This window comes from Eretmochelys imbricata, chromosome 1, assembly GCF_965152235.1.
Source record: "Eretmochelys imbricata isolate rEreImb1 chromosome 1, rEreImb1.hap1, whole genome shotgun sequence".
NCBI lineage: Eukaryota > Metazoa > Chordata > Testudines > Cheloniidae > Eretmochelys > Eretmochelys imbricata.
This window is the reverse complement of record NC_135572.1, coordinates 120,664,777-120,725,724: the sequence shown is the minus strand read 5'-3', so window position 1 is coordinate 120,725,724 and position 60,948 is coordinate 120,664,777. Positions and strand designations below refer to the sequence as shown.

Here is a 60,948-nt window from a genome sequence, read left to right as displayed (position 1 = left end):
ATTTAAGAAATAACTGTAGAATAAACTGTGATTTTGTATTCTATGATTTGAGAAATGAATGATTATTAATTGTGATTAAAGACTATATGGGAAATGCACATGCACAAAGGGAAGAGTGAAGGTTGCTCATGCAAACAATCTTGGGGCAGTTTGGATTTGAATCCGAATTTTGTGCTTGAATACATTTCCACTTTTAACATGACCAATATACAGTTGATGAGGATGATTTTCACATTTTTAAGATTACCCCCAAATCCACAGGAGTCTGCCTTTAAGACTGAATTGCTTAACTTCTCCTACTCCTGGTTTCCGAACATTTACAAAAACTGTTGTCTTGAATTTTGTGATTCCAATGAGATCGGTGGGAGTTTTGCCCGAATAAGAACTGCAAGACTAGACACATTAACAGCAGATTCATATTTAGGTTTTCAAAAGACTGACAAACATTTTAAATTCTGTGATACAAATGATGACATTTACCTTTTTAACAGAAGCTCTATTCTGTTTTTATTCTTTAAATAAATGAGTTGTACTATACACTTACTAGAATATCTAAAGAGCAACTAACGCCAAACTGAAAATCTTCAAAAACATGCTTTTTACCCATATATTGTTTTATTTCCCTCATTTTCTAGTACTAAGGAGATCTGATGAAAACAGCTTATTTATCTCAAGTGTTCATATGCGTCAATGTCTTATTCTTTATCTAAGTTGATTTACAAACGCTTTATTAAAGTTGATTAAAACACATACTGCCTTCTGCTCCCCAGACCCTTATGAAACATGAGATTTCAAAATCTCAGACTCATGGGTTAGAAAACCAGGACATTCTAAGTTAAAGATTCCCTACATATCCCTGCAAAGAATAGGCAGAGGGCCTGTAACTTGAGCCCCACCACCGAGGGCTGAAGCCCTCGGGCTTCAACTCCAGGCAGTTGGGCTTGGGCTTCGGCTCTGGTGACCCCATTAAAATGGGGTCACAACTCACTTTGGGGTCCTGATCCACAGTCTGAGAACCACTGCTCTAGTGTTTTTATGGGAGGAGAGACTGTTTCCCTTAACAGGAGGACACTAATGTTAGGAAATTTCCTAATGGATTGTTGTTAGTTTCTTTGTGATTGTACAGCAGGAAGAGAGGAAGTACAATAAATTCAGCGTGATCTCTATCAACCAGCAGCAATTACTTCCCCATGTCAATGTTGCTACACAACCAGCAGAGAGGCCCATGAAACTGCATAAATAGGGATCCTGATTTGGAGTTGCGGTGGGCACAATGAAAATAGTATTGTTACAGCTTGTTAACATACTGTGCTATTCCCAGTCCCTTTTGCCATTCAGATGAGGGCAGAGTTAAGGCTGGGAGGTTGTATTGTGTTTGAAGAAGCACCTTAACTGTTCAGTTCTTGGTTTTGTAACATTTGAGTTTGGGCTCAACAAGTCCCATACGCTGGCTCGTTAATCTTTATCTGAATTCATAATCTTCATCTTTGATATCATAAGCATATCCATTGCCACTGAATATGGTGCCACAAACCAATATGATGAATTTCCATAAAAAACAGAACATGCGCATTTGGGTGAATTCTGGAGAAGAGCATTCATGAATACATACATGGGATTCCAATTCAATCTGAACACATTTGTTTCCTCTTTGCTTGCTTTTCTGTGCCCATTTGTGGAGCCCGTTTTGTTCAGGCAAATATTTCAGGAGGAATTTTTGTCCATTTTCATGCACAAACAAGTTTATTCATGCCTCAGGAATCAAATCAGAAAACAGAAACCATACCATGTGACTCAGCTAACCAATCACATAATTCAAACAGCAAATTCTGAATATCTGATAGAGTACTCACTGAAAACAAGTCATGAATACCTCATTGGCCCAAACATTTTTAAAGAGTGTCTGTCAGATAAAGCCAGTTAAACAGATTTATATTATCATGATCTGATAGTGGACAATACACAAATAGATAATGAGCCGTGTAACAATGTTTGCAACAAAAAGTTCAACAAGATTTAACAAAGATACTGGTTTTATGCAAATTTAATTGGGGTTGGAGGGGAAATACACAATGTATATAGGCAGAATGTTTTTCTAAGTAGGTGTAAGTATGTCCTTAAAGAAGCTTATTCTTAAACCATTTCTAGTGCCGTCCGGATTGTTACAGAAGGTTTAAGGTAAACTTTTTGACTGCACTTATTGCACTCTTTTTTTCAAAGCTTTATAACAAAACCCTTCTGATGTACCATAGATTCTTCATTGTGATTAACTAATCTATAGAAGTTCAATTACGTGGACTACTGAATTATCCAAAATAGCATGAACTATTAGTCTGAGATGTATCACCCTATTTTATAATCTGCGGCATATCACTCCAAGCTTGGGATTTCTTTTTGGCAAGTTCCATCCATGATGGCTGATCTGGAGCAGAATGACTGACTTTCTTAAACTGGTTCATTTCTTCTCTCTCTATCAGCACTGAGGATTGAGCTAGTGTGAAGAAAAACATATTTACATTGTGTTAGCTTGATGCTCAACTACAGACCTCACCTGTTTCTTTAAATAAACCTTTTCATTTCACATGGAAACTTATTCTACAGTGCATTAGCAAAGAATTAAAATGGTACTACAGATCAAAATGCAACATTTGCATGCACTTGACTTCCTCTAACAGGGGCAATGCATCTAGGTCCCAATCCAGTGAAGTGTCCAATGCCCCCAACTCACATTGATTTCACTGAGAATTAGCCCATCATAAGCAGCATTCCTCAAAGTAAAACTTTGGAAACTAGTGTTAAAGAAACAATTACAATTCTTGCTCTCACTGCAGACGTGAGAAGTGGGAAAGAGACAAGTCACTGTGGCATGGATCCTGCAAACACTGGATCCATGGGCAATTTTGCTCATATGAGCAAAGTCATCCACATGCTTCAGAGTCTGCAGGATTGGAGCCTACATTAGTATTTCAAGCATTTGTTTTCATACCAGGCACATGATGCGACAGCGAGTTGGCTCTTGGCAGAGGCTCGTTCATGTCAGACTTTGTCTCATTCCTCTGTTCTTCAGATGAAGTTTTAGGTCCTAAATGTGAAGGTTTGCTCCTGATGAAGTTTGCTTGTTGCTTCGTTGACCCCTAATTACATTGGGGGAAAAAAGCAGGTAGAAATGTTTTAAATAATTCAGCGAAAATGAACAGTGGGAATTTAAAAGAACATGAGCAACACAGGAGTGAACAACACGCTCCTGCATAACCATGGAAAAGTCTTGTCACACACTTGTTCCATTTATTTCACTCAAGTTATCACCAGTTCATAAAGCTTTAACATTTTGAGATTTGTTTCCAGGACGCTAATTTTGCAATTTAAAAAAGTGCCTCTGTATTTTGTCTTATTTACAGCAATGATTGCAGAAGGTTGTTATTTTCACTGCAAATTTATTCTCGGCCATATGCATCCCTCTGCTAATGTGAATAGGGAGAGTCACGCCTGGCAGAAAATGGTTTCTGGTGCACACTGCAGGAGTTGTGGCTTTACCGTAGGTTTCCCTTTCTTCTCCCCAACTCCATGAGTTGAGAACTCTGTGGTGGTGGAGGCAGCTAGGGATGGGATTAGATGTTCTTTGAGGCACAATTTCCTTCAGATCCTCATGGATTTCCTTAAGGAAGGCAATGCTGACCATGTCAGCATATTCTCCCTTGGGTTCCCCTACTGTCTGGTGAAACTCCCCCGTGGTGGGAATCCATGGTAGTATGTTTCTGGAAAGAACCCTGTTACCATGTGGGACAGAGATAACAGGAGCAGTGCAGTGGCATTGAGCTTCATGCCCTATGGTCAGCAGGATCTTGGGGTACCTACAGGCTAGAAGGATCGTGTCCCTTAGCTGTTGTATGGAACCAGTCCACATGGTGCAATCTGCAGGATACAATGCAACTTGAAATCAGGAGATTTCTGGCCTTTAAGAAGGAATTTCTCAAATAGGGGATGATTTGACCCACTATGTTTTAAGTGTAGTGAACGTGTACAAACATTATTATGGTTTATAATCTCATCTGGACACATCATTAGGGAACATTTCTTGTTAATCACACTGCCGTTATTTATCGTTTGTCATCCTGTAGAGAGGCCTATTTTAAAATTTTAGAATACAATACACTAACCTCAAAGCTTATGCTCAAATAAATCTGTTAGTCTCTAAGGTGCCACAAGTACTCCTTTTCTTTTTACTTTCTATCAGGAGAGCTTCATGTAAGGAATTATTTAACATGAATTTTCTAAGAGGCAATGCTAGCTAATATCCAGTGTCACCATCACATGTAAGTCTGATTTATCACAGTACAAAGAGCCAAAATCTAGAGCATAAGAACATATATAAAAACATAAGAATGGCCACACTGGGTCAGACCAATGGTCCATCTAGCCCAGTATCCTGTCTGCTGACAGTGGCCAATGCCAGGTGCTTCAGAGGGCATGAACAGAACAGGTAATCATCAAGTGATTCATCCCCTGTCGCCCATTCCCAGCTTCTGGTAAACAGAGGGTAGGGATACCATCCCTGCCCATCATGGCTAATAGCCATAAATGGACCTATCCTCCATGAACTTATCTTTTTCTTTTTGAACCCTGTTATAGACTTGGCCTTCACAAGATCTTGGTATTGTCACTGAGTGTCAAACAGAAAAGTTATTTTTACCTTATTTAATTTCTCCAGACCCTGAAAATTGTGGACTAGGCAGTTTTGAAACCAAGTTGCTCTGTCAGGCTTAAATCACTGAGAAGATTTTGGATTACTATGAAATATGTGTGTGTGTGTGTGGGGGGGGGGGGTTAAATACACACAAAAAGAACAGATTCCCTCAGTAGGGATTGCACAATTTAGCACATCAGTCAATTTACTTCAGTGTATATATACACAAAGCTAGGCCTGATCCTGCCAGCATTTAAGCAGATGAGTAATTTTACACTCAAGGAGCAATCCCACAACCACTCACATGTGTAAAATTATTCATGAGGTAGTCATGGGACTATGCATGTGCACAACTGTTTGCAGGATCAGAGCCTTTGCAATTAAGTATCAATAATAATTAGATTTTACACAATTATTTAATAGCAACTGATCCAAACCAAGAATGCAACAGCAATTTTACACAAAAGCATTAAACAAGTTTTCCTGTAAGCACCTCCATTCTTTCCGTCTCCTTATTTTGTTTTTCTGTGTCTGACTTAATGTCTTGAGCCACAAGTTTCTCTTCTTTAGTAGGCTCCAGCTCTTGTTGCATGCCCCTATGCTTCTGTCTTGCTATAGTAATCCAGGCTGGTGTGGACTGGCTGTCAGTTCCTCCTGGAGAGTCTGCTGTAATCACTGGGGAAGGTACAGCCTTCTCTGTTGACAGATACATTTGGAAACAAGGTTATTTGAAAGTAAACCTTAATTCATTTTAGCTCCTCCACTTTCTCATTTCAGATTTGTTATTACAGAAAATGTGATTAAAGAACATTTTATTTTGACCCCTTGAGGAGTTTTGATATTACTGTTTCTTATTCACTTTGCTAAATTACAATTTTATTTGTAAGTGATGCTCCTGTGTCTTTGTATCTTTTGTATCTTTGACCGTGTCACTCCTGTCATAGGAGCAATATAAAGCAGCACCAGTCAAATTACATCAACACTGCAACTGTCAATTGCAAACTGACAACAGTTGACCACTCTTGTTCTTGCTCTCTCTCTCCTAAATACCAAGGCAATGCTTCCATCGCACTGAAGAAGGGAGAAATGTTAAAATGGAAAGCCACAACAATGAATGCATCAGGCCAGTTTCACTGCTGGGGTAAGTGAATGAGTGGAAATTCCATTGACTTAAATAGCTGCACCCACTTACACCAGGGGTGAATTTGGTCCATCAAGCAGAAATAGCGCTTACTCCTAACTAAACAACAAGTTAATCTCACAGTGCTTAGGTACAAGAAAAGTAACACTAACCCTAAAACACTAACTACCTGTGGGCCTGCTCTCTACACAGGAAGTCAATGGAAGTCTTGCCATTGATGTTGATGGCAGCAGGATCAAGTCTTAAAAGTATCAGGCACTTGTGTATCACTAGTAACTGAAAAATCAATACTGTCAGAGAGTGCCATTTCAGACTGGTGTATGAAATACAGGAACAACATTTACAGACGAAATCCTAACTTCTGCAGTCTCTGGTACTAATGTCTGGGATTCTTGGGAGCAGTCAGGCAGTCCTGTAGGACTTGTCCTCACTAGAAAATTAGGTTGTGTTAGAACACAACCTTGCAGACATATTAACTAATGTGATGCTCAACTTGCTGTTGCAGTGAGTGTTATAGGGACCATTGTGTTTTACATAGTTTTTTCTGGACATGAGTAAATTCTACTGGAACCAAAGGCTTAAGCACAATCACTGGACAGGATGTTTACTATGACTTGTCTTCACTGCCTGCAAAGTCATGTTTAACACTGTATTAGTTAACACAACTCCTCAGGGTAGTGTTCTAACGCAACCCAGTTTTCAATTAAGACAAGCATGACAAAAGAGAGACAGTATGTGGGGGGAAAAAAAAAATCAGACAGTAAATTGTCAGAAGAGTCACCCCACTGGTGTCAGCACTGTAGACTGGTCTACATTAAAAAGTTAGGTTGACCCAGCTACCTCACTCAGGGATGTGAAAAATCCACCCCTCTGAGTGATGTAGTTAAGCTGACCTAACCCATTGGTTCTATTAGGATAAACTTTTGCAGGCTGACACCAAGTGTGTGCCAGAAGCACTCCTGGTTGTTAGAAAGGGAAGAGCAAAGCCTGAGTAATATTACCTCCTGCCAAGGACCCACCCAGCCCCTGCTCATGGCCCTCAGCTGATTCTGCTGATGAACATGGTCTCTTGATTGCCTGAAGATTCCAGGAGGCATAGACGTAAACTCTGCAACAGGCCTGGATACCCAGCTGCTCCATAGCATTCCATGGTTGCAGCTGTAGTTCTGGTCCTGCTCTCTGCTCCCCCTTGCTCCTAGCCCTTTCACCAGACTGCTTCTGGTGCCCGATTCCTGCTCCCAGTTCCCATTCCTGGCTCCTGTCCCTGCTCCTGCTCTGGTTGATACTTCAGCTCCGACCTTTGATTCCTGAGTTTTGACTCTTGCTCGCTCCCTGGACTTGGCATTCAGTTTCTGAACACGGCTCTGGCCCTTGGCTCCTGGTTTCTGGCTCCGGCTCACTCCCCAGGTTCAATAACTTGGCTGCTGACTCAGGGCACTCGGCATGGCTGTCCCCGTTCCAACCATTAGGCAGCCCTCGTGCCCTGACCACTAGGCAAGGCTGTCCATAGCTGGGCATTACACCTCCCGGAAGAGGTGAAAGTAGATGATTGGTCTTGGACAGGAATGAAGAAAAGGGCAATTCTTAAAAAAAAAATTGTCATCACTGTCTAAAATAAGAAAGAAAAGATGAAAACACAGAGCTGCAGAACTGTTACTCTCTCTTCTCACAGAAGAAACCTCAGCAGCCAGGAAAAATATTGTCAGAAGTTGTCATTCTCTGGTGTACAGCGCACAGGGACTCCAAGGGAGTGAAGGAATAATCCAGACAACAAGGATGAGGTGTCTCACCCGGGGGCTTGTTAAGAGACACTACCTGAAGGGAGCTGATCACTAAGGGACATGAGTCAACCGGCTGCCCAGACACCCTTACTCAGATAGCTCTGAGGGTGGAAGCTCAGATCTGAGGGATTCTGACAGAAAAGCAATTTTAAACAAAAGCCAGAATGCAAGCAGGAGGTAATGGTAACGGCTTTGGAGTGACACCAAGAAAAATATTTCCCATGCTCTCCAACCAACAGTGGTGGTACTTGAACTCTTAAGATAGAGTGTCAGCTATTTGAGAGGGAAAAGCTCTCGTGCACAAGGATTAATCTCTCCAACTCCAGGCCAGCAGTAGTACACTGTAACAGGAAGTTCTGCGGAGAGAACTGCAATATGGCTCAGATCATTGCTTAGGTGACTGGATTCCCCTACAAAATTAGACTCCTCCCACAAGAAAATACTGCAGGTGCCTGTTTATTCAAATAATGCAGCACTGGTTGCTTTTCTGCCCAGGATAGCACTGGTTTCACTATGCAGGACTCCCTGAAAGCTAACAGTGCTCGCCTCATGAGCCCCCATGTTCTAATACATTCTTTTCTCCCAAAATGACCGTTTCCACTGAATCATCCTGCGTCCCACAGAGCCCCACAGCCCAGATGACTGGTATCTGTAACCACTACTGTGGTTTTGACAGAAAGATTCCTTTTAACAGGCAGTTTGCCACTAACCGTCAAGTGAGGAAGATTTCACAGGGAAGTTTAGCAGAGCAAAATGTGTCTAATGCTTCTTAAGCATAAGTGCTAGAGAGGTTTAGAAACCGCTGGGTAGCTTGGGACAGTGCTACTACACTGATTCTCACCACTCTCTAGAGATGAAAGCCCAGATTCACAAACAGACTGCATAATTTTTAGGTGCCTAGAAAAATCACTGGAATCAACAAAGCCTGAGTTAGGTACCCAGGCTCCCTATACAACAAATAGGGAGAGAGAGGTGCCTAAGAATGGGATCCACAAAAGCCAGAATGCTAGGTGGCTCCCTGCCAAAGCGAGCCAGCAGCAGATGCCAATGAGAAGGTGTATCCTAAGCCCCAGTCCTCTTTGGGACTTGAATGCCTAAACTCAGGGTGGAGGGAGGCACCTATCTCTGCTTGGGATCCATAGCTGTGAACCTTCTCCTGGAGTCAGGTGTCTACGATTTTTTTTGTTTGTTTTGCAAGAAACACCAGACAAGAAGGAGAAAGAGGTAATGGTGGCACCTTCCTAATAACTTTTAGCCCAGTGATAAGAGCACTTGCCTGGGATATGGGAGACCTGGGTTCAGTTCTGAAGTGTTTCTCTCAGTCTCTCTGGTTGAAGCTGTTCCACTTTGAATAAACGCTTACATCATCATTGAAGCAGCCAAAGCAGGGGCATTTGGGCACTCAGAGACCCTTCCACAGACCTGACTGGACGTTCTCTGCCCTTTGCTGACTGGCTCCAACCCTCTCCCTCCCTCCCAGTCACGTCACACCTGCCCCTCTTACTCTCTTCTCCACTGCTCTGCCCCCCTCATCCCCTTCTATGTCCCCTTTCCCTTTTGCTCACCCTCTCCAACTAAACTAAACTAAACTAAAAAAAATAAAAATAAAAAAACCCCATGGCACTAACATGCTGTTTGCTGCCACCACATTGTTCACTCTGCTTTCACACCTTTCCCCACCCTGTTTCTGTCTTGTCTGTTTTGACTATAAACTCTTTAGGGCAGGGAGTGTCTACTTCTCTATGTTGGTATGGTACCTAGCACAATGGAGCCTGTTCTTGGCTGGCCCTTAGGCACTACCATCAGAAACATGATTAATAATAACAATTAACGTCTGGGGTTGCCCAGATGAGAGACATTTACCAGCACTTGGAGGGGAACCATCCATTCCCCCACCCCACCCCACCCCCCTCCCGTAATAAGTTGAGTCACCCCTGTGGTAATGGACAAGGTGGCAAGTTTAATCCTAAATCACTTATTCATATAACCTTACATCCAAACTAAAGTCTCCATCTGTTTCTTCAGCATTTCCTGGTAGCTGTCCATCCATCAACTTACACTCAATATGGCAAAAACTGAGCTCTTAATCTTTTCACCCAAGCCCTCTCCCTTCCCCTACTTCAGTAATTATGCACACTGCCACCATCCTCCCTCACCACCCTCCTGCTCACTCAGGTGTATAAACTGAGCAGCTGTCTTTCTAGACACATATGACTAAGCCATGTATCAAACCTACTGCTCCCCCTCTCTAAGATCAGCGCCTTTCCTCTCTGTCCACACACCTAAAACATTAATTTAGGCCCTCATCTCACTCTGCACTACTGTATCCTCCTTCTTTATGGCCTTGACAAATGCCATCTTAAATCCATTCAAAGTTCTGCTACAAAGATCATTCCTGGCTCATCGCTTTAACCATGTCTCACACACACACACCCCTTTGTGTCCCTCTACTGACTCCCACTGCATCAAACAAAAATGACTTGCCTTCACTTTGAAGATCCTCATGGCTTGCCTCTGATCTAACATCTCTTATAGGATATTGAGCATTTGACATCTCCTTCCATGCTGTCAGTGATGCCAGAATTCCCACTTTTGTACTTTCTCCCGGACTGTCTCTTATGGGCGCTAGAAACTCTCTGTAAAAACCACAAAGTTACCTTATTGTCCTTCTTCAACTGCCCTCAAAACTCACCTCTGAAGTGATACTTCAAAACAATCTACAATGACTAGACAGCTGACATGTTGTGATCACTGCTTATTGTGCTAAACATAATAGTCTCGTTGTCACCTTGTTCTCCTGTTAGTTTGTCTGTAAGCATCTACTGTCTCTCATCGTATATACTTGGACCATGTTTTTTGCTATTAGTGTAGACAGTGCCTAGCACAATAGTAATGCATTGGTGTCTTTGGGTGTGTAATGGGGCGGTACCCACCTCTCATGAGCACCCTCTTCTAGTTGGGTGTGTCTGCAATTGTTTAGTTTATGGTGACCCCTGTCAGTGGTTTCTCGGGTGGTTTTTCAGTGACTCAGCACTCCAGCCAAGTCACACACACTGTATGTGGGACAGAACAAACCCCTTCCAGGGTATATAGTCTTTACCTTGTCCTGGCCCTAGTATGGTGCTGTAGCCCCAGGGCTTCCTCCCTGAAGACACAGTCTTTTTGTGGCCCTCCCTGGGCTCAGTCCTTACTCAGTCCCAGCAGCCAGCCAGGAGCTCCTTCACAGCTCCCCTGGTCCCTGCCAGCAGACTGTCTTAGGCTCCTTTCTGGGACAGGGTGTGGCCTCTGGGTCTAGTCCGCCCCATCACAGGATGTTACCATAATAATAATGTTTATAAATAAATCGGAGAAGATGACATCAAGCAGTTATGTTCTTCTTATAACACTTCTTCAAGGTTGAAAAACTCAGCATCCCTGTCAGCCATGTTAGGGGGGCAGCTATCATCTCAAAAGATGGGAAGAGAGCACTCTCGTACTAACGGCAAGCAGCTTTTTGTAATTATTTTCAAAGAAATTATCTGAATCTGTATGGACCTGACCCTGGATGGCAAAGTTGTGACAGTTGCATTCTTAGGAGCCATAGCTGATCTGTTTATCCTTTGGGAAGGAGGCTGTTTTAAGGAACCAGTCTGTACATTTGCTTTTGTGATAGTCTTTGCTATGACAGAAGCCAAGTCTGGCAGGGAAGAGAGAGGTAGAACAGTACTGTCAACTCAGAAAGGAGACCTAGCCAGTGCAGGATTTACTACCGCTTCTACAAACAAGTTTGGCAGAGCTACTGCAGGCAGCATAACAAGTGTGTCAGATTATTTATTATATCTGTTTCCCAAAGGCTTCCGTGAAGGATGGAGGCCCCACTGGAGGGGGGGATGGCTAGACAGGCTACACACATAATAAAGAGTCTCTGTCCCAAACAGCTTACAGTCTATGCAAGTGATAAAAGACAACGGGTGAATACAACAAAGAATGGAAGCTGGGGGAAGGGAGGATAAGGTAGCAGTCTAAAGAGTATTTGAGACTCTTCTTTAAAAGTGTGGGGTTCTGAGGGGCAGTGGAGGCCCAGTAGCCATGGCATGCAGTGGCTATCCACAAAATAAATATTTCACTCACCTTTTTCCTCAGTTCATTGGCCTTCTGATTCACCTTGAATAACACTTTTCTTTCTTATCTCTTTCAGTCATTGGGCTATCAATGTGCTTTTATGACTTGCGATGTGGCAAGTCAAAGGATTGGGGAATAGAGATAGTCACGGTGGAACCAAGAGTCCTTGGTAGTAATTTTTTTTAAATTAAGGCCAAGTTACAGTAAAACTTGGTATCAAGTCTTAAGCACAATTCAATTGTTGTTTCTGCTTATTACTCACAGGAAGAACACACAAAAGTTCCAAGACTTGTGCATTCTACTTTTTAGAGAGACATGGTGTCCAGTGGGCAGGATACAGGATTGGAAGTCAGAAGATGTGTTTTTTTTCCTAGATCTTCTATGGGTTGTCTGACATTGGGCATACCATGAAACCTCCCTGTGTCTTGGTTTCCCCATCTGTAAAATAGGGCTAAAGATACCCACCTTTGGACTACACTTTGAGATCTATGGATTAAAAACATTATATTAATGCTAAGTACTATTCTTTGCTTGTTGCTTCACTGGGTAGAAAAAAATCATTTAAGATATTTAAAAATAATTAGTTATTGAATAACTTTGTCAAGTAATAAAGGGTACTGGGCGATGATTCAGAATCATATTTAGTCATTCAGAATATGTTCACACTCATGGCTGCATCTTTTATTTGTTTCTTTAAAACTAATTTGACATAAGGGGTTTTGAAAGAACTATGGGATTTCCTTCCTCCTCTTGAATGAAGTTTGCCCTCATTTTGGAAATAAGTGTCAATAAATGGAAAAGTACTGCCAGCCACATGTATATTGAGGTGAGAATCCCTTAATTCTGCTAGTGCTTTACAAGAGCACACTTAGAAAGGGGCATGTTATCTGCCGAATTTGCAGGTCTTCGTCTGCTTTCAAACTTTTCTCAAACAGAATTTCTCTTCCTTCTTCAAGACTATGGGCCTGATCTGGCAAAGGGAGTTTTGCCTGCATAAAGACTGCAGGATCAGACTGTATACCATTATGTGAAGGTTATTCTTTAATATATTTATCTCTAGTTATTTGAACAATAAGATTAAACCTATAGAACTAATCTTGAGATAAAAAAGGAACTTTTGTTGTTGACATATTTACTAGGTGAGCGTGGGTGATTTTGCACATTCGTAAGAGATGGAAAAAGAGAATGATTAAATAATCATTGGCCACTGTTATCCATCTGCAGTCCTATATCACTTGCCATATATTTGAAAATTATTTTCTCTAACACTAAAAGTAACTGAAGCTGTAAGGCTTAATTTTTCAGAGGTAGCCTCAGATATTACTCCCACATTTTTGTGTCCACAAATATTTGCAGGCACAAAAAATTACAGATGTATTTTATAGCACTAAGATGTCTAAGTATCTGAAAATGAGGTGCTTACATATCGAAGGGCTGTAAAATAGGTCTATAATAATCCATCACCACAACATCATGCAGGTACAAAGTCAGACTAAATTTGAGGCCTTTTTGAAAGTCATGACCTTAATATGCAAGCAAAGTCATGTATTCCAAGCATATTTTTAAAAGCAAATATTTTCAGAACGAATGCAAATTTTTTGGGGGGGGAGGGAGGGGAGGGACGACCAGGATCATTGTTTTATAACATATTGTTTGTGGATGCATATTTCATTCCATGTTACTTTATCTTTGTTCATTCATAAATAAGCAAGTTACTTTAAGACAGGCTTTATAAGGTATATAACATTTAGGATATCTCAGCCTACATATTTTCCCTTTGTTTTTTAACATACCATGTGTTTCTCTCAGTGTACACACCTTATGCTTTCATATCAGACTAAGCATCTCCGAAAGGTTTTGCTAAGCAGCTCTGATATCTTTTTTCCCCCCTCTAAGCGGCTGTGCAACATGAGCTGTAAATTTTGGTTGGATCCATAATAGATCCTCCAAGAGAGTTTATTACAGAGAAAACTGCTACCTCTACATCAAAAAGTCTATTGCTTTCTTGGAAAACAGCCCTATCAAAAAATTGTCTGAGACAACTAGAAACAACTTCTTTTGAAGAGAAGTAAGCTTCCTACATATATTGCTTTAATGCAATCCTGGTTAGATATAAAAAAAAGTCTTTTTTATGCAGAAAGACAGAGAGAAGTACTTTTCTTGTAATTTCAAAGCCTGGATTTTCTGGACAATATATTCTTTCGCTCTCCTTCCTTGAATTCCTTTCCAGAATGTCAGTCCTACTACAATTTCTCAACACAAAAGTCAATTACTTTTATTTTTATAACTTTTCAGTGGCTCCAAAAGGCACACACAATGTTCTCCTACAGCGATGGGTTGTTTTTAAGGTTTGTACACAGTCATTTATCCTAAGGCCATGTCTACACTACCCGCTGGATCGGCGGGTAGTGATCGATTTATCTTGTCTAGTATAGATGCGATAAATCGATTCCCGATTGCTCTGCCGTCAACTCCGAAACTCCACCACTGCAAGAGGAGGAAGCGGAGTCGACGGGGGAGCAGTGGCCATCAATCCCGCGCCGAGAGGACGTGAAGTAAATGATTCTAAGTCTATCTAAGATATGCTGACTTCAGCTACGCTATTCTCGTAGCTGAAGTTGTGTATCTTAGATTGATCCCCACCCCCAGTGTAGACCAGGCCTAAGAGACAAAAGGGAATACATGGTATATTTATATCATGCCATCGATTCTGCAAGCCATTCCCTTGTCACTTTACAAATGATGGCCCAGATCTTGCAAATATTGAGGGATGTGCATAACTTCCCTCATGCGAGTTTAGATTTTAAAGACCTGTTGGGTTAATACTCACGCGAGGAAAGTGATATACATGCTTAAGTGTTTTTGCAAGCTTGTGTGAGGTCATAGGCCACTAACAAGGCCTATGAGGCAAAAAGACATCCTTTAAAAAGTGGAAGATGAATCCTAATGAGGAAAATAGAAAAGAGCATAAACTCTGGCAAATGAAGTGTAAAGATATAATTAGAAAGACAAAAAAAGAATTTGAAGAACAGCTAGCCAAAGACTCCAAAATTTTTTTTAAATTCATCAGAAGCAGAAAGCCTGCTAAACAACCAGTGGGGTCACTGGACGATCGAGATGCTAAAGGAACACTCAAAGACTATAAGGCCATTGCGAAGAAACTAAATTAATTCTTTGCATCGGTCTTCACTGTTGAGGACGTGAGGGAGATTCCCAAACCTGAGCCATTCTTTTTGGGTGACAGATCTGAGGAAGTGTCCCAAATTGAGGTGTCATTAAAGGAGGTTTTGGAACAAATTGATAAACTAAACAGTAATAAGTCTCCAGGACCTGATGGTATTCACCCAAGAGTTCTGAAGGAATTCAAATGTGAAATTGCAGGACTACTAACTGTGATCTGTAACCTATCATTTAAATCAGCTTCTGTACCAAATGACTGGAGGATAGCTAATGTGATGCCAATTTTTAAAAAGGTGACCCTGGCAACTGCAAGCCAATAAGCCTCACTTCAGTACCGGGCAAATTGGTTGAAACAATCATAAAGAACAAAATTGTCAGACACATAGATGAACATAATTTGTTGGGAAACAGTCAACATAGTTTTTGTAAAGGGAAATCATACCTCATCAATTTACTAGAATTCTTTGAGGAGGTCAACAAGCATGCGGACAAAGGAGATCCAGTGGATATAGTGTATTTAGATTTTCAGAAAGCCTTTGACAAGGTCCCTCATCAAAGGCTCTTAAGCAAAATAAGCAGTGATGGGATAAGAGGGAAGGTTCTCTCATAGATTGGTAACTGGTTAAAAGATAGGAAACAAAGGGTAGGAATAAATGGTTAGTTTTCAGAATGGAGAGAGGAAAATAGTGGTGTTCCCCAGGGATCTGTACTGGGCCCAGTCCTATTTAACATATTCATAAATGATCTGGAAAAAGAGGTAAACAGTGAGGTGGCAAAATCTGCAGATGATACAAAACTACTCAAGATAGTTAAGTCCCAGGCAGACTGTGAAGAGCTGTCAACCTCTGGAACTCCACTGTCAACCTCTGGAACTCCTTGCCAGAGGGCATTGTGAAGGCCAACACTATAACAGGATTCAAAAGAGAGCTAGATAGATTCATGGAAGATAGGTCCATCAATGGCTATTAGCCAGGATGGGCAGGAATGGTGTCCCTAGCCTCCGTTTGCCAGAAGCTGGGATTGGGTGACAGGGCGTGGATCACTTGATGATAACCGGTCTGTTCATTCCCTTTGGGGCACCTGCAATTGGCCACTGTCAGAGGACAGGATACTGGGCTTGATGGACCTTTGGTCTGATCCAGGATGGCCATTCTTATGTGTGTGTGGAACTCCATTAATGGGAGTTTTGTGTGATGTGCCTGCAGTATTGGGTCTCCTATAGATAAATTAAAAAAAATTCACTGAAATGAAGCTGGTTCAGGGTCTGAGGATGGCAACCGAGACACTGAACACTCCACAGTGCCAAAGAAGGAAATAGCACATTTAAAACAAATCACATATTTGAGGTAACACATTTGCAATCTTTTACTCCTGGGGGAATTCTGCACCACTGCGCAATGCAGAATTTTGCAGAAATTAATGTTGTGCGCACAGAATTTCCTTTCTCCCACAGAAATGGGCTGCAGTGCTTCTGGCCGCCACTAGGGGCTGCTGGACCTGGCAGAGCCAGTATCTGGGCAAGGGGGAGCTCCGCAGCTGGGCCGCGGGTGGGGGGAAAGGGTGCGGGTGTCTGGGGGGAAAGGGTGTGGGTATATGGGCAAGGGGGGGCCCACAGCTGGGCTTTGCAGGGAAGGAGGTTTGGGTGTATTGGCTTTGGGGGGCACTGTGGCTGGGTTCGGGGTGAGGGAAGGGTTGTGGGTGTCTGGCTCCCAGGCTGGGCTCAGGGGGTGGAGGGAAGGGGCCAGAAAAACAGGAACTGGGTTGTCATAGGGGTTTCTTTAACTCTGTATTCCTGGGAGAATTTCCGTGTCTCTGTATTGTTACAGATATACTTGCTGACAGGTATTTTGAAATAAATGATCAAAATAATTGAAACTGGCGTGATTATGTAGGGTTATTATGACAAATAAAATTTGCAGAATTTTAAAATATTGTGTGCAGAATTTTTAATTTTTTAAAATTTAAAATTCAGGAGCAGCAAGCGTTCTGAAAACTTGACTTATATATCATTTGAACGTTTTACACCATGTTTAATCTTATTTCTGGAGATTACATGATTTCCTTGTGTATTAGCACCATGAGCTCAATTCTGAAAAACTCCCATTGACTTAAGTGGAAGAAGGAACAGGCTGTGTGTGAATTATTGCTGTTTTTCCATAAATAGGGACTTTCTGATCTGTTATAAGGTGTTTCAACATTTTAGCTGTTTGGAGGGTGTTTATTTTTACTGCTACCTGCAACAGTCAATTCATCTCCATGGAAATAGAATCATAGCGTGTAAGGCCAGAAGGGACCAACGAATCATCCAGTTGGATCCCATGTACATCTCAGGCCACCATCTGCACTGCACAGTAAACCTTACATCCAAAATTAGACCGAAGTATTACAGTCCACAGGAGACTAGACTATTAGGTGCACAGGGAGAACAGGAAGGACTGAGGTGCACCAGTCTCGAAGGCCCCCGCGTTGACAAGGAAATGATTGTGAGATATAACCAGATAATCCCAGCACGTGACCTGCGCCCACATACTGCAGATGAAGACGAAAAAAACCCCAAGGTCATTGCCATGCATTCTGATGTGGGAGAAAATTCCTTCCCGACCCCACATATGGTGACCAGTTAGACTTTGAGCATGTGAGCAAGAACCAGCCAATGAAACACCTGAGAGATTACTTCCTACTGCAAAGAAAAGAAATGTCACAACAAACGTAATTATCGTATATACTCGTTCAAAAGCCGCATCTTTTTTAGTAAAAAAGGGAAGATTCAGAGAAGGGAGTCGGCTTATGAACGGGTATAGAGAGGGAGGGGTGGGACACAGCTCCTCCCCCCAACAGAGGGAGCAAGGAGAAGCAGCACAGCCAGCAGAGCCAGAAGGGAAGAGGAGGGGCCAGAGTCTCTCTGCTTCTGGCCACACTGCCCAGCCCGCCGAAGCAGCCTGTGGTGAGGCCAGAGACATCCTCCCTGGCCCTCCCCAGATAAGGTGGGAATTATAAGGTCAGCTTACGAATGGGTCATAAAATTTTTCCATTTTTACTTCTCCATCTTGGTCGGCTTATAAATGAACCGGCTTATGATTGAGTATATATGGTAATCTTTGGATTTAGCCTCCCTTAAGATGAAGATATAAACAAAAAGTTTATTTACATTTGATTCATTTCATGTGAGATAAAAGAAGTAGTTTATTTTTTCTCTAAGTGTGGTTGGCGGGTGATAGAAAAGGTGTTAAGATGTTAAAAATAGTTGGAGATCCTAAATGAGAGTCGAATGGAAAACACATCCTGACTTAAAAATGACAAGCCAGTAGATTTTAAACCCAAATATTTCAAAATCTCTTTGCCCTGGCTGCCAAAATCAACTCAGGAATCTGTGTTCCCTTTGCAATAACTGATGTCATCACAGTAGAGAACTTGGATTCTCAACTCTGATTTGACTCTGGCAGAGGAAAGCAGAACCTTGAACTCAGGTCTTGGAAAGTAAGTGAAGATGGGTGAAGATGGCTGACGGATTTTCAACTACGTATTTTCAAAATGTATTGGTAATCTTTAAGTCAACATGTATGTTATGTTAGGGCCTGACAGAGGCATTCAGGCACTGGGAGTGCAGAGCCGAACGGCATCTCTAGGAGGGAGAGAGGAATTCTGCCTGTGGATGATACAGCCTGATCCCAACCCTGTACACCTGCCCTGCTCTGTTGGCCAATATGCATGAGAAAAGTATAGCCCTTTCTCTTCCTCTGCCCCCCTCTTTTGGGGTGCATAGTGACTGTGGGTGCACCGATGGTGCAGTGCCTAGACACAGGGACTTCCATTGTTTCTATTTCTGAGATGGGGAGCACAATGGGCAGCAGAAGTCTGCTTGTGCCATCCTCACATGTGCATTCACACAAGGGCTAATTACGGTTTTTGCTACCGTGACCCACTGGTTAGTGTGTGTCACTTGTCCCGCTCTGTATCTGATCCACAGAGGATGTGAATCTGCTATAGCCCCAAGCCATGGAGCTTGGCTCTTTAGCTCAAGCTGTAAAGACTCACGCTTTTAGCCCTGGAGGTCCCCAGGGCCAGCCAAGACGACAGCAATCACACTATTTTAAAACATTTCCTGTTCAATTTAAAGGCACACAGCCACCAAGCCATCCCCAACTATCTCCACAGGCATTTCTAGTAGCCTTGACTGCTGGTTGTGTTTGGGTGTGGAGTCAGCATGCCACCAACCTTACCAAACACTTTAATACCAGTTCTCCAGGTAACTGGAAAAATCTAGAGATTACATTGAATGGAAGGGACCAAGCTGCTGTTGCGAACACTGAACATAGCAATCTTAAAAAGAAAAGGAGTACTTGTGGCACCTTAGAGACTAACCAATTTATTTGAGCATGAGCTTTCGTGAGCTACAGCTCACTTCATCGAAGTGAGCTGTAGCTCACGAAAGCTCATGCTCAAATAAATTGGTTAGTCTCTAAGGTGCCACAAGTACTCCTTTTCTTTTTGCGAATACAGACTAACACGGCTGTTACTCTGAAACATAGCAATCTTACTCTCTCCAAACTGCTGTACACGAAACGTGAACTGCACCTCATCATAATAACGATACAGTTTGTTTCCCTATTCAGCATAATTAGACCAGCACTCTTTTCCCACCCAGCAGCGTCTCATCTTTTGAAAGGTCTAATAAACTTAAAGGATAGAAGTGGCCTGTTGCCAGAACTAGCAGAGGTTTGGATGCAATGCAGTGTCAAGTGGGAAAGAGCAGAGCTGATGGCCTTGCATACTTGGGAACAGATTGTGTCCATCTAGCCACACATTCCTTTGAAGAGCTATGTTCTGGAGGGGTTTGATAGCAGCTCTTTGAGTTGTCTCTGCCACTGGCTAAGGAGAATGATGAATTTGCATGTACTCCTAGGTTGGTGAGAATAGAGGGCAGGCCTTTTTACAGTATAAAATAACTGAAGACTATGTCATCAGTTTGCAATACTGGTCAGCACACTACTCCATCAATTAATTTGTTCTCACTGGTTATCACAGGGGCCAGAGCTCAGCCATGCCTTATAAGCTGTGAACAGCATTGGTGGCTGATGCAGTAGTGAACCGCCCCAGAAGCTTCTCAGGGCATTAGGGGAGCACACCTGCTGCTACACCTCTTCAGTGGGTGCTGCATAATGTCCCTTCCAAACCCAGCCACTGCTGGGTATTTAGTGAGGATGGGCACAGCCTGCATATCTTACTGAAGACGACGTATCCACAAGCAAATGTTGCCAACCCAGTGTCACATGATAAGCAATACCAGGACAAACAGTGCCATGATCAGATTTCTAAGGAGAAAGGTCCACAATGAGACACTCTGGACCTCAGGTCAATATAGAGCAGTCTGTTCCATATTTAAACTAACATTGTCCCTAGTTAGCTCATGCTAAAATGTCAGAAGCCATTTCAATTCTATTTATTCCCTTCCCCCACAGCTATTCAGTGAATACATAGAAAATAGCATGATGGCTTCTTTTATATGCTTAGTCGGTTTCATACAGTTATGAAATAGTCCAGGGTTCTTGTATGAGTATTTCATATCATATACTAAATACATTTGTAACCCTAGCCCAGTTATTCCAGTCTTGTTTACAGTGAGCAAGCAATGATAAAGCCTTTCAAAGGAGTTTATGGGAGACCATAAATAAATAATGTGCTGAGCATGCTAGACAATTAGTAAACCTCCTTCAATATCCCGGTTAAAAAGAAGGACGAGTCTTCCAGAGGTCTGAGTCATCCATACCCTGAAAGGCTTGTTTGCACCTGCAGAATGTTACTTTTGGAATCACTATCCAGCAGCTCTTTTCCTGTTAAATGAATGTGGTTAACTTGAATTTTTTTTGTACTGGCTGATTTTTTAACGGGTGCTCTGACAGACGCTTTTCAACTATATGACTTTTTTTGAAAAAAAGCCAGTAAAAATATTTGATAAGGGGTTTTCTGTTTCCATGCTAATATCCATAAAGGCCTTCTCAACAAGGGAGAGAGGACAGGTCTGAGAGCAGCATTGCTAAATGTGTCTGTCCCCACCCCCACTCCTAACCACACACTCAAGCTTGCTTGCCAGCCTCCTAAGCAGCAATGAGGTAAGGATTCCCAACTTCAGGAACTGCAGAACAGCTCCAGGGAGCCTCCCCATCTCCAGCTTCCCCACCAGGTTCCCATTGCTTCCTGGCACACTACCAGGGTCTGGGGAGTGAGGAATCTGGTAGGTATACCCTCCCCCCCTTAGCTTTCATCTCTCCCCAGCTTGGTGCAGGAGTCTGGAGAGGGAAGATAGGGACCACCATGGCCATCCTCCCAGCTGCTCTTGCTTCCTGGCTCAGTGCAGGGGTCCTGGGAAAAGGATACACCATCCTGGTTCCAAATGGAGAAACAGCAGCAGCTCTGTTACTGAATTACTGGGGAAGAATGTGCACTTGAGCTCCCTCAACATCCCCAGTGCTGCCTGAGAATGTGGTCAGTAGAATAGCGCGTGACATAGGAAGTATAAAGGCCCATCAGCAAAACCATGAAACTGGGCTGTACACAAAGGGCACAAAGTAAATTCTGGGCCAGATTCTCAGCTGGTATAAATCGGCACAGCTCCCTGGAAGTCAACAGAACTACACTGATTTACAACAGCTGAAGATTGAAACCAATGAAAACAATTTTTCCCTTTAACTTCTTTCATTTACAGTCCTTTTAGCTGCAAACTAGTAAGCATAACATTTTCAGAAAGAGGTGTGATTTTCAGTGTCAATGTCCCTATAACTAAAGAGCAACCAGTAAAGTTTTCTGCAAGATTTCCAGTAAGATTGTTTATCATTTTACTGCAACGGCAATGAAATGTTACATAATTGTCATGAGCAAACCCTGGGTTTCAGATAAAAAGAGGAGTTAAATCTAACCAGATTGAATGGCTCTATGTCACGTCAGGCAACAATTTTTCATATATTCTAAAATATGCTTACAAAAGAATGTTAAAAATGTCTGTTGGTGCGGGGGTTTTTTGTTTTGTTTTAATACAGAATCCTTATTCATTCTAAACCTAGGAGAAATCAGCTCTTAGGTAGATTTGGACCACAGTACTACATCTGATTTGGCCACATACACCTGAACTTTGGCCAATAGGTGAGTTGGGTCTCAGGTCTTTCTGTACTGGGCCAAACACCACCACAAAATCCAAATAGCACTGAACTGGGGAAGTTCACATTCAGATATAGACTTGGACCTATCTCTGTACTTCAACAAATCTGGTTGTGAAAATCTCTAGTTACTTTTTTAGAGTCAATATCAAAAATATTGCTAAACTTTAAAATACACAGATTCAAAATGTGCAACAATTCCATTAGACTTCCTGTTACCTTACCAGAGAAATCTCAGTGAGAAACCAGACTGTGGCCAGTAGGGTATTCAGGGTCATATTTTCATCTTGCTCTGGTAGAAGGGATGATTTTGAAAAATTCTAACATATTGCACAGTACCCTAACCCCCTTGGACTTTCTTTTAAATAGGTTTGTGGATCAGAGCTTGGCTCTTCCATAGAGTTGCCAGTTTTGGTAGGACATATTCCTGGAGATTTAATCATGACATAATCTTTAATTAAAGATATTTAATCCCTGGAGACTCCAGGCCAATCCTGGTGGGTTGGCAACTCTACTCTTCCAGTACCCTGGCCATAACAAAAAGCTTCACTATTTCTTATTAAGAGTCCATTCCTGCAGTTGCCTCTGTGTGGGTGGACTCCTGGGCTTGTTGCAGGATCAGGGCCTAACAGTCAGATCCTCAAAGGTATTTCACTGAAGTTTGGCACCTAAAATACAGTTGAGGACCTGGGCCTAAGTCATTATCAGTGACCACCAGGAAAGCGAGTGTTTGGAACTAGAAAAGAAAAACCACTTCACTGGGTAATCACTTCATGAGCACAGCTGGGATGCTGCTGCAGACTGAACTTGCAGACTATCTCGCATGGCTTCCATTAAGTCAAAGAGATATGATCAACTCAAATGATTTTGAAACATTACTTTGCTGATATCATTCTGTTTCCCTTTGAGAAGTAGTAGAGGTTTCATTTCTCATTTTTTGTTGCAACATTTCATTTTTATTAAACTGCATCTGCATGTATACAATGCTTCTGCTTTGGCAAACAGATTAGTAAACTGTACAAAGGAACAAATGTAAGGAATGTGTTACTGCTAGAAGTCATCTTCATTGTTTCAAAGAGAAGTATACCTTTCAAGATCATAAAATAACCCTCTCTGAATTCAAATGAGCATAGACAACTATATAAAGTATCAGAAGTCTTACCAGGCACTTTTGAAGGACATGATTTTTTCTCCAAGTCTCTGTCTTTACTTCTGGATTGAGGAGATTTAGTGGCTTTTTCCTGCTTTTCCACGTTCACGTTACTGTTTGCATTAGTTACATTTTGCAAAACAGGCTTCCTAGGCAATGGAGGTTTTGTGATAAGCTGTTCAGAGGACTTTGTTTTAGATTTTATGTTGTCATTCACAGAGCCATTGATATTTACATCAGCAGTTTTTTTGATCTGTGCCTTTTCACCTTTTAGAAGTGATGCCAATCCCTCTTTTTCTAAATTAATCTCTGCACTGTATCTTTTAAACCCCTTCGATTCTGGTGAAGAGCTGTCTCTATCTTTCAAGGACAGTGAAGTGGATCTAAGTTTTACTTGAAAAGGACTTTTATCTTCACTGCCTGGTTGGCACTGGGAAACCACTGGAATTGCATCAATGGCCTGAGAAACACAGCCAGCCACCATTTTGTCTGCTGCTTTGCCCGTGATCTCAGAGTCAGAATCTGCCAGCGACACCTGCTTTTTAATGCTATTTTTTTCCTCCTGTAGATCTGCACCCACCTGCACATCCTCTTTCAACTTATCATTTCTTGAAGAGAGCTTGTTTTTTGACAGGGGTAATTTGGCATTTAATGGACTTTCACATTCTGAGTTTTCTTTCAGGTGGAGGCTGCCAGCTCTTGGTCTCTCCCGTGCTGATGACACTGAAAATTTTCTCAAGGTGCTGAGTTCATGGGCAACTTTCTCTGTTTTTTCCCCCCAAATTGCCTCCCTGTGTCCCAGGGACTGATTGTTTTCCTTGTCAGATGCAGCTAGTTCTTGAGTGGGCGCAGTTTGCTCCAGAGACCAGGAAGCAGATGACCCCAGCTGCAATGACAAAGCAGGCTGTGGGATGTCAGAGGAAACACAGGGTGAGTCTGTGAGCTGAGAAGACCTTTCAGGTAATTGCTTGCTGGAAGCTGGCAATGCAGCAGAATCCTTCTTTGTTTCCTTATTACAGGAAGTTTCCATGGGTATCTGACCATCCTTCTGTACATTTTTTTCTGGCCCTCTCAAACAAGAAAAACTGCCAGTACTGGTTGAAGTATCCTCTTCAGACAGCAGATTATTCATTGAAGACCCATTAAGAAACTGTTTATTTTCTTGATTTAAAGTATTAACTGACACATCACACACATTCCTGGTGGACACACTCAGTGTTCCCGAGGGCTCTTTTTCCCTTTGTGTTTCTCTATCCGGAGGGGGATACAAGGTGATTACGTTTTCTTTAGGCTCTAAAGGAGAAGGATAATCTGACTTAGAATGTGTTAATTCCAGCATAGTTTGGCAGCCCTCAGGATTATTCTCATGTAACGAGGCTTCCTGTACAATGGCAAACTCAGAAGCGAACTGCCGTGTGAGAGGCCTTTCGTCTCTGTGTCTCGAGCCATGGGGAAAGTCTTTAGGCATTTCAGGTCTCTGCCAGGAGGCCACGTCACTCGTCACAGCTGTGCTGTGTGTCAACTTCTGATGGCTGGTGGTGAAGACTTCATATGTCAAGTCTGTCAGCATCTCTCTTCCATCGTGCTCCTCTTCCTCTGGGGTGCAGCTCAAGTCATTCAGAGACTCTGATTGGGTCCGCTACAAAGAGCAAACAATTATTAAGATTTTATTATTTCTTTATAACTTCACACACTTTTATTTATTGTTTAGACTGTGGCAGAGCCCACACTCTGGCAACTGCTTTCCAAAGATAGAGGAAGACAGTCCCTGTCTTGAACACACATAGCTAATTAGTTTATATTTAAGTACTATATGCTGATTTCATCGTATTATGCTCGGCAAGCTGTATTACGTATATGTGTAATAATTTTCTAACCAAACTATCAAGAAATCAAAGGAAGACGTCATTTCCTGCCCCTACATAATTAACCTCTTTGATGCCTTTATATCTGTAGCCAATATCCAGCAAAGTTGAAGCTGTAGGACTCTGGGGACAAGTTTTTGGGGCTGGATTCACCAGTGCAATTTGGCTACATTGTGGTGCTCCAGTGGCAAAGAGCAGCTCCATCACGCCATTACACATCACACAAACCCTTCTTTGTAAGGCCTGACCTTGGAGCAGCAAGTCCATGCAAAGGGAATAGCAGAATAAAAGTACTCAATACGATAATGTACAGCAGATGGTCTTCTTACCTTTAGTCAAATTGTGACACACCCTTCCAATCTTTTGTAGCTTTTGTTTTCTTTCAAGAGTTAAAAATATTTCACGAAAGCTTATAAAGCATCTATTTATTTGGGAGGTCTTTTGACAACACATCAGGTAAGCCTTTTGGAAATATGAACTTAGAACTGGCTGACTATACAGGATTATTTCAAAGCATTTTATTAAGCTGTGGAATATGCATTTTCACACAGTGCCTTTGTTAGCTTACTGAACCACTGTAGTCTATTGTGTAAATCCATATTTTAGATGTAGGTACTAATCTGAGGACTACAAAGCTTGCATTCTAAAGTGACTTATGTCTCATCCTACTCCCAGTTTTGCAAACAACAAAGTTACCATGCTAGTTCAGTATAAAATGTAGACTATTCCAAATAAAGGTCCAGGAATATAAAAACAGGATGTAGATTAGGACAGAAGTGCTCAGGAAAATTGTATGAGGAAAAAATTACTACTGGTAAGATCTATTAGACAGTGCAAAAGCTTTCCAAGGGAAATCATGGAGGCTCTATCTCTGGTTATTTAAGACAGGACTGGACAAAGCAATAGTGACTATACTTTGGCAACACTCCTGCACTGGCAGAAAGGAATGGCTTAGATAGCCTTTTCCACGGCTGCTTTTCATGCTTCTCTGACACAGCCTGCATTGTCACTATGCATAGCTCAAGATTGCTTTCCCAAGCACAAAAGTTGCTTACTGGTTTTGAAAAAACAACAAATCCTCTTGACATCATAATTGGGGGAAAATGATATTTATGTCTTTAAACAAGGTTCAAAATATCCAGACATACTAATGCAAATAATGTATTAAGAGCCTGTACAATTTTAATTAAAAAAAAATCAAGATTTGAGACAGAGTCAGAAAAATGTGTTCTACAATGGCTGTCTTTTTTACTCAGAAAAACTTCACTGAGGTACAAAAAATGTTTTTTTTTGTGAGGGCATATTTTTTGCTCAAATTTTCCACCTTTGCTGGTGAAACCACATAAGGGTAAAGTGATTGGATAGTCCCACATAAAGGGGATTAGAACGCACGATGTTCCCAGGAACCAGAACTTGGCTCCCACTCATAGGCCATGTGATCTCTTATTTACGTGCCTTTCTAAAGTTAAAAATGTCCCAGTTGCCTTGGGGATTTTTTTAAAGCCCAACAACAAAATTCTTTCTAAAGGGTCAGATTTGACAGACCAAATTGCCATCCACAAAAATATGGTACAATCAAGTTATGCTCTGGTTTTTCAAAACTGAGTAACAAATGCTACTAGAGCCTCAACTTTATCATCACGGTTAAACGCTGAAATAACACCTCACGGTAACTTTAAGAAGAAATGAAATGTAGCCATAAATCCTTATATCAAGAGAATTAACAAGTAATCCCCTCTCGCAGTGTGCAGTTTATACGTTGTCCTTAGGGGCTGTATTCCAGATGCATACACAACGCTTATTAAACATTAGTGATTAGAAAGCAATGAAATATCCACTCACAGCTCTGGCACTACTTAATAAATGCTTATAGAGGCTGAAATAAGAATGGCTAGTCAAGTAAGAATGTGTAGTTTAAAGTCAGTGCTGAGTTCTCTGTTTATTTTTACAATTACCGAAGGAAGTCTTCTCATTTTACTAGATCTCTGGTTCCGTGGTTTTATTAAAAGCTTGTGTTTAGCAGCAGAATTATCCAAGCAAGTGGAGAATTCAGGCGGAGTGTCAAAATCAGCTGCTGGCGAGATGCTGCTGTCAGATGTTTGGGGAGATATAGTTTTAGCACTTGCATGCCTAGGGAATAGTTGGCCTTCTGTAGAGTGGGGCCTAGAAGAAGGACCTGATGTGACCTAAAAAAAAAAAAAATCCCAAAGAAAACATCAAACAATGAAATCAAGCAATGAAAATAGGAATTTTACAGAGAAAAAACTTGTTTAGGGTTTTTTTTGTTTTTTACTTTTATTTCAGTTGCACTGCAATTACTAGCTTTTGCACATGAAATACTGTGATAGCAGTTTTGCATTTTAATAGCTAGAAGATTGCAATATCCAGTCTATTGGAAAGGAATGCTTCACCATTAAATAGCAGACCTAAAACAAACGAAAAAAGAGTCAACACATCTGAGAAAGGAAATTAGGAAAAACTTCAAAGGCCAATCCTCCTGGGTCAGCTCCCTTTCTGACTCCTACCCACAACCTACGGGGCTAGAACCTTTCTGCATTCCAGTCATACAGGGGCACGTCCCGTTCCAATCCTACAACCCTCTCTTTAAGAAAACAACGTCAAAGATTAGTGTCCCCAATATTTAACCTACTGTGCATTTTTTCAGTTTATTTCCATTAGGAAAATCTGTGACATTTTTACCCCAAATGGAATATTTCATCCCCCTCCCCCCACCCCACCCCAAAATAAAGTATCATGGCCTGCTCGCAGCCTGGAACTTCCAGCCAGTACAACAATCTATCCAGAAATAATGCTCTTGGTATCTTTAGGATCTGGTACTTTCCTGCTAGAGGAGTTCAACTTTTCAGCCTTCCATAAATTTAATATATAAATCCCAAGGTTTTTGCATAATTCTCAATTCCCATTCAGGTATGAAATTAGGATCATCTTACAAAATGAATTTTTAAAAGTGATTTTTCTTTTTCAATAATTAAATTCTTCAAAATAAGACAAAAAAAAGAGGATATTGCCAAGGTATCAGCCATAACTTTAAAATAATCTCCTATCACTGTTTATAGCAGTCCTGTGGTAGCTTGAAACTGAAGTATATTCCCTTATCGCAGTTTTCCTCTTCATTGTGCTTTGCGCTGCTACCCAAGTATGGTAGGCTGCTGACAGTTATATACAGTTTCTCTCAAATAAGAGCCGTGAAATATTTATTTTGCTTATGGAGAAAAATGAACATTTGTATCCAATGTGCCAAAAAACTGCTTTATGCACTGCAGCCAAACAGGTATTCTTTTGTATATAAAAGATCTGTTCCTGCTCCTATTCAAATCAATGGAAAAACTCCCACAAACTTAAGTGACAGCTGGATCTCCAATCATTCTGTATTTAAAAAAGAAAGGGGGGGGCGCGCGGATAACTCAATTATGCCAGCTAAGGGATGTTTTAACTAATTTGGACTGAAGTTTTCTCTATGATATCTGCAATTTGCTAATGTGTAACAATGATACATGGGGACATTACACATTAGTACCTTACAGTGAATACGTTGACATTTCAGCTCCTTGCTCGCCTGAACGACTGACATGAATGCGCGAAGCCCACCTTCCCCACCCCTTTCTCCTTGATCACTTGGAGATCGGACCTTAGGTAATACTAACACTGATCATTAGATTAGAAAAATAAAGAACACAGTTTCTGTCGCTTCACTTAAAATACAGCATTCGAAGTGAGTTTCAGATGTATATTTGCTGCAGAGATCGTACGTCCGGGTATGGCTGGCCTTGTGTGTGTGTATAAGGGGGGGAGAAGGTTGAGAAAGCCCTTCCCAAGCAGCGCACAGTGGTAGGGGACAACCATCATTCAGCTGGCTGCACTGGTGAGAACAGGGCGCGAGGCCATTGCAGGGGAGCCGGCCCCAGAGGGGGAGTATCCAGTGGAGGTGAGGCCACAGCACCGTCTTCCCTCTTCAAACCAACAAAGCTGTGCTGTTGTGAATGGGGAGGACGACGACTCTAGCTACATCTTTTTCAAGGTGTAGCAGGTCGTGCTGCCCAGCTTGTGCCCTCCCACAGCCCAGGAGGGAGGTCTTGCACTGTCACTGGGGTGATGTGTCTCCTCCCCTCTCCTAAAGAAGCCCAATCTCTTAGAAGCTGTTGCTAAAGCCTGCACTGGCAGGAATGCATTTGTGCTGTGCCACTTTCTGGGTGTATCATGAATCGACCAAAACACATTTACAACGTATTTACACCTGTTTTCAGAAAAAGAAAAAGAAAAGGGTTATTTCCTTTTTTTCTGAAATGGGTTAAAATTTCACTTTGCTGAGTAACAAGCAGCATTTCAAATAGTTTTATGTGAAATATATAGTGAAGAGGAAAAGATGCCAGCAATCTGTGTCATCTAAATGGGATTTAAAAGTATATTTTGCATGATTATCACATAACAGTCAATTTAGAACTGGCCAGCTTTTTTATTTTTCCTTTGCAATTCCCTCCCCCCCATCTCAAAATTGCTCCTCGCTTTACCCCCCCACCCCGGCATTGCATCCACCATAATGCAGCTGAGGAGGACTAACTGAGACTCTTCAGAACCTGTCAAAACCACTTTTCAATCAACCAGAATGATTTAGTGCTGATTGAAGAAAGGCATCTATTCACTTTTCCTCAAGGACTGCAGACATCACCACAGAAGAATCCCCAGCTCATGCTGTGTCAGGTGGACAGATACTGACTAAAGTCTGAACCCAGGTCTCCTAAGTAGCAATGCTAATCACTATTACCAGACCAAGTGTTACTGCACCAATGTAAGAGGATGGGGTGGTTTTGTAGTCAAAGCAGGGGACTGGGACTCAGAGGATCTGAGTTTTATTCATGGCTGTGCAACAGACTACCTCTGTTTGGGCACCTCATTTAGCTCTCTTTGCCTCAGTTTCCTCATCTGTAAAATGCAGATAATGATATCAGTCTCACAGGCTAAGTTTATCTATGTGTTTGGAGGCTAAATTCATTCATGTTTGTAAAGTGCTTCGAGATTTTGAGATGGGTGATATACCAGAAGGGGTCTTTAATTATTATTATTATCATCATTATTACCACTACTATTATTATCCCTCAGTATTACAGTATGAAGAATTTTTTAAAACAAATAGCCTTCACAACATACAAGATCTTTAAGCATAAAAGGGGGAAAGCCACTGTCTAAAATTCATGCCCAGGAGTCACCAATAAATCCTGACCATGAACTAACTCCATAGATTCGGGCAGTCAGAAATTTTGTTAAATCCTCTGCAGAATTCCTGCATTTTAGGTGTTCAAATGTACTTGTTTGTTCTCTTTTTGACTTTTTATCATCATCATCAATAATTCTTTGGCATTAGAGAATTCTGTTGATAAAGAATTGCAACTTTTAATGTTAGTAGGACAAGCATCAAAAAAAGCAAACAGGTATATACAAAAGGTTGTTCTTCCAGCAAACAGGCAACAAAGTAACATATTTATTCCTTACATTTCCTTAAAAGACTAACATATATGTTGCTTGCTTCTTAATATATTTGGTGGAAGTTACCTGTTCTTCTTCTTCACTGCCTGTTCCAGCTAAACTCAAAGAGCTAGGGTGCTTGTGAGAGTCAGAGAACTGTGGAATGGAATGAGGAAGAGCTTCAGTAAAAGATGACAAATGAGATGATTAGTAACAGAAAACATCTACACACACACACACACACAATCTAAGCTACAGTCCAGTACTGCTACCAAGTTCAAGAATTAGTGAGGACCTTGCAAATATAAAACATAAGAGACTCAGGAAAAGAATGAAGGCTTCATTAAATACTGCATAGCAAAATTACATTTTAAAAATAATTACAAATTCTTGAAAGTTTTTTCTTCCCATGCTGGAGGACACAATGTTAAGAGTGAGAGTGCTCTGCTTTTATTGACTGATTCTGAAGAGACTCCAGATTTTTCAGACATTTTTTATTCCTGGCTATTTTGTAATTCCTGAAAACTCACTCTCTCTGGACTGCTACAGTGGCTGGCTATAATAACCCAATACACATAACTGGCATATAACCACAATCAAAATAGAAGAGGGACACAAACATTCCTCTAGGAGCTACTGCAGCTGACAACCTATCACCCATATGGTTTTATGCATAGATGTTTGAAGAAGTCCAACCAGTTCTGATGAAGAGAGAGCAAACTTGATGAAGGACAGCAAACTGAGTCCTTTATCCTGCCCTTTCATACAAAAAAAGGATGCTCAAATAGGAAAGTCTAGTCCAGTAAATGTTGAGATTGTCAATATCACAATCTACTCACCCTTGTTGCTGTGCTGGAACTTAAAATTTCATGTAGCAAAGATATTTCTGGAGGACTCCTGGGTAACCCATCATCTTCAGAACTAGTCCCAGCATCATCCATCCGCTTTGCACGAATTCCAAATGGAGGAGGAGGCCCCAGTTTCATGCTGTGTTGGAGTTTCAACTGCAATATGACATGGAAGTACATTTTGAATGTTTTTTTTCCACATTATCTGACTCTGTCCACTCCAATGATTTATTTTGATTTTAACTCTACACAACAAGATACAATTTAATGAGCCAGAGCATAGAGCACCTCCATTTCCGGTTCTCCCTGGGTACCAGACAGCTCATATACCTTACCACTATAATTTAGATTGAATCAAGATATAGTAATGTTGTCGGATTAACAAATTATGCACTAATTATGCTGGGTTTCTCAAACTTCATTGCACCGCGACCCCCCTTACGACAACAAAAATTACTTCACGACCCCAGGAGAGGGGACCGAAGCCTGAGCCCGCCCACTGTCCTGGGAGGTGGAGGACAAAGTCTGAGCCCCACTGCTCCGGGCCGGGGGGCCAAAGTTTAAGATCAAGGGCTTCAGCCCCTAGTCAGGGGGCCTGTAACCTGAGCCCTGCTGCCCAGGGCTGAAGCCCTTGGGCTTTGGCTTCGGCCCTGGGCAGTGGGGCTCGGACTTCAGCCCTGGGTCCCAGCAAGTCTCAGCCAGCCCTGGCGACCCCATTCAAAGGGGGTTGAGACCCACTTTGGGGTCCCGACCCACAGTTTGAGAACCACCGCCCTAATGTAATTATTGTTATTTAGTAGAAACCAAATGTTCAGTTACAGACAATTCTAAAAAGTCAAGTTTGAAAGAAACTCAATTTCTAATATTTTAAAAGAATGTCTTATGTTACCTGCAAAGCTCTAATCCGATCGGAAACATTTTCCTGAGAAAACACTCGTACGGGCCTAGCAGGCTCTTGCGCAGGCTCAGGAATGAAAATGCTGTCATGTGATAAAGCTCTGCTTCCCATAATACCTGTGTGGGACCTAGGATAATATAATAAGCTAGTGAACATGTATACGCTTGTTTTTTTAATCCTTTTACCGGATACTTAATTCTTAGATTAACTAAAGAGGATCTTGTAAATGGAGATATCAGATAAATGTTGCTTATCATTTGTTATGCCTAAAATTCTAAATTGCTGATTGAAAACAATGGTTACAACAGTCAAATAAACCTGTGTAGTACCTTAAAAAGAAAACAACTTGAAAGCAATGACATCTGTAATGTTGATAAAACAGACTACTAAAATCCTGGAAGTAAAACCCTACAGAATTTAATCAATAATTACAATTTCTAAAGTGGGTTTTCCTTTAAGAATCCTACAACATTTAATAAAGAATTATAAATTATATAGGATTCAGAACAAAAGGAAAAAAAAAACTATGGAAAGGATATTGTCCTCTATTAAATTTTAAGTGTTTTTAGAATAGCCTCTATGGAACCCTCCTACTTTCTTCTCTATTAAAATTATAATGTTTCTCCATACAAAATTTACACATACATCTGTGTGCACTACTTATTCCCTTTTACACTCCTGAGTCCCGATAAGGTTCTCCATGTACAGATTGCCCATCCACCAGCCTGTACTAACATTTTCACTGATCTGTTTCCTTCAGGGGAAAGCCATGGCATGGGGGTAGGAGAGAAAAGAGAGGAATCCTGGCGACAACTCCAGTGGAGTTGGGGCGAAGGGCTGCTACATTGGCTATATGGGACCTGTTTCTAGACTCCCATGGATCCCCTAGGATCTGCTAGGTTAAGGCTGGTAATTCTGTTTGGAGACGGTGGGGCAATTTTGATTGGATGGGAGGCGGGGAGAGGACAATCTGAGCCATGGATATTATGGCCCGGATCCTGCAAGTGGATCGGTAAGAGTGGACACTTCTAATCATACAGAGTCCCACTGACTGAAGTGACATAGAAGTATGGGCTGGATGAATGCACTATAAGGTGGGTAGAAAGTTGGCTAGATTGTCGGGCTCAACGGGTAGTGATCAATGGCTCCATGTCTAGTTGGCAGCCGGTGTCAAGTGGAGTGCCCCCCGGGTCAGTCCTGGGGCCGGTTTTGTTCAATATCTTCATAAATGATCTGGAGGATGGTGTGGATTGCACTCTCAGCAAATTTGCAGATGATACTAAACTGGGAGGAGTGGTAGATACGCTGGAGGGCAGGGATAGGATACAGAGGGACCTAGACAAATTGGAGGATTGGGCCAAAAGAAATCTGATGAGGTTCAATAAGGATAAGTGCAGGGTCCTGCACTTAGGACGGAAGAACCCAATGCACAACTACAGACTAGGGACCGAATGGCTAGGCAGCAGTTCTGCGGAAAAGGACCTAGGGGTGACATTGGACGAGAAGCTGGATATGAGTCAGCAGTGTGCCCTTGTTGCCAAGAAGGCCAATGGCATTTTGGGCTGTATAAGTAGGGGCATAGCGAGCAGATCGAGGGACGTGATCGTTCCCCTCTATTCGACATTGGTGAGGCCTCATCTGGAGTACTGTGTCCAGTTTTGGGCCCCACACTACAAGAAGGATGTGGATAAATTGGAGAGAGTCCAGCGAAGGGCAACAAAAATGATTAGGGGTCTGGAACACATGACTTATGAGGAGAGGCTGAGGGAACTGGGATTGTTTAATCTGCAGAAGAGAAGAATGAGGGGGGATTTGATAGCTGCTTTCAACTACCTGAGAGGTGGTTCCAGAGAGGATGGTTCTAGACTATTCTCAGTGGTGGAAGAGGACAGGACAAGGAATAATGGTCTCAAGTTGCAGTGGGGGAGGTTTAGGTTGGATATTAGGAAAAACTTTTTCACTAGAAGGGTGGTGAAACACTGGAATGCGTTACCTAGGGAGGTGGTAGAATCTCCTTCTTTAGAAGTTTTTAAGGTCAGGCTTGACGAAGCCCTGGCTGGGATGATTTAATTGGGGATTGGTCATGCTTTGAGCAGGGGGTTGGACTAGATGACCTCCTGAGGTCCCTTCCAACCCTGATATTCTATGATTCTATGACTTCAATTGGACTCCATGCGGATAGACTCATCCATGCAGAACTGGTAGCAATATTGGAACCTATGAATGCAATGCTACTAGTCTCAGTGGAGCTTGTGGACTACAGTTTTTGTGGACGCTGCTTGTGGGCTTGTCGTGGAGATGTGAGACTCCTTCATTTTACTTCTTATTTCTGAGGGGACTAGCAAGTAACTGCTTCTACAAATGTTGCACAGGGTGAATCAAATGCCTTGTTTCTTCCAGAGAACTGTTGGGCAGTTCTATGGGTCATTCAGGTAAGACTCTGTCCTGGTAATTTTCATTGCATGGCAGGATAGTAGCACTGGCTGGCTGGTAACCCTGCTAATGACATCCAAAATACTGGCAATTGTGTATCTGCCTCTGTTTAACTGATGGTGTTATTATTTATTTGTACTACCACAGCGCCTAGAGATCTGAAATGTGTGCATATAGATTTGCTTCTTCCCCCCTCTTTCTTTTTAAATAAAGCAAACCAAAGAATATAGCAAATCTTAATGTGACACTTTGGGACTCTCACAGCTATTAGTTTCTTTATGGCATTGGAATCTTGAAGAGATTATAAAAAAAAAATACTACCACCAGTAAATAAAAATATCAGAACAAAATTGTGTAGCCCTGAAACTGAGATACAGCCAGAGGGACATAAGGGAACACAAACATGAATGAAGAGTGAAATTTTCCTTGCAGTAGTAGCTATAAATATATTTGATAAAACAATAGGGGGAAAGAGATAATCTGTATTCCAGCTGCAAAAGGAAGGAAAGCCTGCTGCTTGTGCCCAATACATTAGAGACATTACAAGAACAGTTTATCTAAGTGAAAATGTGATCTCTGTAATGCGGACAAGGTCAGAGAGAGATCTATAGCAATTTGCTAAGTAAGTGCCAGTCAGGGGCATTACAGCTCCTTTATGCACCTACATTTTACAAGACTGAAACAACAACTGGAGAAGCAATGTTGTATGAGCACATGTATCCTTGTTTTCTAATTGCTCCATCTTCTTTCTGGACATGTAAACCTTCTAGATGGACGTTGGAGGTTTACAAATGTCCGAACAAATTGTGAGAGAGAGAATTCATTTTCCTTTCTTTCAGAGTATTTTATTGCCTTTGTTTTTACACAAAAAAGAATAAAAAACAACAATTTAACAAAAATAGAGCATGTGAGCAAGGTCAGAGGGCTATACACACATTGCCACATGACAAGACTGAGTTACAGAGCACGTAGGGAAGGTCTGGCCATTACTGTTCTTAAGGATTTTTGTTGAGCAAGAATGCAACAACTCTGCTGTATCTATTGCTGCCAGTTTAGACACTCTGGGGTAACACCCACGCCTTCACATTAAAGCCCAAGCAGGAGTAATGCTACTACTGCCAATACTACAAAATGCAAATTTTTTTATTAAAAGATTATTTGGTTGTGTGGCGCTGCCTAGTGGCAATACTGTCTAATGTCACTCTAATGGACAGTACATTTTGGAAGGTTCGATCTCCAGGACCTATCCACACTTGCAAAAATAGCATCTCTTTTCCTCTGCTATGTAATCTCTGGAATAACCAGAATCTTGTTCATGAGGAAATACTGTTCATTAAAACAAAAACTTTCTTTCTAAGCAGTCAACCCTACTCAAGGCAGTGCATTGCAATGAATAATGGGCCTTTCCCTCTGTCTGTATATTCAATCAAATGTTTTAATTTTACACCATATGCCTCATATAGTTTACATGTTACAGATTAAAAATTAGGGAAAACTTTTCAAAAGCACCTACGTGATTTAGGAGCTTAGTTCCCATTTTCAAAACAGACTTTGGGTCAGATTTTCAACAACATTTACATTCCTAAAGATTCAGAAAGAAGCCCTAGTGAGATTTGCAGAAGTGCCTAGGCGTATTAGGCATCTAGCTCTCATTAGTTTCAATGGCATTTAGATGCCTAACCTGTTTAGACACTTTTGAAAATTCCACTAGGTGCCTATCTCTATCTTGAAGAGCACAAATACCTTTGCAACTCTGTTCCATAGGAGCTGAAATTCCATTGACTTTCAATGAGATTGAGGTACCTAAATTCCCGAGAGTCAGTTTTGAAAATAGGACTTAGGAGCCTAAGTCACTTAGGCACTTTTGAAAACTTTATCATCAAGTTTATTTCTCCTCAGATAAGATACTAGTAACTGTTGCACGTAAATCACATTTACTTGCAATTTCCCCATTATCATCAGTATTTTCCTAAAGAAAGTGAGGTGCCTCAGAATGTAGCTTTTTGAGTAACAGTTGGAGGTAAGCACTTGGATATTTAATCCATAAACATCATTCTGTCTTTTGGAAAAGCAATTACTTGTTTGTTTGTGAATAAAAGTAAGACTTACTCAAGTTCATCTTCAGAATCATAGTCAATGTGCCTGGACTCTGGGGCTGTGACATCACTAGCTGACTGACATGGTTTCAGAGTGATGCTCCCGGAAGATGGTAAGGTCTCTTTCCTTTTCCTTTTCCCAAAGAACTTTTTGAAAGATTTGAACTTTGACTTTTTCTTTCCTAAATAAAGAAATATTAAGGAAAGTCTATATGATAGTTTTAAAATTCCAATAGAATTTAATAGAGAATTATGACTTTTTTCTTAGATTTCTTCATAAGAAGTTTTTCTCGGGAGAAGCAACCTGGCCCACTGTGGGGTTGGATTTTTTTGTTTTTTGTTTTTTTGTTTTGTATTAACAGGTCTCTCAAGTCTAAATTGATTGCAAGGTATTATTATTATTATTAGCTGGAGGAATGCATTGTGATGCCTATGGCATGTTAGAAATAACCTATAATACAGGAAATAGGATCTTTTCCAATACTGGTTCCACCTGCCTCTTCAGATAAGATTTAATATAATTACACTATGAAGAAAAACCACTGTGTTAACTGATTGGGATGCAGAGATTTAAATTACAGTTTGGAAACTCAGTGTTGTTATTTAGCAAACTAAACAGTTAAGTTCTGGAAAGGCTTGTTTCCAAATGGCAAAACTAATTTAAATGCAAAAATGTCACCTTTAGGTGGAAAATGCAGTGTCAGGAGGCTAATGCTTTTAATAATATCAGTTTTATAACAAATCCAGAATATTTTAGATGGTAATTATGTAACTCATTGGTTCTCAGAATATTAAAATAGGAATCAAGCAATAATCTTGAAAAGTGATGCTGTGCTGCTCAGAGGGGAGGGAGCTTAAATAGAGATAATTGCAATCTTCTCGTGATAAAAATTAGTGTTTTACCCAAAGCAATCCAACAACAAAAACCCAACACACTCGCAGAGGTGTCTTGCAGGGACATCATGCAAACTAATCCAGGATGGGCACACGTTTCGAACAGCAGAGATTATAACAGTCAACAGAGACAAAGGGCCAAAACTCAGACATGCTGCAAGTCCACTGAAGTGAAAAGAATTATGCCATTTACACCACATCTGAATTTCACCCTAAGAAAGTGTTTTAATTTAAGCATCTGAAAATGTCCCAAAATTGTAACTCAGAGAGAGAGAGAGAGCATAAGCGCATTCCATAAATAAATAGAATCATTACTGTGAGAAGACCAAAAGATACTGAAACTCAAGAATTCTTAACAGTAAATGAATACTTTTCATATACAGATGGAAAGTAGGCACTGTACCTGAATTGTCCTCACCACATCCTTCAGCCTCTCGCAATTTAGCATCCATTATCCTTGTGGAACTCATGTGATAGTCACTAAAAAAGGGAGGGAAGTGGAAGGTGTTTATTCGTTTCAAAGAAAAGTTAGTTTACAATCATCAAATGACCATTTTACACTGATGCACCTAAGTGTATACACCCAGAATGATAAAAATAAGTCATAGGGCAAAGTGCTTTAGTTAATATTGGAATGAATTCCATAGGATGTAGCAAGTTATTAAGACAACTCCCAATCCTGCTCCCATTTCATTCTATGAGAGTTCTGTCACTGGCCTCAGCTGACAGAAAATGAGGTCCCAAACTTTTTCCATAGTGTGTGAACCACCTCTTCAGAGAGAATTTACTTCACGGCCTATTTCCCTTCCTATTTGCAATTGTGTTTCTGCGTTCCTTACCCATTAGGGATCTCATAACTTCTCTGTTGTAACTAGAGCATCTGTTTACATGGACAAATACTATTAGAAAAGTATACTGAATGTAGTTTTATTTTATTTCAATTAAATTTAAACTGAAGGATTGTGGCCCATTGTTGTATAGTTTCTTTTTTTTTTTTTTGACAAATTCACAAAAGGGTGACAGCCTTTTTAAAATTCATTTACTCACCAGAACAATGTAGAAATATAAGTCAAAATTAAAATAATGAACATCTAATCACAGTTCATTATATGTGTAATGATTTTCTTTTAAAATAGTAAGACGATTCCTAAATCATAGTTCTGTCCATAAAAAAAAATCTAATTACTAAATATTTCTAAAGAAATACATGTCCCAGGCTTGGTGACAAAACAAATATTTATAATTTAAAATTCTATTTCAGAGCACCTGTGCTCCTTTTTCCTCCTCATCTGGAGGTTGGCTTTGTTTGCCAAAACCATCAGTTCATGGTAGACATGGTATAAAATAGTAGATACCATTGACTGTGACTCAAATACTGTGATAAATATTCAGACACCATGGTGATTGGTGCCCATATCAGAACCTACATAGAAAAACTAACACATCATGGCTGTCATGGACCACTAAAATAAGAGAAAGCTTCAATAGTAGGCACGTAATTCAAGGACTTAGAGAAATGGAAATGTAAGATTGATTGCTCCAGCCTGAAATATGATGCATTGCCTGAAACATCAGTGGACTTTTGAGCCAGACTATGACAAACCACTACACTACCCTACACTACCAAAGTCGCTGCCATCACAGAATAACATGAATGCTTCTCCTGCCATATTCAGGATCTACATTCTACATCAACCAGGCCAGTAAAATTCATTGAAAATGAACCCTTCCAGAATCACAGTTTTTAATTTTTTTTATTATTTAGCAGAATTAATAATCAATAAAGGTAAACACTGAGAAGACAGTGGGCTCAACACATGCAAATGAGGGAAGGGAGTGCCTCAGGTTAGTCAGCAAGTGCAGTAACTTGCCTGATTAAGGAATGCAGTGAAGCAGCAAGGCCAGGGGTCTTGTCCAAAGACCTTATCTGCCCCTTCACATGGGCAGGTGTGGAGGGAAGGGAAAAAGAGACAGAACTATGAGGAAGCAGAATGGCCAACCCCTGAGCACATGGGACGGAACCTCCCTCGGGAGCGGCCTATGAAACTCCCCAAATCTCCTCGGGAGGCAGTCAGCAGCAGTGATGGAGCAGCCAGAGAAATTCCTCCTGTGCCCAGTACCACAGAGGATTCCCACACCATGTCTACTCCCAACCAAGTGAGGCAGTAGCCTTCCCACTTCCAGGAGCAGCTCTCCCTCGGGGGCAGAGAACAGCAGCAATGGTGCTAGAGCAGCAGGATGCCGGGAGTCTTAGTCAGAGGGTATGTATGTCCCTCTCTAGGAAACGCTATAAAGCAGTCCTAGAGCCCTTTCCATTTTAATTGATGTCAAGCATGTTGGACACTGGGGCCCCCTCCCAGGGAGCTGTCTAGGGAAGGCAGCAGCACGGGGTGCCACCTTCAGTATCTACAGAGCCCTGCTGACATCTCCAGCTGTTGACTTTGCGTGGCATTTATTAGGTTTCTGGGTTTTGGCTTGAGTGTATGTTTGGGCGGTGCCAGTGATTGAACCATACAGGAGAGGCTAGGTGTATATCTCTATATATAGTATGGTTCAATCACTGGCACCCACCCCCACAAACATACATACATATTATATATACACACACACACACACGAAAATACACGAAGATTAATGTGTATGGTATCTAATCAATTATTCATGTTATAGCTCTCCAGTTCTGAGGTGCCAGAAAAACCTCAACCTCACCTTGTGATAATGCTAATGACAGGCATGGACCCAAATCAATGCCTCCATATCCTAACTCCAGACCTTATTTACACTCGGTAGTATCTATTAGACAGTATGAGCTCTTTGGATCCTGCAGTCCCTGCATAAGCAACAGATACTAAGGCTCAGATCCTCAGCTGGTACAAACTGGCATACCTCCATTCACTTTGATTTACACGAGCTGAATATCAGGAATATTATAAAAAGAAAAGGAGTACTTGTGGCACCTTAGAGACTAACCAATTTATTTGAGCATGAGCTTTCGATGAAGTGAGCTGTAACTCACAAAAGCTCATGCTCAAATAAATCGGTTAGTCTCTAAAGTGCCACAAGTCCTCCTTTTCTTTTTGCGAATACAGACTAACACGGCTGTTACTCTGAAACCAGGAATATTATAGACCCTAAACATCCTATAGATAGAGTATAGACCACTCATTATCTGAATATTTGGAAGTCATTTTGTCAACTAAAATTTTGGGTGATAAGCCAATTTGGTGGCATATTCTCACATATAAAGAGATGTTTATGACTAAGATGTTAAAAAGCTTCAGATTAGCAAATTTAAAGCAGCATTTTCCAGTCTACAAGTGAGCTAATTATCAAAGCTCAAATATTAGAAATTTAACTCCTAGAGGGATCAGAAAAAAGATTTGACTCAGCAAAAAAAATGTCAGAAAGGGTCACACTGAAAGATTATAAAAACTCATAAGGAAATTAACAGTATTACTTGTCAATTTTCAGAAAAATCATTCTGTACTCAATAAGTGAGCATTTCAAATTTGGCACAGATATACAATCTCATTTACAAAGTATCAATTCCTGCTTTAGAAGTAAATCTCACTATCTTAAATTAGAGCCCCTGTGATGCCTGCAAACTAATGAACCAAATCTGAACACTGCATGCTAACATTCTAAAATCTAGCACGGCTTTGATTTGGATTTCAAATCACCAAGGCGTGGGAATGTTCAGATGATAAATATTTGCAGTTTGGATTCAGAGCCAGCATTTGATTTAGTTGTTACAGACCTATCACAACCATCCACATTCATTTGTATGAAAGAACACAATACTCAGTGGAGCAGAAGGTCAGTAGTTTCTCATGAAAGTTGTGTTATGAAAACATACTATGTGACTAGGACAACAAGGTGTGTCAATATCTTGATGATGACATGTCACAAAGAAATTTGTCCCATTCAATCTCACTACTACAGGGGAAGGAGTTTCAGGCTGGCATTACTAAATAAGGATTCTTTTGCTGTCTTTCTTCCTTCCCGCACCCTTTTTTAAAAATTAAATGAGTTCAGAGGTAAGAATTAGACTTGGGGAGAAAAAGCAAATGAAAAGAATATAAGAGAGAATGTGGCAATGTGATAACTGTTAATTTGCCTCTCTCTCCTACGGTTGATATATCCAGATATTTTACAATTAGACAAAATAACATTTTATTGCTAATGAAAAACTTCAATACAAATAATATTTTTAAAAGCATTGTTAAAAATAACTTCAGTGGGCGGAGGATCTGGCCCTTAACCCTCAAAATATTGTGAAATGTACTAAAACTTGTACCTTTAGATTACAGCCGTGTGTTAATGTGGGCTCAGGGTAGGCAAATGGAGGCACTCTCGGGGTATGGAGGAAGCCCAACAGCCAGGAGTCCCTAGCTGCAAGTAGCTACAGCCACAGAAGCCACATCAGATCCAGCCAACTGGGGGTCTCTTTATTCCTCTCCACAGAGCTAATCCTGACATGAGGGGCACTTTGCATGGGCCATGCTCCTCGCAGTCCCCTCCCCCAGTCATATGACTCAGGGAAGGTAAAAGCAGGAACATTAGGAATGAAGCAAGGTCACAAATCCATAAAACACTTCACCTGCAGCAGAGCAGAAGAAGCAGCACCCAGAGCAGGAGTTTCAGGATACAACTGAGGGGTTCCCTAGCCTTTTCCACAGACCTAGATCTGACATCAAGCCTCGTGCAGTTATAGATGGGGAGGAAAGTAAAAGTGGGAATTCTTGGGAGGGAACAAGCTCAGAAAGCCAGCAGAGCTTCCCTAGCAGCAGCAGTGGGAGTAACAGAACCTTCACGGGCAATGGTGATGTTCCACGGCCCAGGTCTTCTGGCATGCCAGTCTTACTGTGGTGTCATGAATCCAGTCCCAGGAGACCAGGATTTGGAGCACATCAAAAGCACACAACTATTTTTCACCTCCATAACAACCAGCTAAACCCCCAAGTTTATCTCTGAAAACAGGGAGGATCGTGATACAGAGATATCACAGTGGGTGGTGGGAGGAGGCTGGAAGGTCACTTGAGGGGGAGGGGAAAATCAGAAAAATGGAAGTATGTCAAGCGAATATCCTCTAGTGAAAAGCACAGCCCAACTGAATATCCCCTCCTGTTGAAACCTTCTTCTAGTGACAGGTGCCTTCAAACTGACCCTCCCTTCCCAGCTGCAAAAGCCTTCTTCAACTTCTCCAGTGACAAGCACTTCCAAACCAACCCTTTCCTCATGACAAATGCCTCAGCCCTCCTGTTGATAAACCTTCCTGTACTTACTAAAGATAAAGCCCCTCCAACCCACACCCACCAGCTATAAAACTCTTCTGCGCATCCCTCACAACAGTTTACAATATTAAGAAAAATGCCCCATTTTTAGGCTCCTGTGAAGTGAGTCAGAAGTTCCCCATCTTCTTCCCACCCCCCAGTTTGGGACCTGCACCTCCTGTTCAAGGATCCCAAGCAAACAGAGGCAGAGCAGAAGAAGCAGCACCCAGAGCAGAAGTTTCAGGATACAACTGAGAGGTTCACAAGAGGAACACAGCCAAGGGGCATCAACATGTCTCTACTTCCAAAGCCGGAGATAGAGAAGCAGGATACCCTGATACAGGTGGCAACTAGTTCTGACTACTGAGACCACTGCGGCTACTGATCTATACAAACCACCTGTCTCTACTGTCACCTTCCTCCCCACTGCCCCTTTTGTCAGTTAATTCCCCTCTTTTATATTGTCTAAACCCTTGGTGGCGACCTCCCTGGGGTAAGGGACTGCCTTTGTATTGCTAGTTTGTAAAAGGTCTAATAGAACGGGGCCCATGATTCCTGCTGGTATTGTGGTAGTACCTAAGGACCTCAAAAATAAAATGAGAAGGACCCTGCAGAAAAGCAGATGAGAGCGGTGGAATACACCTGGCTTCATATGCATCCCTGACAAGGACTTGTGCTAACATTTTAACATTTGTCACGACCAGCGTTTCAGTCATCACAGATCAGGACAGAAAAATAGCAACACCATGTACCTACTGCCTCTTCCATTTTCTTACGAGAGTTCTTAGTCAGATATGCTGGATGTGGCTTCTTTGTTTAATTCTTTTATTTTGATTTTGCAGTGTACATTTTGCCTCAGTTATCAGACAACCTGAACTCTCATCCCTAGTGCATTTGTAATTATTTATTTCCACAGAATGTGCAGACTCTCTGGGTAGCATCCTCAGAAAACCTAATGCAACAGCAGCAGTCAGCAGCACACAAAAAATTACAAACACAACAAATTTCTATGGGGGATGGAAGGGGAATCTGCAACTTCTCCCTCATATTTTCAAACCATGTCAAAGACCATTCTTTTTTCTATGAGTTCAAAAGGAAAGGAGATAAACTCTTTATAAACATTCCTCCAGAGCAGCCTGTTAAAAAGTAAATTGGGAAAAAAAGAGCACACTCTAACAAAGAATATATAGAGTCATACAGCTGAGGTCAGAAAGGACCACTATGACTGTGGAGTCTGACCTATAGAATTGCACCCAGTGATCCCTGCAGTGGAGGAAATTATTCTTTCCTACCATGTAACTGAAAGCTATTGAGTATTTATGGTAGGGAATAATTTATGGTTAAAACAGAACATATCTTGTAAAAGGTCATGCCTTGTTCAAGGGACAGGCTTAGTTTCCACCCCCTTCAAACAGGATGCAAGCGAAAGCACACCACACCACCTAAAAGGCCATATGGGGGAAAAGAGAGAGTTTAGGAGGCATAGCAAAATCAACACAAAATGCACTATACTCAAGACATAACCCCTCTACTCACCACATTATAAATTTTTCTTTTTACAAAGTTGCTGTTTTAATAAATGTTTTTTCATTTTTATTTAGGATTGCCAGCCCTTCACGATTGGCCTGGAGTCTCCCAGAATCGGCATCTATCTCCAGGTGACTGTTTAAAGCACTCCAGGAGATTTTAATAGGATATTTTAAAATAATGACATTATGTCATGTTGGGGAAAAAAAATCTCCTGGAATAGCTTCAGTCAGAGTTGGCAACCCTATTTTTATTCTATACAGTAGAAAACAGAACGAGCTGGATGGCTATCTGATACGATAACAGGATAGCATCTCTTGTCCTTTCTTGGAACAAACACTGGAATGATGAGGGCAGGGCTACTTTGTATAAAGTTCCAAGACCCCAGAAAGTCAGAATCTTGCTACACTATTTAACTGTTCATGCTGTTACCTGTAATTACACATTTTTCAGGTGTGCATCAGCCTTCTTTGCTGATGGAAATGAAAGACATATTTTGCTTTTAAAATGGCATTAAAATAGTATCCAATGTACACGAACAGTATTTTAGCTAAGAAACTTGTTCTACAGACAGTGCAGCCTTTTCATACACCAGCATGCAAAGATGACTGAGAGCTGAGTTTCAGGAAAGTATCGGAAACTTATTGCAACTATCCCTTAAAGCAGTAAAGAAAGAACGTAGAATGTCTTGGTTTAATTACCGAAGAATTACATCTAAACTCCACAATCAGCAATTGCAATTATTCTTGAATTTAACATTCCTGAAACTATTTCACAAAAGCAATTGTTTAAAAACCTATTATTATTCAGAATGAGTGGAAAGTCAAATTGTTATTGAATCTCAATGGCTTCATTAAAGAACACACAAGACAGCATACATTGCTCTTCCCTTTCACTTTGAAACCATGAATATAACAAATTGTATACATATACACACATACTTTCTAGGTGAAAGAAAGAATAAAACTCTCTTGGAACCAAAGGAAACCCTACAGAATTCCACAGTATTGTATATACTACAAGTGGCTACATTAATTAAGCACGTTTAGGGCTTGATCCTCTGAAATGTTGAAATCATTGGGAGTTTAGGATGCTTTGGCACTTTGCAGGAAGTGCTTTGTACTTCACAGGATCAGGCCTTTAGTGAGTTTTAGCTGCTACTAATAAAGCTCAGTGGACCAAATTAGCCAATGAAGTCACAGGAATTGCACCTGCATACAGTAGGTTTGAACCCAGTCCATTGTTCATAATATTCTGCACATTTTCATTAATTCTGAGCCCTTCCATGTTGCATCGACTATTTGCTTTCAGCTTCCTAAGGTGTGATCCAATCAGTGATTTCATTAAGCTCCATTAGAAACTAACAACAGCAAAACCTTTTCACATTTCACTGTAATCACATGCAATAGTTTCCTGCATTGCACAGTTATATCCCAGGGCTACTTGCTGTTGTTTTGCCAAGAATTTATTGAAAAGTGCAAACTACAAAATAAAGAGGAAAAGTGCATGCCATAGTACAGAAGTGGACACACTTTACTGAATTATTCAGGAATTCCGACAGGGCGAAGGTAAAACCAGTCTAAGTAAATGTCTGCACAATGCATACAAATAGTCCAAACACTGCTTGTTATAAACAAAGGAGGTGATTAGAGAACACACAGAGGTAAATAGTATAATTATTAGACAACCCTTTGTGGCTCTAGAAAGATATACCAGCCTGCCATCTAATACTAGACAGAATACGAGAAGGCTGATTTCTAGCATCTGCTCATCCAAGATGCCAATACTGGCCCCCTACCTGCAGCACGTCCAGTTTTACTTCATGCTAGACCACATCACTCTGCAGAACCTGCTGCTATTATGCTCTAACCTGGAGTCACCTTGGATGCACTTGTAAAAAGAAACCAAGTTTCCAATCCCAGGACCAGTCCTCCTCCTCAATCATTCTAGCAACAGGTAGCAGTGTGAAGGAAGTGGGCCTCTGGCTGCTGCTGGAGCAGCAGTCTGAGGAAAACTTGTTTCCACAGGGAGAGTGGCCACCTTCTCCACCATTCTTCACTCCTCACCACATTCACGCTCTAGATCTTCAGCTGAAAATTCAGAAGCCAGCATCTTCCTCATCATACACAAAAACTATCCAGGAAGTTCTGACACTGCCAATGCAATCTCAACTGCTGGAATCTCCCCAGGCACCAGAGTTTGCTTACTTAACAATAACTATTATCCGGCAAACACATTCCGCACTCTCTCATTTCACTAAACCCATAGGCCAAATGCAGAGCTGAACAGGCTGCTGCTTAACAGTTTGCACTGGACTCATTCTAAAGGGGTGCATGCAGTAGCTTTTTAGTGAGAATTACTGCTACTTTCTTTAATTCCCCTCCTCCCCACAACTGAATGTGAACTTCTTTTTGCTGAGCCCAGGTTGGAGGTGGATGAGATTACATTCCATGGGCCTTTCTGCTTTCTCCGTCCTGAATGGATGCCAACCTGATAACATTACCTCAGGAAAAATAGCAAGAGATTTTGAATGCAAGGCCATATTCACACAATGGCCTCCAAACTGATTTCAGCCAGTCTCTGCAGAATACGATCCAAATTGAAGAAACTTTTCAAAATGAAAGCAGAGGATTCATTTTGTGGACAGTGTGAAGGGTTACTTTCTGTCCACTTCCTATCAAGCTACATTGCTATGTTCCTCCTCCTATGCTTAATCTTGCTCCTCAGTTTAATCAAAAAGAACTATGAGCTTTTCACAAATCTAACAGCTTCTGTTGGTCTGGTAGGCTCCTCATTTTCTATATATACACATACAAACCTTTCCATTCTTAATATCTGTTTATGCCATTCGCTATATTTGTATTTTATGTTTGAAATAAAGAGAATTTTTTTCAGGCAATCATTCTTTTCCCTATCCCTGCATTTGAAAAAATAAATACTGTCTCTGCTCCAGATCAAGGATATGAACTCAGAATTTAAATGGAAACTGTAACACAAACAGTGGAACTGGAGTCGGAGGGCCCAAGTTCCCTGGAGGGACTGTTATTGAGGGGACAGGTCAGCAGGAAAATAGGGAAAGCGGGAGGTGGGGTGGAAACAACTCAGCCACATGGACAGAGCAGTGCACAGAGTGCATGGGGTTTAATAAACTTCCACTTGTTCAAATTAACCTGCATTCAGCTTCACTCTTTGCTAATGGAACACGGTGGTAATGTCTGAGCTGTGAGTTCTCTGCTGTGCAACAGCTGGCAGTGTGAGTCATGGAACTCAGTGTGAAAACCTCTGGAGCCCTGGATTTTGCAGACACAAACCTAGGATCCAGTGGAAGGAGGCGTTCAAGCTGTTCACAGACCTGAAACTCTGGAGCAACACAGGATTCTCAATAGAGACCAATCTGAAGGGGACGCGATAGACCCCCATGTTACTGCCTTAAACACACTGGCTGCTGTATGTAATTTTGGGACATCACAGACCCCCCTGATTCAGGACTGGACAGTCTATGGCACTTGGAATCACTACCTGTGGTAGTGGCTGCTCCAGGAAGATGATCTCACATTAGACAGATGTTTAGACCTGGGGTAGAGAGTGGAAGCCTCAAGAGAAAGGATGAAAGCTCGATAAGGCATAATATCCCAGGAAGACATGCAGCGAGACAACAGCAAAGAAGAGCAGGTGGCCAGGGATCCATACCCCAAACTGAGATGCATTTATGACAGATGGCAATTTCCTGGACAAACCTTATTGAACTAAATTAAGCCTCATTAATCTAATGAGATTTGAAGTATTTTAGCAGTCCATTGTATTACAAGTGTTTATGTATTACTGTGGAACTGTATGGAAGTTCTTTAGGAGGAAGAGAGGATTAGTGCAATCTCTAGGAAGTACTGCAAACTTCAAAGACTATGTTGAACAATGTAGCAGACAGGACTGATCTCTAGGGACAATACATGGGAAGTGGGATTCCTGAGGGTGATCGCAAATTCCCATCTACAAACTCAGCCTTTGATGCTTTGCCCTGAGGGGGGACCTTTCGTTACATCACCTGTTATATGAGGACAGTTCAAAGACCCAAATTGGGTTCTCAAGGGACCAACAGACAAAGAAAGGACTTTTGAATTAACAGTCTGAGTTTAAGATAGTTCATGGCCCTCTTTTGATCCAGTAAATGGACAAGACCTCTGGTCCATGGAAGACCCCCACTGTCAGGGACAGTTTGGAAGGACTTTGGCCCCTTCTGAGGCCCCAGAAAACTGTGTTCTTGTCTAAGCAAAAAGGGTGATGAACTTGGAACCACAGGAAAACCCCTGGGTGGGGTTTTTGAAGAACTGTTCCTACTAGAGCCCATGCTAGTGTTGGGTTGATTTCCGGTAAGCTTATTAACATGCATGGAGGTTCTTTTATTGTTTTTATATGTTTTCTCTGTGATGCTTTCACCTAAGAATTAACTGTGTTTGCTTAAAAAGAACTGTGTGGTAACTTATAACTGTGGGCAATTACACTGTTATTGGTCTCTGAAGAGAAGGCAAAAAGAAACCCTCTTAGACAGCCTGTATTTTGCTGGGAATAGCATTGTGAAGCAGGAAATTGGTCAGCCTGGAAATGCCCCAGGTCAGGAGGGAGAGAGGTAGTGACCAGGGGAACCAGAAGCCTAGAGTGGGTGCACTTGCTGGACAACCGAGGGGAAATACAGGTGCAGTTATCTGGAACTGTGACAGCATTTACTATGGAAGACAGCATGAACAGGTAATAGAGAAGTGCCCCCACACTACAATAGCATTGCGAGGAATGTGTCAAGTTGACTTTTACCTGTGAGAGCAGAGGAAAATCTCAGAAAGACTCAGCCAGATGTATACATAGGGGGAGGGGAGGGATTGGCACATCAGACAGTGGTGATGACCTCATGACTCTCTCCTTGAGTCTGAGAACTTATCAGGTTCAGACTGTCAGGACAGGAAAGCAACAAGGGACAATACTAATCTCTGTGCATGCAACAACGTTAATAGAGAAATATCCTGTGTGATTTCAGCTGGACAGCGGGGCCTCCTACAATTGTGATTCCTCGGGATGAATGGACTCCAACACCCATTACAAAGACCAGACACAATCTAACAATGCAAATGGAGAGCATAATGCCGTCTGTAGGAAAATGGGACCGCATAGTCACTAACCCAAAAAATAACAGATGGTACCTACTGAAGTTTGTGATGGCAGATGGTAAGCACCAGAGACTCCTCTTGAGGACTACAGCCACGGATCTGATCAGGATATAGTGTCAGAATTTTATAGCTGCTGTGCGAGAAGCAAAAAGGGGAGTTCCATGGACAAAAGAGACAATTTTAAAAGCAGATGAGGATGTTTTCAAAAGCGGTGGTTGCCTTGAAGGAAAGCCGTGGCTGGAAGTAGACCCCACAATGGAACCTGTGCGCTTAGCACTATGGAAAATTCCAGTGATGCTATGTAACCCAGCAAGGACCTCAAAAATCTGCAGAGCAGGGGTATCATAGTATCTGTAGAGATCAGTACAGCCTGGGTAAATGGGTAAACAGCATGATAGCGGTAAAGAAGCCATCAGGCAAATCACACATCTGCACAGACCCAAGCCATTGAATCAGGCATTGAAAAGATGCTAATATCCAGTGCCCACAATTGATTACATCTTTTCAGAACTTTCCAAAGCCAGAATCTTTACAGTCTTGTGATGTGAGAAATGTGTTTTGGCACATAAGCCTGGATAAAGAGGCCTCTGTCCTGATGTACTACCAGCCAGGAGAGCTACTGACATGCCAGCGTGGTGCACTTGAGAAAGGACTGGGCATAGCTATTTTGCAGGAGCAGTCAATTGTGTATGCCAGCACAGCCCTGTCAGAGATTGAATGGGGATATGCCCATAAGGAAATAGAGCTTCTGGCTGTGGCATCTGGAGTGGAACAATTCCGTCAGTACACCTATGGCCATCCAGTAATAGTCCAGTCAGCTCACCAGAGCTGTCCTTAGCGGGGTGCAGGGCCCGGGGCAGAAGTGACAGATTAATCTCTTCTGGGACTGACTGCGCTGGCCAATCGCACCGGCCCAGGGAGCCCTCCAAAGCACAGAGTCCAGAGCGGTTGCCCCGATTTGCCCTACCCAAGGGATGGCTATGCACAAACCCCTAGAGACAGTCCACGGCAAAGCACCTTCATAGTGCTCCCAAGGGATTGCAGCCGAGGTTTATGAGCCTCCAGTGCTCCAAGTAGAGATCAGACTGTCCAGGATGATCACTGGTGTTAGTGGACCCCCTGAGCAGGACATATATACCCAGCATCAATGAGTTGCGGGAAGGGGATCAGGACACTGAATCCATTAACACACAGCACTATCGCCTAGTTTCAGCAGTGAGGCGAATGGAAATCAACGAGGCTATGGAAAAGAACAGGCAGTCAAGAGAGCAATCCTAGCCAGGTGGCCAGAAGATAAAAGCCAAGTACCAACAGGAGCAGAACCATATTTGCAAATTAAAGATGAGCTGAGCGCCCAGGATGGAATCATATTTCGAAAACAGAAAACTGTTGTCCCTGCTCGTTATGTATGGATGTCATGCAAAAAAAATACATGCCTCACACCTGGGCACTGAGAACTGTCTTAGATTGGCTCAAGAGGGTGTTTACTGGCCAGGAATGAATAGACAAATCCACTCCTTGATAGACGGGTGTGACACCACCAGCCGTGTGATTACTGCCAGCAGAAAGAGACTCTGTTTCCACATGAGCTGGCCACCTGACTATGGGAGTGGGAGCAGACTTATTTATCTTCAGGGAAATCTACTTCATTACAGTGGATTACTAGTCAAATTCTTGGGGGGTTAATGCCCTTCCTTATATAAGAAGAAAGTCAGTAATTTGCAAAATGAAGGCCCACTTTGTGAGATATGGCATTCCAGAGTCTGTATTCACTGACGATGGACTCCAGTTTGCCTTGGAAGAATTCAAGGAAGGTCAGATCCCTTGTAGCATTTTTGGCACACAGGAATACCCCATCATAGGGGTACCAAAACAGTCCCATGCAGGCACTGACGGGACAAAGGTTCAAAACTCTGCTACCAATGAGGGGAGACCTGTTGCAGCCAGAAGGCTGGAGACACCACTGAGTAGAGATGGCCATCAATCAGAGAAAGCAAGCACTAGAATATGACTAGCCAGCCAAAGGCCTACTGGTCCTGGAGATGGCACTCCTGTGAGGATCTCGCCATTAAAGAGATATCAGAGTGGACTAAAGGAGTCATGAGGGGTGCAGGGGCACCCAGGTTACACAAGGTGACTACACAAGAGGGACAAGTGATGCGAAGCAAAAGGGGGAACTCACAAGCCAGAAGACTACACCCAGAGAGAGCCTACAGAGATCATGACAGAACAGAGAGACAGAGAACCATCTGGAGGCCAGCTCCACAAGAGCCCTGCATGGGAGCATATGAAGATTCTTTTGTTACTAGCTTCCCTCACAAAATGTTGGTTATGCTGGTGAAGTAGTAACAGGCTCTTGTCACTTGCAAGTTAATGACACATCCCTTGTACAGGAGACGGTTGGAAGATTCTGTCACTGGCGCAGCACAGAAGAAGTATTAAAGCACTCAGTCAGCTAGCTTTCCCCCTCTCTTCTCTTGGTCACCCCAAACAGAGATGCACAGCAGTGCGACGTTACATACTTGGGATGGGGTTGTTTGTTTCTTTTACAATAAACAACGTTCTGACACACAGAAAAGTCATGGCAAAAGATAGGTCCTGTGAAAGTATTTTTTTTAAAAAGACACAAAGTTATTTTTATATGCCTTAGGAATTCATGCTTAAACTTTGCAGTACATATTGTAGTGATAATGAAAGATTTGGGACCCCGGGATCAGAATCTAGATAACCAGGTCAAAATTTTTCAAAAGCGGCCACTGTTCTGGGTGCCCCATTTGAGACCTCTTGGGCCTGCTTTCAGGACTGCTGAGCACTGACAGTCCCCGCAAAAGCAAAGAGGAACTGTAGTAATTAGCATCTCTGAAAATCAGTTGGCGCACGTCTCAAATTGAGCACTCAAATTAAGGAATCCCAAATTGGAGACCAAAATTTAAAAGCTGATTGCAAGTTAAAGATTTCCAGTCTTCAATATCCATTGCTCAGATTGTGTGGAAACCATTATAAACTCACATGCAAAGGAACTGCAAATACAGAGTGAGGGCACATACGCCAAAGATACAGGGCCAGGCCCTCAGCTGGTGTAACTCGGCATACGTCCACTGAAATCAATGGCGCTATGCCAATTTACAACACCTGAGGATCAAGCTGTGTAGGCTGCTAAAGAAAATTAACCTGCACAAAGTTAGAGGTATATGTTTCCAGATTTGTGAAAGTAGGATTTTCTGTGAGAAACAGTCCTTTAGGAAACTGACTAGTCACATAAGAATCAACAACGGGCAAGGGTTCTGGTATATATTTCATGGACTTAGTGCACATTAATAATTTAAAAGAAAGGAAGCTAGCACAAGAAGGGCAAAATAATTTAGTTCCTAGGTATTTTGAGAACAGTGCATCGTCTGTTTTCCTTTACTAATAAGTTTCCACTTGTACACGAGCGAGGTAGACATAAAAAGCAGCAACATATTTTCAGCTTTTAAATACAACAGGCAACGCATGCCAGTGACTGCAAACAACACTTAGCTAGAAAAACTAATAATTTCTCATTCGGTAAACATACTACTATGTATAATAGCCAACTTCAGTGAGGACGTGGCAACAATAACTCTCAATCACTTATGGATTTTTCATTAGTAAATTCGACAGTAGATTAACTAGAGAAGTTTAAAGGTTGTTTTCTGCACTTCATAAAACAGAAGCAGCAAGCAACGTGGGGAGCCAGCTCATGTTTCCACCTAACTATTTTTCCTTACCACCTGATGAAACTTTAATAAGTAAAAAGGCAGCGCAATATTTGCACAATTTAATGTTGTTCAGCTGAGTAACCAAGAAACACATGACAACACAGGAAAATTAACCTTCAAGTCAATCAAACATGAACTTTAACTGCTTACCTGTATATGTACTTGTTTTGCCAGATTCAATCTAATACAAAACGTTGTTGGTGTAACAAGAGAAATCCCTCACTTAGCCAAACACAGGCACTTTTAAGTTTATATGAAAGGATTCTGAAGATGTCTTGATTCCATTTGACTTGTGCGACACATCATATACCTCAGGAACAACCAGACACCATGCTATGCCGATGAGCTTCTCCCAAAGTATTAGTTATTAACACTGCCCTGAGCCCTGCACCAAATGATCCCTATATCTGACGCTGAACAATTCAGTCAAAAGGAGAAAGCACCACTATCCCAGAGTTGCTAGGAAACAGGGAGGGAGTTCCTGACCTGAATTCTTAGCAGAGTTTGATGTTGCCCAGGAAGCTTAGGTTCTGATGACTTCCTCGAAAATACAGGAGATAAATAAGCACACAATCTATGGTGAATTTGCTATTTTCTTTGCCAAAAAAAGTTGTGGAAAAATCTGATAAGGTTAAGCCCTATTCAGACCCTTTCCCATCCCCCCTACATAGTCCCGTACCCAGATATTTCCCTCATTTCACAGGAGATCTGCATTAGTTCCATAGACTAGGACCAAGCTTCCGCACCTGTGAAGGAGAATACTTGATTTGCTCCTCTATGCATGTGAACTTTAAGGAGAGTGCCTTGGAGGAATGGTCTGGTATTTATAAGAACCACACGGAGGCCTCTGTCAAGGAAGCCCAGGAACAGACTGGGGACTCCATCCCTGGCTGGGCTTAGAAGCAAACCCTTTCTCTACCAGAGCAAGAAAGCCATTTCCTAGCTGGGTAGGAGAGAGGCAAGTATGGGAACCCATTCCCCAGCTAGGGCAGTAGATCCAAATGTCTCCCTAGATCAGAGGTGGGCAAACTACGGCCTGTGGGACTGTCCTGCCAGGACCCTGAGCTCCTGGCCGGGGAGGCTAGCCCCCGGCCCTTCCCCTACAGTGATGTTGCCACGATACCAGTGCTCTGGCCTGCTGCTCCTCCCGGGCAGCGTGGCTGGCTCCGGCAGGGCTGCGAGCTCCTGCTGCTCTGAGCAGCATGGTAAGGGGGCGGGAGGGTTGGATAAGGGGCAGAGGATCCCGGGGGGCAGTCAGGGGCCAGGGAGTGGATAGGGGTCAGGGCAGTCAGGGGATGGGGAATGGGGGCTTGGATGGGTAGGGTCCCAGGAGGGGGCGGTCAGGGGACCAGGAGCAGGGGGGGTTGGATGGGTTGGGAATTCTCAGGGGGGCAGTCAGGGGACAGGAAGCGTGAGGGGGGCAGATAGGGGGCAGGGGCCAGGCTGTTTGGGGAGGCACAGCCTTCCCTACTCGGCCCTCCATTCAGTTTCGCAACCCCGATGTGGCCCTCGGGCCAAAAAGTTTGCCCACCCTTGCCCTAGATGCATAAACATATTCTGTGGCATAGAAGATTTGTAAATACATTTGTGGGGTAATAATCACACAGTTAAAAGACTCTGACAAAGGGTATGCGAGAGCTATCAGGGTGGGGGGCAGAGATGTGCAGATTATGTCTGAAAAACTCCAACTATGCTCTCAACTTGTGGGGTTTTTTTTAATGTGTTCATCTTATTTTGCATACATTTGTATCTGGAAGTGCAAGTGAAAAGTTTGTGTTGTTCTCAAACATTGGTAACTTTGTTAATTTAAAACACTTTTCCTTTTCAAAATTAGCAAAGTATATGCTCCCCACTTACATGCTAAAGATCCAGTTTCAAACTTTAGCCTTTAAGATATTTGACTTTGGGGAGGGGAGGAAGTAAAGAATAGTTTACAATGAAAAAAAGGACAGGAATAGCCCAAAAGCAGAGGCCCCCTGAACTCCTGCAATGATGCTACACCAGCATTATGACACCTCCAGCAGATGGTCACAGTCTTGCTCATAGTGTTTCTGTGTTTCACTAACAAAGTACCCGTAAGCTGGTCAAAGCAACACAATTGGATAAATGATCATTAGCCTAAAGAAAAAAAATGAGTATTTGTTCCTGCCTTATTTTGGAAATTTTAAAAATTACTTGCTTGTGCACATTGTAAAAGAACAAATGAAATTATTATTGTTTAACAATGTATATTGTTTTAGAAATGCAAACATTTTTAAAAAAAATGAATCATTACTCAGCTGAATAGTTAGTTATTTAAATGTAAATTATAGCTAGTAAAATGGTATATGCCAGGGGTGGCCAAACTTACTGGCCTCCAAGCCACATACGACAATCTTCAGAAGTTTGAGAGCCAGGGCACACCTTTGAGAACTGGGGGTTGGGGCTTCAGCCCCGCTCCTGCTGAAGTCCCAAGCCCTGGCAAATCCACCCTGCAGAGCTGAAGCCCCAAGACCCCCTGTCCCCGCAGGGCAGAAGCCCCCTACTGCACCACCCTGCTGCAAGGCAGAGGTCCTAAGCTCCCCCTCCCTCCCCGGTCTGGTAGGTGGAGAATGGGGACTGGGCTCCACGAGCCTCACTTTAATGGTAAAAGAGCCGTATGTGGCTCATGAGCCAGAGTTTGGCCACCCTTGATATATGCTGACATACAATATTTTAATGCAGCACATACACCGTATAAAACTTTTTACACTGTTTCAGCACAGCAATTTGGAGCCTGAACCTCCTCCATTAAAGTCAGTCCATGGAAACAGAATTAGGCCCTTAAAGACCACTGTTTAGCAGGCAGTGGCTTCGAAGGGGTGGCTTAATTACAAAAGCCCCGATTCAGCAAGATATTTAAATATATGCCTCAGTGAAATCAACAGGACTACTTATTGCTTAAAGTTAGGCACGTTGCTTAAGTACCTTTCTGAATACAACCCAGAGCCTGTTTGTAGGAGAGTAGTGGTTTTTTTGCTCATTTTCCCTGTCTCACCCTTCTTCAAGAATTGAAGAACTCAGTGACTATACTAATGCCATCCTGGGGCAGCTTATAATTCCAAATAAAATAATCATGAATGATGCCCTGGCACATGCAGTAGTGAGATTCAAATTAAGCTAGATTTTTAAAAAGCAACAAGAGAAAGCACTTACGGTTAACTGTGCAATATCTGGAGCAAGCAGAGTACAAAAGTCAAACCTTAAACATAACATTTACATGCTGTTAAAGAAAACCTGATATGCATGAATAGAAATATTAAATGTAAGCCAAAGGTCACAGATTTGCATTGGAGTCCATTAAGAATACAATTTAACTACTGTGGGTATTTTTAAATGATCTTTTTAAAATCAAAAGGCCATTTTAGACATGTGTCATAAATATAAAGGGAAGGGTAAACCCCTTTGAAATCCCTCCTGGCCAGGGGAAAGCTCCTCTCACCTGTAAAGGGTTAAGAAGCTAAAGGTAACCTCGCTGGCACCTGACCAAAATGACCAATGAGGAGACAAGATACTTTTGTAACCCTTCTGCCCGTCAGAGTTGGCAGCAACAAGGGCTGGGTTCAATATCTAGGGGATCCATCCCAATTACACAATGCAAACCGGCTCGAGCCCCCACCCAGTGACCTGGGACAAATATATACCACCCCCACTGGGCGCCTCCAAGAGGCAATACTTCCCCTCTGGCAAGCACATAGTCTGAGTGTAGCAAAAAGCCTTTTAATAACAGAGAGAAACAATGTGGCATTATGTTGGGGAAACACCACCAACAGGATTCATAACACAACCCATGAGCAAAAAAAACCCACCCCAAGCAAATTGGGGCATGCCCTTTTCCCTTTGGTTCTTGAGTCCAGCAACCCCAAATCACCCAAAGTCCCAAAAGTCCAATGCCCCAAAAGTCTCTGTCCCTGGTCAGGGCAGCCCCAGAGTTCGAAAGTTTATCTGCGGAGCTTTACCTCCCAACCTGGGTGGAAATGGGACGGGGGTAAGAGGCACCTTACATGATCTGAAGCTGACTGCCCCATAGCTCCATAGCGGCGCTCCGCTCTGCCAGCCGCCCCACGAACTCCTTCGCTCAGCTGCACTCCGCTCCGCCAGCCGCCCCACGAACTCCTTCGCTCAGCTGCGCTCCGCTCTGCCAGCCGCCCCACGAACTCCTTCGCTCAGCTGCGCTCCGCTCCGCCAGCCGCCCCACGAACTCCTTCGCTCAGCTGCGCTCCGCTCCGCCAGCCGCCCCACGAACTCCTTCGCTCAGCTGCGCTCCGCTCCGCCAGCCGCCCCACGAACTCCTTCGCTCAGCTCCACGGCCCACAAGCAGCTCCTGCCATCCACAAACTGCTCCGCGTCGAACTGCTTCACCAGCCGGTCTGCAAGGCACTCCAGCCGTCCCGCAAACTGCTCCACAATATATCTTCAGGCTCCCCCACTACTTAACACAACACTCAGTGATTTCAGCTCTTAGGTGAATTCAGCTTGTAGTAGGGGAGCCCCAGTGCTGGTGCACTGTCAGCCCAAAGTGAGCTCAGCAGCCTATAACTAGACTTCTAATGAAATCAAAATTAGCTCTGATATTCTACAGTGGAGAGAGGAGGAAGTGCAATTAGCATGTAAGACCCTCACCAAGGGGCCCATGCCACCAAGCATTAATACTTATCCCCAGCCTCTCTCCATTCACACAGTTTTGGAACCCATGACCCTTGCCTAGCGAGTGCTACTTAGTTGATGGTGAATCCCTCCATCATAACAAAAGGCCACGTACAGTTCCAAGCACAGTTCCCATAATCAGGGTAATAACAATTTATTCTTCCTGCCCCAATAACAGAGACACTGGGGATCCCACAGCAGCCAAAGTGACCATTTGGGCAGCTATGGTCTCATTCTAGGCGTGGTGGGTGTGCCTATGCAAATGAGATTGGCCCCTGAAGTTCTTTTCCACAACTTGCCACACCTCACCACCAGATGTCAGGGTGGAGCTCATCCTGACACTGCTTACACTTTCAAAAGCTGGGAGGAGGGAGAGAAACAAAGGGTCTGTGTCTGTCTATATGCTGGTTTCTGCCGGGGATAGACCAGGAATGGAGTCTTAGAACTTTTAGTAAGTAATCTAGCTAGGTATGGATTAGATTATGATTTCTTTAAATGGCTGAGAAAAGGATTGTGCTGAATAGAATAACTATTTCTGTCTGTGTATCTTTTTTGTAACTTAAGGTTTTGCCTGGAGGGGTTCTCTATGTTTTTGAATCTAATTACCCTGTAAGATATCTACCATCCTGATTTTACAGGGGGGATTTCTTCATTTCTATTTACTTCTATTTTTATTAAAAGTCTTCTTGTAAGAAACTGAATGCTTTTTCATTGTTCTCAGATCCAAGGGTTTGGGTCTGTGGTCACCTATGCAAATTGGTGAGGCTTTTTATCCAACATTTCCCAGGAAAGGGGGGGTGCAAGTGTTGGGAGGATTGTTCATTGTTCTTAAGATCCAAGGGTCTGGGTCTGTAGTCACCTAGGCAAATTGGTGAGGCTTTTTACCAAACCTTGTCCAGGAAGTGGGGTGCAAGGATTTGGGAAGTATTTTGGGGGGAAGGACGCGTCCAAACAGCTCTTCCCCAGTAACCAATATTAGTTTGGTGGTGGTAGCGGCCAGTCCAAGGACAACGGGTGGAATATTTTGTACCTTGGGGAAGTTTTGACCTAAGCTGGTAAAGATAAGCTTAGGAGGTTTTTCATGCAGGTCCCCACATCTGTACCCTAGAGTTCAGAGTGGGGGAGGAACCTTGACAACATGGAATTAACACAGATTAATCAGAATGATACAGGGATTCAAGGATCCTAGTTACTGAAAATGTGTACGAAGTCTGTATTCTTTGCAAGTGAAATTAAGAATGGATCTGATTTCAATAAATTTTTCCTACACTTTTTCATCTCAAAATGTGCGACAGAGCTAAGTAGCAAAACAATCAGACAGTAAATGGCAGAAGTCACACAAAACACTGGTGAAAAGGCATGTGGTGAATAAATACAATCAGTCATGAGGCCAGCAACATAGAACAAGAGAAATTTAAAGGCACAGGTAAGTAAGATTTGAAAAGAGATGGAGAATCTGGGAGGCCGAGAGATAAAGAAAACTAGTTTTACGGGGTAATCAGTTCAGATGCGAAAGGGAATTCAACAGTGGCAAGTCTGTAGGAAAGGGAGAGAGAGGAGACAAGTACCAGATAGGCAGAAGTTGTAAGAAAGGGACAGGGATAGTGAGGAAGGCTGAAATAAATCCACAGGGATTTTTACAAATGAAAGCATTATTTCTACATATAGACAGGAGAGAAATTTTGAACTGGATCTTGAAATGGATGAGGAGTCCATGGAGGTGTTTGACAGGGATGGCAATGTGGAAGGCAGGTGGCAGAATCCAATGACCCCATCTCTGTGGAGAAGAGGATAGCTCAGTCTTCATGCCCAGTCAGTACCTGGCCACTTAGACTGTCAGCAAGGATGCCAATTACGACGATTTATAGTCCTATCTAAGGCCTTGTCTACACTACAACAGCTTTTGTTGACAAAACAGTGGATGCACACACCCTACAATGCATCTTTTGGCGGCAAAAATGCCTTGTTTTGGAAACAAAATAAAATCACCCCGGCAAGAGACATAAGGCTTTTTGTGCAAAAGTTTTGTCAACAAAGTGCCACTGTACACACCATCCTTGATTATATTGCTGTAAATGGCCTCCAGGAGGTGTCCCACAATGCCCATCCTGACCGCTCTGGTCAGCAGTATGAATTCTACTGCTCTGCAGCCAGGTAAACAACCATCTGTCCCTCCTCCTTTAAAACCCTTGGAATTTTTGTAATTCCATTTCCTGTTTGCTTGGCATGGAGAGGTCTCATCGCATCTTCCCACGTGACCATGGTGGGCTATCGCACCAAACACTCTCCTGCTTGGACCACTGCAGAGCTGCTCAGTATTTGGGGAGAGGAGGCTGTGCAGTCCCAGCTGCTTTGGAACCGTAGGAATTTTGATACCTATGGGCAGATTTCTTGAGACTTGTGCAAAAAGGGCTATGACAAGGACATGGTGCAGTGCAGAGAGAAGATAAAGGAGCTGAGGCAGGTGTACCATAAGGCAAGGGAGGCAAAATGTCGCTCCAGTGCTGCACCCAAGACCTGCCAGTTCTATAAGAAGCTGGACGCTACCCTAGGCACTGACCCCACCTCCACTGCCAAGACCCCATGGATACTTTGGCAGACCTGGAGGCAGTGGAAAGGGGACCTAACCCGGAGGACAAAGTCATTGATGAAGAGGTGGAGTTAGACAACAATTTGGAGCCCATCATGGGGTCGCCCAGGGGCAGCCAAGAACTGTTCATCACTCTGGAGGTGTCTTGCCAGTCTCAGCAGTTGCTCTTCGGTGAGCAAGAAGCAGGAGAGGAAATGCCTGGTAAGTGGCTGTGGTTTGTGTAGTGCGGAGGTGGGTTCAGGGTATAGAAATGTACTAGGCTGGCTGTGTTCCTGTGCGCTGGACATTTCCCTG

General features: G+C 42.3%; 1 protein-coding gene across 1 annotated transcript; it reads right to left on the bottom strand.

Moving 5' to 3' along the window:
• Nucleotides 1-2,348: 2,348 nt before the first annotated feature.
• CRACDL (CRACD like) lies at nt 2,349-38,173 on the bottom strand. Its single transcript, XM_077807114.1, has 10 exons — nt 38,107-38,173; nt 36,823-36,991; nt 32,272-32,407; nt 31,374-31,538; nt 30,622-30,690; nt 27,009-27,239; nt 23,201-24,827; nt 5,178-5,380; nt 2,987-3,134; nt 2,349-2,491 (listed from the first exon to the last, which is right to left on the bottom strand). Exons 1-10 carry the CDS (start codon nt 38,171-38,173, stop codon nt 2,349-2,351), a joined length of 2,958 nt encoding a protein of 985 aa, XP_077663240.1.
• Between the last annotated feature and the right edge of the window lie 22,775 nt (nt 38,174-60,948).

What these genes read in the sequence shown, in the direction of transcription:
- CRACDL (XM_077807114.1), bottom strand. Translation starts at nt 38,173, where the DNA reads ATGAGTTCCACAAGGATAATGGATGCTAAATTGCGAGAGGCTGAAGGA. An exon ending in ATGTCCTTCAAAAGTGCCTG is followed by an intron (nt 5,381 to 23,200) that starts GTAAGACTTCTG and finishes ATCTGTCAACAG; the next exon opens with AGAAGGCTGTACCTTCCCCA. An exon ending in AGGAGACGGAAAGAATGGAG is followed by an intron (nt 3,135 to 5,177) that starts GTGCTTACAGGA and finishes CAATGTAATTAG; the next exon opens with GGGTCAACGAAGCAACAAGC.